The 60948-nt window shown below is 42.9% G+C and overlaps 1 protein-coding gene across 1 annotated transcript; it reads left to right on the top strand.

Annotated features, from left to right (window-relative positions):
- The first annotated feature begins 3838 nt into the window (after positions 1-3838).
- CTH (cystathionine gamma-lyase) lies at positions 3839-38077 on the top strand. The gene is made up of 12 exons (XM_036756117.1): positions 3839-4235; positions 9733-9814; positions 11941-12036; positions 14048-14157; positions 16596-16724; positions 20270-20327; positions 21754-21831; positions 24504-24656; positions 26969-27090; positions 27956-28008; positions 34739-34877; positions 36678-38077. The coding sequence occupies exons 1-12, from the start codon at positions 4068-4070 to the stop codon at positions 36684-36686; spliced, it is 1197 nt and encodes a 398-aa protein (XP_036612012.1). The 5' UTR covers positions 3839-4067; the 3' UTR covers positions 36687-38077.
- The last annotated feature ends 22871 nt before the right edge of the window (positions 38078-60948 follow it).

Below are 60948 nucleotides of genomic sequence, written 5' to 3'. Positions count from 1 at the left end.
CAAGTATTGTGGAGCTACAGTCAGGATTGCACAGGATTTGGTAGCTTACATATTAAAGAACTGGAGTGCTTGAAACATAATACACCAGAAAGCAAAGGAGTTAGGATTACAACCAAGAATCACTTATCCAGCAAAACTGAATATAATCTTTGCGGGGGGGGGGGGGGGGGGAGAGTGGGGAATGGATATTTAATGAAATAGAAGTCTTTCATTTTAAATTTAATAGTGATAATGATATAATCCCCAAATTTAGGTACTTTCACCAATTCAATCTATCAGTCCTTCATTAGTAATACTTGACTTGTATATAATGCTCCCAAAGGTTCTAATCCTTGGAAAGGGATTGTTTCATTTGAACCTCATAATAATTCTGTGAGAGGAGTATTCCCGGCATTCTCTCCATTAAGCAGATAACGAAATGGAACCTCAGAAAGGCGAAGAGACTTGCCCTCGGTCCCACAGCTGTTCAGAGTGAGAGGCAGGAGTTGAATCCAAGTTCAGCACTCAAGGCTTTTACCCTATGTCCGTTTGTTTCATTCAGTACCTACTATATCCTGAGGGAAGATACAAAGACCTTATCTGCCATATTTCTTCTTTGGGCAACTCCTTTTAAAATCACTCGTTAAACTACCTCTAACTGATTCTCAGTAACTTTTCAGAACACATTGCTTCTTTTCCCTTTACCTCCATACAGCTCAGCTTCTTAATTGTCCAATTAAGACAATTGTCAGCAAATTGTCCACATCCCTTTGTCCTGTCTCAGTTTCTTCCTCCACTTTATTTGATTATTGTAGCATAGCTTCAGAAACAATATTCTCCCCAAATCTCCTTCCTGAGAGTATCAACCACAAGGGTTGATAGGTCACGTAGGTCAAGTCTGGACTGTTTGCCTGGGGAAACAAATCTGGTTTTTTTCTTCTCCTTTTGTCAGTTTCTTAGTCTCTCCCTTCAGAAAAGCAGGAGTGTGTGTGTGTGTGTGTGTGTGTACTCACAAACACGAACTTATGCTCTTGAATTTAGGGTTAGGAGCCTGGGTGTCTGAGACGACGGCACAGCAGAGTTAGTAGGAAGGCCAGGTATTTGAGAAGAAATGATGTAGAATTAAAAGTTGTTTTAGAATATCTATGTGAACATGTCTAGCAGAAAGCTGAGCTTCCAGGGCCTGATTAGGGTCAGTTACATAAATTTGGGAGTACCATATGGAGGCAGTGCAGTATGATGGAAAAAGGATGCATGCTCTTCCATTTACTCTCTGTGATCTTGGACAAATCATTTGACTTTTCTGGACTTCAGGGCCTCATCGGCAAAGTGGGAGGAGGGGTCAGATTTGGCCTCCAAGGTCCCTTCCATCTCTATAACCATAATCCTATGAAGTGATGACTGAACCCATAAAAGTCTATGAGATCAAGGGAGGAAAATGAAGAGAGAAAAGCTTTGGGAGAGACCAAGTCTTGGGAAACATATTTGGAAGTAGAAGGAATGAGAAACAGCTAAGAAGATCGAGGAGTGGTGTGAGGTGGGAATCAGGAAAGGAAAGACATCAAAGAAGCCAATCAACCAACCAACTAGAATAATATCTTACTACGTACTAAATGCTGGGACTACAAAGAAAGAGAAAAACAATTCCTACCCCCAAGGAGCTTACATTCTAGTAGGAAGACAGCATGTAAACAATTCAGCACATACGAGATGTATGAGTAGATGGAAGGTAACCAAAGAGGGGAAGATTCACGTCATTTAGTGGACGGGGAAAAGAGGTGTCTTTTGAGCTGAGTCTTGAAGTAAGCCAGGGATTCTAAGCGGAGGAATGTGAGGAGGGAGAGCCTTCTAGACATGGGGGAAAGCCAGTACAAAGGCAGGGAGGTGGGAGATGAAAGTTTGTGCACAAGGAATAACTGGGAGACTATTATGGCTAGATATTAAAAGTGTATTGAGAGGAATCCAACAAAGGAAGACTAGAAAAGCAGGAAGGGACCAGATTGTAAAGAGCTCCGAATGCCAAACAGAAAAGCTTTTATTTGCTCTTGAAAGCTGTGGGAACCTCAGGAGTTTATTGAGTAAGGGGATGACATGGTCAAAATGTTGAGGTTTAGGGGTGCTCGGACCCCAAAATAGTGACATGCAGGTCCTGCCTGAATGAATTTGACCCAAGCCTTCTTTCAGCCAAAGAAAAACAAAATTTATTAAAAATCCACCATATTGAGCAGACTCTTAAGGAATCTGGGCATTTGTGACAAACAGGCCAGATTCAACCTTGAGCCTTGTAATGCTAATGTAAGCAGGCTAGACAGAATCTGAGCACTTTTATAGAAATGAGATGGATCTTATATACAGAAAGACTGAGGGAAGAATCCAGGGGTGGCCAAGTAGACTGGGGGTTCCAGGGATGGTGTTGATGGGAGTGGTCAGTCGCCAGGGGTGATTAAAGGTCGAATCTTGGAAAGATCTTGATGGGAATGACCATTATCCTGGAGTGACTAGAGGTCAAATCAGGGAGGATCTTAATGGGAATGACCAGTACCCTGGGGTGACTAGAGATCGAATCTAGGGAGGATCTCGATGAGAGTGGCCAGTAGCCTGGAGAATGGGATTAAGGGTGGGAAGCAGCTGAACGGAGATTTGGGCATAACAAGGCTTATGGCCTCAAGGGAACGCCAGATCTTGTGGGGGAAATCCCAGGAAATTTCAGTGTGGTTTTCCAGGGCCCTTTAGACAATGGGACCCAAACTCTTTTGGGGCAAGGGACATAGGTCTCGGCCCATCAATGCTTCTATTAATCAGAAAATCACTTTGGCAGTGGTGTGAAGGATGGATTGCAGTGGCCTGAGTAGCAGAGACCAATTGAAACAGCCCCAGAGAGGTGACAGAGGCCCGAGCCTCTGCACTGAGTGTGTGAGCTGAGAAGGGGATCTGTGTTAGAGAGGTCGTGAAGGTAAAAATCATGGCAGACAACAGATTGGACATGAGGGGTGAGTGAGACTGAATAGCTCAAAATGGTGCTCCATTTGAGAGGCCAGATGAATGATGGTGACTTCCAGCGCAACAGGAAAGTTCTGAGGAGAAAGTTTTTGAGGAGTGGGGCTGAGGGGAGGGGGTAGGCGGGAGAGATGAGTTCTGCTTGGGACAAGCAGTATTCGAGAAGCTTACAGGACATCCAGTTCAAAATGTCCAACAGATAGTTGGTGAGTAAGCTTGATATGGATGAAGACTGAGCAAAGGGGGCGGAAGAGGAAGGGTCAGAAAGGTCGGGGTAGAAATCAGCGGAGAGCAGTATTATGAAAACCCCAAACACAAAAGTATACAGGGAGAAGGGGGCGGTCAAAAGCCCCAAAAGCTCAGAGGTCAAGGAGGAAAGGCCGTGTGTGTCACACGCAGCCACCAGCCTGGCAGCTCAGATCGTTTTTCCGTAAATATCCCAGGTCCCGCTGGGGTCGGGAGACCGGTAGATTGCATTCTTTCGGCAAGGCCGGCACCTAGTCGGGGACAAAGGGTAGGTGAGTGTTCAGCTGGGGGCGGGGTGGGGTAGGTGTGCCATGGACATCGGCCTCGGCTAACTCGAGTGAGTGCCAGGCACTCCCCCAGCCCCTTCCCACCCCCGACGAGAACCTCCTAAGGAATCACGGTGTCGGGCTCAGCGAACAAGCACCGCCACTTCTAGGTCGGGTTCCACACTGTGGACCCAGGGAACCGAGCCAGGTGAGGGACTGACCCCAGGTCGTAGGCTGCTGTCGACGTCAAGGCAACGCCTCCAGCACTCTCCAATGAACGGCGGGGGCTCGCTCGGGGAGGCTCCTCATTGGACAGCGCTGTCTCCGCCCGTGGGTGACCGCGGCTGGCCTGGCTCGCCAAAAAGTATAATTGGTGGGCTGCAGTCGGTGATCCCAGTCTGTCTGTCCGTGTGGCTGGCCGTGTGTGCCCTGGCTCCAGGGCTCCCTACTCCGCCTCCTGTCGAGTGCTGCGGCGCCCGGGGCTCCCCCTTCCGTCCTCCTTTCTCTCCCTTTCCTCTCTCCTCCCTTCTCTCTGCCTCCGGCCAGAAGGCGAGCGCCCTGCCCTCCCTGCAGCCGACCATGCAGAAGCAAGAAGCCCCTGAGAAAGGCTTCCGGCCCCACTTCCCACACTTCGCCACCCAGGCCATCCACGTGGGCCAAGAGCCAGAGCAGTGGTCCTCCCAGGCCGTGGTGCCGCCCGTCTCGCTGTCCACCACCTTCAAGCAGAAGGCGCCCGGGCAGCACTCGGTGAGCTCGCCCACCTTCCTCAGGCGGGCTCTTTAGGGAGGGGGGGACGGGCCGGGAGAAGGGAGGGGAGGGAACTCCTAGAGACGCTTTTCAAAGTCCCCGGCAGCTTGGGATTCTCTGCTCAGCCTTCCCGGGAGGGCATTTCCCACGTGGTAGGAATGCTAGAAGGCAACCCTGAGCAAGGCTGGCTGCCCATTGCATCAGGACGAATGCGCTCCGTGAGATTTGCTCCGAACCCGAATTCCGACTTTAGGAGTCATCAAGACCAACCTTATTCATTTTTACAGACGATAAAACGGGCCCAGAATGGTTAAGCGACTCGCCTAAAATCTAATGAACAGTTAGTTAATAAACAGGTATTATTAAGCGCTTACCACGTGCCCTGCAGGCACTGTGATGAACACTGGGGATACAAAGAGAGGCAAAAGCGGGTTCCCTTCGCTGAAGCGGCTCACGTTCTAGTGGGAGAAAATGGGCGAACGGCTGGATTTTGAACCCATATCCTCTGACTTCAAATCCAACGCTCTTCATCTAGTCCTCTTTAATTGACAAAAGAGGAAACTGACTGAGAGGGAGGGGGGAAGGGGAAGAGAAGGTAAAGGGGGGGGGAAAGGACTTAGGAGAGGGAGAAGGGGAGAGTCTGGAAGGAGGAGAGGGAGAAGGGGAGAGACGGGAAGGAGAAGAGGGGAGAGGGGAAGAGAGATACAGGTAAAGGACTTGCCAAAGCCACTTAGAGAATTTGTGGAAGGGTTAGGATTAGAACTGAGGCCTCTGGGCTCCCAGATACAAGGCTCTGCCACAGTAACCCATCCCCAGCTGCCTCAGCTGACCAAGATGTGTTTCAATATCTGCAACTCTTAGACAAAATCCATGGTTTGTTAAAATTTCAGTGCAAAACCAAGTCAGGGTATCCTTGAATTACCTCACTGCAGCAGTAATGACTTAAAAGCCCAATATTCATATAATGGAAGTCAAAAATAGCTGACCTGAGCACAGGCTGTTCCAGGTAGCTCGCTATGGCTGGCTTGGGATGAGTCTTTCACAGGTTGTGGTGGTGATAATGATCATAAAACAGTTAGTGAGTGCAGACTCTATGCTCCTAAATAGCTTCTTTCCCTCTGACCAGCCTTTCCCTGAAGCTCTGTGGTCATGGGAAGGTGTTTGTGTGTGTGTGTGTGTGTGTGTGTGTGTGTGTGTGTAGTGTGTAAGTTGTAAAGTTCATATGAAACAAAGAGGTTTTGTAGAGCCTGTAACTACAAGTCCAGGAAGCCTCTTTCGTTTTGGTGGAAAGCCATTGAGAGCTCCTATATTCACTTCCTCAATGCCCTCCTGAGCTGCTTTTTAAAATTGTGTTGCTTTCTTTTGTTATGGAAATATTGACACTGCTCTTTTAAACCTCTTAACTCACACCCTGCTAGACTAGAGAGAAGGGCCACATCCCCAGAACCAAGTGCAAAAGGCCATCAGTCCATGGGCAGCTAGGTGGCTCAGTGAGGAGAGCACTGGCCCTGGAGTCAGGAGGGCCTGAGTTCAAATCATTTGACACACTTAGCTGTGTGACCTTGGGCAAGTCACTTAACCCTAATTGCCCTGCCTTCCCCCTCCAAAAAAAAAATTTGAAAAAAAGGTCATCAGTCAGGTGGGATTTTTTTCATCATACATTTGTAGAAAACCAAGTTTTTTAAATGGCTAATGGCATGGGGGAATGTGCCTGCCTGTTGTTTCACATAACATACTCAACCAATGTATCCCTTCCTGCTCTCCTATAACAAAATAAAAGGAGGGGGGAAAGTCCATCAAAACCAACACATCGGAAAAGTCTGAATGAATGAATGAACAGTTAATTTGGTCAGTCATGAACACTTATTAAGTGCCCTCAAGGCATGCACAATCTAATGGGCAAGTCAACATGTAAACAGCAGTGTAGGAACAAACTATCTCCAGGATAAGTGGAACTGTTCAGTAGCAGGAAGGCACTGGGGTGTATTGGGAAAGCCTTCTAGAAGGTGGATGTTAACTGGAACTTGAAGGAAGCCTGGGAAGCCAAGCAGAGATGAACAGGGAGAGCATTCCAGGTAGGGGGCACAGCCAGTGAAAATACCTACAGTTAAGAGGTGGAGGGTCTTGTTTGAGGAACATAAAGTAGGCCAAGGTCATTGGATCTCAGAGTATGGGAGGACTCTGAGGACTGTGCTAATAAGCACCATAACTATACAGGGCAGGCTAGGTGGTGCAGAGGATAGAGGTCTGGGCCTGGAGTCAGGAGGACCTGAGTTCAAATCCAGCCTCAGACACTAGCTATGTGACCCTGGGCATGTCACTTAACCCTGTTTGCCTCAGTTCCTCATCTCTAAAATGAACTGGAAAAGAAAATGGCAAACCACTCTAGGATCTCTGCCAAGGAAACCCTAAACGGGGGTCACAAAGAATCAGACAGGACTCAACAACAACAACGGATCCAGAATTGGAAAGGCAGTTGAGGTATAGGCACAGAGGGGCAAGATAACTATTAAGCCTGGGGATTAAAGAGAAGCGTGACTGGGACTGCCTAGATGTGGTAGGTTCCCAGAGGCCATCCCGTCTCAGGATGGTGGGAGTGGTGAGGTTGAAGAAAAAAAAAAAGAAAAAGATGAGGTAAGGGAACCATAGGTTTTTAGGGGTGCTCGAGACCCCAAAACACCAACATGCCGGGTCCTGCCAAATGAATTCGACTCAAGCCTTCTCAGCCAAGGAAGGATTTGCCATAAGGGTAGTCTTAAGAAATCTCACCATTTGTGACACTTGTTTTCACAAGTAGCCAGAACAATCTGGCCAGAGCTAGATTGAATCTGAGTGCCTTCATGGAGGCAAGATGGATCTTACATGTAGAAAGACTGTGGGAGGGACTGAGGGGTGGTCAAGTAGTCTGGGGTGACTAGAGGAGGGGTTTAGGGAGGGTCTTGAGGAGGAGTCTAAGGAGGATCTTGATGGGGCTGGGGTGACTAGAGGTCCAGACTCCAGGAAGCCAGAGAATGGGATTTTGATGGGATCAAGCATGGGAAGCAGCTGGACAATAGAGGGCTGGGCTAGGTAGGGATTCGGGCCTAGATAATGAAAGGCTTATGGCCTTAGGCAAAGGCCAGATCCAGTGGGAAGATTCAAGGAGAGTTCAAGGGGGTTCCCAGAGACTGTACCCCACATCAGGAGGCAGGGACAGGAAAAGTTTTTATTTGTATTTCATTCACCTCCCAGGGTAGAACCTCCTTGTTTCAGAGGAGCAGCATATCTGAAATTTGTAGAATTTTGAGAGTTTTTGGGACACTGAGAAGTTACTATGTGTCACAGGCAGACCTTAAGCCCAGGACTTCCTGATTATCATGAGAATCAAATGAAATTATTGATTTAAAGAAGTTCTGGACTTGGAGTCAGAAAATCGGAGTTTCCACTCCCCCTCAAGGACTTCCTAGTCATGTGACCTGAAGATAGCTGCTTAAGCTCCCTGGGCCTTAGTTTCCTTATCTGTAAAGTGATGGGGGTTGGCTTGTTGACTTCCAAGGCCTCTTCCAACTCCAACTGATGATTCCATCAGTGCATTGCATACCTTAAAATATCATACAACTATCGGCTCCTCCCTTAGCGGTTTCCTCAAAGCTCCTTCCAAGGGCCACCTGCTACATGAGGCCTTTCCTGATCCTTCTGGCTGCTTCTGCCTCCCCCGAATATTTATTATATTTATTTTGTAAAGACATGTTGTCTCCTCCGATGGAAGATATGTCCTTTGAGCGTGTGGTTCACTTTTGTCTTTTGGTCTCCAGCATCTAGCACATGCCTGGAGCATGGTGAATATTTAATAAATGCCCATTGATTGGTCGAGCTACTGCTATTTGATTCTACATGTAGACATCTATTCTTTTGTGCTGCCATCTTATGGAGGTAGTAGTATTAGACAGTAATGGATTTGGAAGGATGAATAGGACATGAGCTAAGTGTTTATCTTGGGCCAGAGGACAATTAGAGCCAATGCACAGGACGAGGTGAGATTTGGTGTGCTTGGCTGTTAGCTAACTGGCCTGCATTTGTCTCCTGCTCAGCCAAAATGAGCTGAAGCCCACAGGCTGCCTTTAGATTAACAACAAAAATGTATAGTGAATGAATGACTGAAAAAACATTAAATGCACATGTGCTGAGCCTTGTGCTACGCATGGTGGGGGTGGGGGGGGCGATATAAATATTAAAGTAGAGATAATTCCTGCCTTCAAGGAACTTTTATACTATTGGCAGAGACAGCATGTACAGGGAAGTTGTGGCCAGGGAAGGTTATTTTGGTTTAGAAATTAACCAGGATGGTGAGTATGATGAGGGCACAGTCTCTGGGAACCCCTTGAACCCTTGAACTCTCCTTGAATCTTGCCACTGGACCTGGCCTTGGCCTGAGGCTATAACCATTAAGCCCAAATGCCTACCTTGCCCAGTCCTCTATTGTCCAGCTGTTTCCCACCCTTAATCCTGTTTCCCATCCTTAATCCTGATCAAAATATCTATACCCTAGCTCTGTTACCCCAGCCCTTGATGGGTTGTCATTTCCATATAGCCTTCAGCTATTTCCCCCACCCTGGAGTCTGACCTCGTCCTTAAGTCCCTCCCTAGACCCCTCCTCTGGTCACCCCAGACCACCCCTCAATCCCTCCCACAACCTTTGTGTATATAATCTCCATCTTGCCTCCATGAAGGTGGTCAGAACCAATCTAGCTCAGATGTGTCTGGCCCTCTTTCCTTACAGGCGTTGCAGGGGGTGGGATCTCTCGGGGCAGGCTTATTTGGCTAACTCTTAATAAACTTTGTCCTTTCCCTTGGCTGAGAAAGCTTGAGTCGAATTCTTTCGGCAGGACCCGGCGTGTCGGTACTTTGGGGTATGGAGCACCTCTCACCCCAAACCCTCATCAAGTAGAGTCATAGGGGAATAGACTGATGCCCTTTCCAGTTGTAGTGGCATTAGTGATTTAATTAATCGATCAATTGAGGGAAGGTGGCAAAGAGTCAGCAAGGCTGGGACCATCTAGATGCAGTGGGCCGGTCAGTCACTCACCAATTGGGAGGGGTTGAGGGGAGAATGCGGGCAGGTGCAGAGCTGAAAAAGTTCCCTTTCCAGGTGTAGCCCCGGTCCAGGAGTGCAGTGATAGTTGAGGTGGTTGGGGAGAAGATGCCTATTGTTTCCAGGTTGTTTTTCTACCAGAAGAGACTTGACTCTTGGGGGCTTGGGGACTCTTGGGAACTCTTGGGGACTTGATTTATTACCTGAGAACCCAGCATAGCAACATCAGTTACATTAAGCTCCTCTTCCATTTTGCCTAGTGAGTGACCTTCTGTTCAATGGCATCCCTTGAAGACCCAGAGCCCCACAAAGCTAAGTGAGATGGCATGCCTGAGGGAATTGTAACTGTCTCCAACTCTTTACAGAAGATTCCAAGGAATCACTCTCAGTAAAAGAAAATTAAACTTCAACTCTATTGTTCTTTAGGGTTTTGAATACAGCCGCTCTGGAAATCCCACCCGGAACTGCTTGGAGAAAGCAGTGGCTGCTCTGGATGGTGCTAAATACTGTAAGCATTTTATGTTTTCAGAATGTTCTCCAACAACCACATGGAGTCTGAGGTTGATCTGTAAATGTGGATAGCACTACTGAGCATTTGAGCAGGCGAAGGGCCTTAGTGGTTGTCTAGCCTGGGGTCTGTGAACTTTTTTTTTAATATGTTGATAGGTATATTTCACTAAAATTGAAGTTCTTTTTATGCCTTTAAAAATTTCTGAGGGGCAGCTAGGTGGCGCAGTGAGTAGAACAGCAGGAGGACTTGAGTTCAAATATAACCTCAGATACTTGACACATGTACTAGCTGTGTGATCTTGGGCAAGTCACAACCCCAATTGCCCTGCCATCCCCCCTCCAAAAAAAATTTCTGAGACAGAATCTCTATATAGACTTTGCCAGATTGACATAGTGGTCTAAAACACACCAAAAAAAAAAAATGGCCAAGAGCTCCTGGTCTAGTCCAGCCCCTTCCTTTTAAAGAGGAGAAAATGGGTTCAGAGAGGGGTATAACTAGTCCATGGGCAGACCAGCCATTAATACATTTTAAATTTGAATTGGATCTTTCACAATATTTGACTCGTCTTTGGAAAAATTAAAAAGAAAGGCAAAAAAGGTCATGTAAATTTGCCCTGTTTTTAGAATCACCAATGGATGGAGAGGCCTTATGGGAGAGTGCAGAGAATGCTGGACTTAATCCAGGAAGTCAGCAAGATTGCAGTTCAAATCAGACTTCTGCTTCTTCCTTGTCTGATAATGAGAACTCCCCTAACACCAATGAGCCTCCTTCTCCCCATCCGTTAAAAGCCTCCCTTTATTCAGCCAGCATCATATAACCTGTAGCGCTGACCTCACAAAGCTGTTCTCAGAATCAAATGAGATCGTGTATGTAATGAGATCATGTGCAAACATCAGTCTTATAATCCATTCAGGAACCATTTTAAAATTAAATTTTCTTTAAAAAAATTATGAATTTGAGAAGCATCAACAAATATTTCCATATGCAAAGAACAGAAGGTTGTATATGAAACCACGAATCTCAATTATGCATTACTTTTTAAAAGTATATATTGAATTTAACATGGTAGTGCCAACACTGCCCTGCTTTCAATAAGCATTTATTAAGCACCTTCTGTGTTCTAGGTACTGAAGACACAAAGAGAAAAATGAAAGAGTAAGTGTTCTGAAGGAGCTTTCCTCCAGCCTTAGCACAATGCCTGGCACATAGTAGGCACTTAACAAATGTTTATTGCCTATTTATCAACTACCTTCTACTCTGAGGAAACACATGTACTCAGAGAAGTAGATACAAAAGAGTGTTGGGGGAAGGGGAGCAGGGAGACTTTTATTTCTGGCAGCTCTTAATGCTTCTTGCCATCACTTTCCTAAATCTCATGAAATTAAGACTATATAATAATATGATCTTGGGTCCAACTCCCATGGCCTCTCTCACCCCATACTCTCCTTCCAACAGAGGCATCCAAGTGTGTGACTAGAAGGACCTAAAGTAAACCTTAAAGGTTAGGTGTAATGACACTAAGCATTTTAACTTTCTAGGAAGCAGATTAGTCATTGTCCATTATTTTATCATTTTTGAAAGATGAGGATGGTAAATTAAGTTGGAAAAGTGACTAAGATAGGACATTGTTGTATCTCCCTTATTTATTAAATAAATTTCTCAGTCATCCCTTTCTTTTTGGGTGGCACAGTGGATAGAGTGCTGGACTTTGAACATAGGAAGACCTGTGTTCAAATCCTGCCTCAGACCTCCCACTAGCTATATGACTTTGGCCAAGTCACTTAATGTCTCTCGTTCTTATAACATTGGATTGGGGAGAGAGCATTAGAGGTGAATTTGGCAATGATTTGACTCTGGCAGTTCAAGAAGGGCAGGTTTCCTGGCACATAGGGGTGGCATGTTGTATGGGGGCAAGGTTTGAACCCTGACTGTGTTCCTTATTACTTGTGTGACCTTGGCCAAGTCACTTAGTCTCTGTGCCCAAGCTCCCTCTTTTGTAGACTAGACAACTACGAGTCTCCCTTCCAGTCCTCAATCTGTAACTTGGGCTCCAGTGCTAAGTGCAGTTCATATTTTTGTCTCTTGCATTGTTTGTCTCTGCTCTGACTTGAGTTCCATTTTAGGTCTGGCCTTTGCTTCAGGCTTAGCAGCCACTTTGAACATCACACATCTCTTAAAGCCTGGGGACCATATCATTTGTGTGGACGATGTGTATGGAGGTAAGAAGCATGCCATGGCTTTTGGAATCACTATTGATGCTTTAGATGTCTTTGCTGTATCCTCAGAGGTGCTGAAATCTGTTCATGTTCAGAACGTTGTTGTTCAATGGAACGCTGGTCCTCTTTGGACCTGTGCCTCCCGTGCCACCTCAGACACAGCAGAAGGAGTGTCGTGTTGGACCCTTCTGATGCCTGTGTTTTGGTCTCTAAGACTATAAGCCAACCCGTGCTGGCAGAAGAAGTTCCCTATGCCATTAACCTCAGGTCCGGTTCTCCCATCCTGACTGCTTCTTAAGAATGAGGGCTTTTCAAAGTCTTTAAGAGTGATACAAGACTGACTTACCTAGAATGAACTCTGCCCTGGAGAGGACAGTGTTTGTCAGTTACTTTGCTGCCTTGAGGGTTGGTATTGTTATGGTGGTGGTGATGAGGATGGCAACATTCCACAGTCTTTTCTGAATTTTCTCTGGTAACAAAGCCCGTTATGAGAGTTCAGGTAAGTCTGTTTTTGGAAGCATTAGGGAGGGAGAGAGATTTTGCCAGAGTAGCAATGTGCTAAATATCGCTCCCTTCAATTACTAGTTGTGTGACTTTAAGAACAGTAGCATTATCAGTTGGTTTGCCTTGGGCAAGTTACTCTGTGCCTCAGTTTCTTCACCTATAAAATGGCAGGGGGGCCTTGAGGTCCCTGCTTGCTTTGAGGTCAATGATCCTCTGAGCCAAATGCACAAAATGGAGAAGGAAATGTGAAAATCCACCTTTGGCCAGTAGGATTTGAAGCAGCAGAACGAATCATGAATTCTTGTTGACGATTTTTCTGGATTTCTCATATTCTGTAGACACCCTATTATTTTTAGAGTGAGATTTAGACAATGAAAAACGTTGAGAAGGTTTCTGATAAATGATTTTTTTTCTGGAAGTGAGCATATTTTTGGCCCGCACGAAATTGAATACTCAACAATTTTTTTACAATCCAAATTTTCCTAAGTTGGAGGATTTTGGGTCTTTGATAGGGAGCATTGGAAAAACATCTTGGTTATGATCAGTGGCATGTGGCTGCTGCCTTAGTGAGGCCACTCAGTTACATGAGATCAAGCTAGTCTCACTGTAACTAAGATCTTGCATTATTTATGAGCTAAGAGCCTCTGGAGGAAATGCCAGGCTCATTGAGAAGGGGACAAAGGGAAAAGCACATGGACTTTTCCTGTTACTGAAGTAACAGGGCTCTGATGTTAATTTTTAAAACATCCCTGAGATGTGAATAGTAGCTATTTTCAATACAGGAAACATGAAGAAATCCTTCCAGCATGTGACTGGCTGAATCGGGGATCACCTGCAGAAGTTCTCAAGGGGGAGAAGTGAGGTCTCCCACAGTGAAAGGAGAGCTGGGGTCAGAAGAGCTCCCTCTGCCATGTCCTACCTTAATGACCTTGGACAAATCACAACAGGGGTGGGGAACCTGTGGCCTCAAGGCCTGGGTTAGATGTTCTACAGATAAGATCTTGGATGTTTTTGAGAAACAGTACATTCAGGCTTTTTGTCTATTTGGATAATTCTGTCAACTGTTCATTACTTTTAGCTTTTACGTTTTTGTCTTTCTGCCCACTCCAATCCCCAGCCCTGCTAATTTTAAGTGATAACATTTGAAATAAACAAAACCTGCCATTTTTATATTTTTGTGCACGAGTATAGACTTACCTGTGCTTGTATGCTTAAAAAGATTTTTTTATTATTGATCTTTTGCTCTAATATCATTTTCATTTCCAAATCTGCCCCTTGTGTGCTCCCCCCAAGCCCCAAAATATATCCCTTGTTACAAGAATTTTAAAAAAGTGAGCCAACATCAGGAGAGCACCAGTGTTTTCCAGGTGCTTTCCAGATTGGTGGCAGTTTCCATGCATCTTGCAGGACTAGGCCGAGAGATGCTGCGGGGGAGCAGATATAGCCCTGGGTTGGGAGATGCTTAGAACTTAGCACTTTCCATGTTTAGCTGGATCTTTTTCTGCTGCAGGGACAAACAGGTACTTCCGGCGCGTGGCCTCTGAGATGGGTTTGAAGGTTTCTTTTGTGGACTGTTCCAAACTCAAGCTGCTGGATGCTGCAATCACACCAGAAACCAAGGTACTAACTAGGACTCTGTGGGGTCTTTCTCACTCTTGCTCTTGCTTTCTCTCTGTGTCTCTGTCTCTCTTCATTGTGAAGTGTAACCATTCTAGAGGTTTTTATTTCGATCAAGAGAACAACTGCCAATGATAACTATAATGTTTTTGATTGATTGAAGAGTATCTCTTCCTATAGAAAAACTTTCTTTTTCCCTTTTAAAATCTGACTGTGCCTTAGCTTCTAGCATGGGCAACTCGACAGGCTCCTCTCAACCACTTTTTTAAGATATAAAGAAAAAATGTCCCAAGTAACGGAATTTTTAAGTGCTGAGCCTTCCAGGGGATCTCAGCAGAGCCAGAACTAGTTGTGGGCCGGTCAGGTTTTGCCTCAGGCAGGATACCTGCTCAAGGACAAGGCATTCTGTGCAACTTGCTGTGAAGTTCCTTCTGGGGTGCGGGTTCATCTGCTCCCTGTGACTCTGGAACAGGCTACCAGGCAGCTGATGAAGGCGCCACCTCCCAAGGAGAAAGAAAATCTCTATAACAAATTCACACTTTTGAGCAAAACCAGCTTTCACGTTGGCCATGTCCAAAAATGCATGTTTCGTTCTGCCTTCTATCAGGAGGTGTGGAGCAGTTGTCACATCAGGACTCTGGGATCTTGGCTGGTCACCATGCCAATCAGAATGCTTCAGTCATTAATAGTGGATCTTTAGAATCTCTTATAGGATAGATTGTTCTCCTGATTCTGCAACAGTTCAGACATTTCTTCCCAGGTTTCTCTTTTCTTCTCATTCTCCTCTTCCTCCCCTTCTCTTTTTTTTCTTCCTCTTCTTTCTCCCCTCCTTTCCCCTCCTCTCCTTTCTCTCCTTCCCTCCCTCTCTCTCTCTGTCTCTCTCTCTCTCCCCTCTTTCCCTCCCCTTTTTCTGCCCCTTCCCCTTTCTTTCATCTCACCCTGGGTCAGCTTTCCTGATGTCTCTCCACCCTTGTAACAGGTTTTAGGGGGAGGGAGGGAGGCTCACCATATTGGTGCCAGACTTAGTATGGACACCTGATCAGCCTTACCCCTACTGCAGCTTAGAACTCCTGAATCAAGTGCTCCACCAGTCTCAGCCACCCACTGTAGTAGCAATTACAGGCTTACACTACCATGCTTGGTACCCTTAGTCACTTTTTATAGCACAGTTCCATTATATACATGTACCATAAGTTATTCAGCTGTTCCCAACTGATGGGCATCTCATTAGTTTCCAGTTCTTTGTTACAAAAAGAGCTACTATTAATATTTTTGTATGTATGGGTTCTTTTCTTCTTTTGTTGATCTTTTCAGAGTAAAGACCCCATAGTGGCATTTCTGGGTCAAAGGAGGTACATGGTTTAGTGACTTTTGGGGTGTATCAGAATGGCTGGGCTAATCCACAATTCCCCCAACACTGCATTAATGTTCCTGCCTTCCCACAGCCCTTGCAATAATTGTCCTTTATCTTTGTCCTCTTTGACCATCTTGTGGTTATGAGGTGGACCTCAGAGTTCTTATAATTTATTCTTCTCCATTTGTGACTTGGAGCATTTTTTCCCCCATATGGTCGTCAATAGTTTTTGAGAACTGCCTCTTCATATCATTTGCTCATTTATCTATTGGGGAATTATTCTTGTTCTTAGATATGTGAATCAATTCCCTCTAATTCAGGAGTAGAGACATTGTCCCATGTTCACCAAATTTCAAATATTGCCATACAAAGAGGAAGATTTGGGTTCTGTGTGGAGGAAACTCAGAAACTTTGAGATTATGTTCACGGGCTCAACCCTCAGGGCAAACTTACTTTTTTCCTTGTGGAGGTAACTTCTCCATGGGCATTAGGTTCGGTCTTCTTTACCTTGTAAATGGAAAGGTCCCACCATCTTTTCCTTATGGAAAGAAGAGTCTGGAGCTAGGTGAACTCCAGCTGAGGAAGACCTCTTCCCAGGAGCCCTTGCTTTTTTCGACCAGCTCCCCTCTGTTCTATACCCACATGCCCAGGCTGGACTGCCTACGTATCCCCAAGTTTCCAAGGTGCAAAATTTGGATTCTAGCATAATTGATAGCTTTTAACCAATCAACCAACAAATCAGTGAGCATTTATTAAGCACCTACTGTGTCCCAGACACTATGCTGGGCAGTGAGGAAACAAAGACATAACTGAAACTAACCTTGCCCTTAAGGAAACAATGTGTATGCATATAATTATATATAAAAGATATAAACAGAATAAATGCCCTTTAAATAAGTGTTTAATATTTTTTGTGCTATAACCCCTCTCCCTTTCCATACTACATAAATGCATTTGCACACCCAGTTACCCAGGACAATGTCATTCTTAGCCTGGCATTTGTGTTTTTGGAATGTGCCCTTCACGGAAAGAGAAGATTAAGGTCGTGTTAATGTCCATTGACTACATTCATTGAATTATGTTTCAGCTTGTCTGGATTGAAACTCCCACAAACCCCCTCTTGAAGATCATTGACATTGAAGGTTGCGCTCAAGTGGTCCATAATCATGAAATTATTTTAGTCGTAGATAACACTTTCATGTCCGCCTACTTCCAGGTAAGTGAAAGCCTGCATGTTCACAGAGCTGTTTACGTAGTTCACAGTGTACGCAAACTTTTGATATGAAAATATCTACGTAGATATATGCATGTAGAAACAAGTAGTACAGGAATGCCGGCTATTGTTATTATGATGCTTGTTATTATAATACTCATTAAGTCAGTTACAAAGTGGTATTCTGAAATACTCTTATGAGAGTTAACCTCTAAACTATGGTGCCTTCTCTTCAGAAAAGGGAAAAAAGGAGCAATTTTTTGGCAACATTTTTAACCTCAGGCCTAAAACTTGGACAAGTCTTTTTGGGCTTTAAATATTGTTTGTCGAATAACTCTTCTGGTACAGCTCACCAAAGAAAGGAACATTAGCCAGTTCCCCAGTGTAGGAGCAAACCTGAAGCCAGCAGCAACCTGCAAGCCTGAGAGGGGCCTCAGTGGCCATGCTTGAAAGGTAGATGAACTCTCTTTAGGAATGCTAAGTGACAGCTGAGCTTGGTGGAAGAGAGAGAAGTTGGTGAAGTGAATATTGGGACTGTGAGCAGCAGGGTAATTCTGGATACTGGACACTGAATTAGGGAGATCTGACTTCCGATCCTCCCCCAGATATTTTGGACAAGTCACTAAAGCGCTCTGTGCCTCAGTTTCCTCATCTGTAAATGAGGAAGTTATGCCCAATGGCCTCTAAGGTCTAAATCTAGGATCCTATGAAATACTTGTGATAACCTCTAGTGACCCAGCAGACTTGAAACTCCAGCCCCCTTGGGGTCCTGTGTCTCTAGAACGAAGCTCAGATTTAGAACATTGCTTGGCTTAGTACCTATTTTTCTTCATCAGAAATCATCATTTTTCAAATTAATTAGGAAGTACTATATATAGATGTAAGCTTTATAAAAAGGTGGAAAGCTTTCTACAATCCAAGGTGAAACCAGAGCATAAATCTTGCATCTTTTTCTGATGACGAGTCTTTATGAAACATTAACACACAGTGAAACTCATATATTCTTTTCCTGGTCACAGTTTTGCCTCCTTTAATGCTCTTAGCTAACTAGGCCACCAAAAGCAGTATCATGTATAGGACATGAACATTGACTCTGGAGTTGAAACAAACCTGCATTTGAACTGTAGTACCACGATGTGACCTTGGGCAATCTCATCATCCCTTTGAGACTTAGTACTCTCATCTGGAAAATGGAGATGACCACACATATCTTTTAGGATAGTTGTGACTGACTGTCAGGCCCTTTAGGAATGGGAGTCATCACGTAGGCATTTATTCCAGAGAGGAAGTGGAGCATAGTAGAGGAAAGACTGGCCATGGAATCAAGAAGTGGACCTGGGTTTGAGTCTTGTCTTTGCCAGATATTGGCTGTGTGAATCTGGCCACATCCTACAACCTCTCAATACCCTGAGATTATTAATCATAGACAGCTGCCAAGTGGCATCTCACTGGAGAGTTTCCTACATGGCCAAGATCTCAAACCAAACCAAACCAAACACTCCCTCACCTCCCCCCCCACCCCCCAAATCTCCTATGTCTGTTTTAAATGATCCAGTTTACATCCCATGCTAACAAAGAATGAGTGGACTGCCTCCTAAATTTCCCTGCTGCTCACAGTCCCAAGCAGCCTAACAATGAGCACCTTTTTTTGGGCCTTTACCACATTTGTAGATTCTCCATCACTTTGGATATGGTTTAATGGTTCACTTCAGAGAAGGCAAAGCCTGATGGTGATTAATAACTAACTCTGTGAGCCAATTCTGTGGTTAACAACTTTAAAAATGGAAGTACATTCCAGCATGGTAGGACTCCAGTTGCCATAAAAGGATTTTTGTGGTGATCCTGCCAATGCTGCAGGGCTGAATTCTCAGGGTCAAAACCTTTCCTTGGAGAGTCAGCATGGAAGAAGTCTGGGGAGAGCCACTCAAAGTCCAGAAGGCCTGTGTGGTGGTGAGCAAGTCAACTTGTCAGGACTCACAGGCAGCTCTCTCTAAGAGAGTACCTGCAGGCCAGGTGCTGAGAGCATTGGTGGATAGACTTTCCTTCTCAGGAGTTCCCTATGCCAGTGAGATTTCAAAGCCTGTCCAAAAAACTCCAAACAACAAAATCTCTTTTCCTGTAGGGGTGAAGCCCAGGATGTCTGATGGTTTTATTATAGAATGTGCCCTTTCTTTGGTTACTCTGAACACAGTCATTTGAAGACCAGAACGTTAACAAGCAGGAAAAAGAAAATCTATGAATGATTTATTTCTTAATAAACATCTTTAGAGAAAGCTAGTTGATGGAGTTTGGACTTGATAGGACTGGTATAGTGAAAGAGTAATTAGAATAGTAAAACAAAGCCTCATGCCAAAGTGTGAATAATCTTGGGCAGTAATACGAGGTTGGAATGAGAGAAAGCTTCTTCAGCCAGTTGGTTTTTATACTTGGCTTTGAGACTCTGAGAGTTAGTGGCAGCTATTTGGTGCTTTTATTAAAAGAAAAAAAGTGGCTGTGGGTCCCTGACATTTTCTCAGATGTGATTGTTAATCAAGACGAAAGTGAGATCAAGAAATTTATGTACTTGGGCCTTTAACTGTCCTTTCAAAACCAGTCATGTAGAAATTATTGGAAAAATCATAATATGGTCTTACGTATGTGTATTTGAGTGTATATGTGTATGCATAATAATAATACATACATACGCGATATCTGTGTTTATATATGTCCGTGTGTGTGTATGTCTGTCTGTGTGTGTCTGCGTGTGTGTCACACACACACACACACACACACACACACACATATATTTCTGCACTTACGTTATAGCTTTGGTGGGGGCAGGGAGGAAGGGGAAAAAATAAAGTAAAAAATGCACAGTAGAGAACAAAAGAAAACATACAAGGAAACAAAGAAAAGCTGGGCGGCTTTGAAAACGGTGTGTAGCAGTTATTATATGGTTTTCTTGAAATGGAAATTTATTGCTTTATATTGAATCCTCTCTTGTGTTCTGCTGTGTGTATGACAATGTTTTTTTTTCCTTCTCTTATTTTCTATTTAAGTTTAAGATAAATTAAAAAGAAAGATATTCTTGTCTTCTTCCATAGCTCAGTTCAGGTGCCACCTCATCTTTGAGACCTTATGGGGTCCCTCCAAGTCCTAATGTTGTTGCCATGCTCAGGTGACATCATATTACATTTTCTGTGTGCAGATACCAGCCCCTTCACCCCAAGAAGGTAAACCCTGAAGGAGAGGAACTACCTTGTCTCCCATCTTTGTACCCAGAGTCCTTGGCTCTGAGTAGGCATGTAATAAATATTTATTGACCAAGTTAATTGAACGAACTCTGCTGAAGAGGCCAGATTTTGTGGGGAAAGGGAAGAAGAGAAGAAACTATATGGAAAAGGGTGGGAAATAATTCACCTTTCATATCAATGTACTGCTAAACAGCTGCTTAAGGCAGTCTTTCTGAAAGCTGGTGGAACAACGCTGTCAGCCTTGACAATCCCTCCCCGGCTCCCTTTGGGCCCTGCTCTTCCAAATCGAGACAATAACCTTCTGTTCCATTGCAGCGTCCTCTGGATCTGGGAGCTGACATTTGCATGTATTCAGCCTCAAAGTATATGAATGGTAAGCATGAACATACTCTCCAGTTGGTTCTTTTCCACTGATAACTGAAAATAGCCCAGAGCTTGACATTTCAATTCCCATTTTTTTCCATGGTAATTTTGGTTTTCCCTCTGATTCATCTGGAGTGAAAATAATGTACTGCTTTGGTCTCAATTTGGGATGACCTTTCTTTTCCTCTCTGGAAGAAGGATGGGAATGATTTTATAAGGTGCAGAATGCTTGATACTCAAAGTAATGCAGTAATGTAGGTCGAATGAGATGATATTCATAAAAGAAAAAAAGTCTTTAGTACAGAGTCTGGCACATATTAGGCCCTATTTAAATGCTCATTCCCTTCTTCTTTCCCCCCTTCCCCTCCCTTGATGTGGAAATTGGGAAGCAGAGAATTTTAGAGCTGAAGGGGCCTTAGACATAGTGTAGTCATAGAATCACAGAATTTTAGAGTGAGGAGGGACTTCAGGAGCCTAGTCCAACCATGCCTCTTCACTCTACCTCCAGCGCGCTTGTAGTCAGCCTCTTCTTGTTGCATTGGGAGAGCCTGTACTTCCCTAGGCAGCCTGGTCTACTTTTCAATGATTGGGGAGTTTTTCTTGACATCATCTGTAGACTTGCCTCCATGAGACATCTGCTTTTGCTACTGGCTTTTCCCTGTGTGTCCAAATAGAACAAATCTAATTCATCTTCTAGGTTACGGCCCTTTACATACTTGAAGAAAGCCAGCCTATTGCTCTGCCACCCAAAGGAAACCTTCCCAATTCTCTCCAGTTATCCTTAGATAGCCTGGGCTCAGGGCCACTCCACCACCTTGCTTGCTCTCATCTGGACTCTGCACTTATTAATGTTCCTCCTAAAATGAACTGAACACAGGACCCTCCAGATGGGGGCCGACCCAGGCTGATAACCTCATTTTACAGAAGAGGCCACTCGACGAGCTCCAGATCATTCATTGAGCCCAGACTAGAATCAAAGATCCCTTGAGTCCTGCCTAGTACCACTTCTTCCCTTCTGGGCTGCCCTGTCTCCAGCCGCTCCTTATCTCTAGGAAGGGATGGTTTGGTATTTTTATGGGTATATTTTATGGGAAGAGATTGTTAACCTGGGGCTCAGTGGAGTTGATTCATATCTGCTCGTTGATTCTGGCCTTGCCTCTATACAATTCAGTGGGAACAGAACTTGAGTTTAGGTATTTAGATAGGAAACTATTTCCAAGATTCAAGGGAAAGATTTTCCAAAAAGGCTATTTTTTTAAAAGAAATTACCCACCCTGTCTTTTATTTTCACACGTCTTTGCCGCTGTTCAATCATTTGCAATTGCTTTATTGAGCTTATTACTGAGATGTTATCTTCATTTGAATACTGTGCTTAACAGGCTTAAAGCAAAGGAGACTCAACATCCATCTGTGTTATTTTCTTCCTTTCCCATCAGGCCACAGTGATGTTGTCATGGGTTTGGTTTCAACGAATTCCGAAAACCTATATAAAAAGCTCAGCTTCTTGCAAAATGGTAAGTATCTCATTTTGAAATTTGGGGACTGAATTCCCCTGTGCCATGGCCTCATGTGGACTCCTGAAACCTACTTTTCTTTTTTTTTTAATTTGTTTTTTATTTTTGGTTTACAACACTCAATTCAGTTTTTGAGTTGCAAAATATCTCCCCCTCCCTCTTCCCCCCCCCCAAAGACTGCATGTAATCCGATATAGGTTCTAAATATACCTTTACATCAAACTTATTTACACAACAGTCAAGTTGTAAAGAAGAATTATATCCAATGGAATGAATCATGAGAAAGAAGAAACAAAACCCAAAAAGAAGAAAGAAAAAGACAACAGAGAGCAAATAGTTTGCTTCAATCTACATTCAGTAGATTGAGTAGAATCTGTAATTCTTTCTCTGGAGGTAGATAAGCCATTTCCATCATGAATCTTTTGGAGCTGTCTTAGAACCTTGCATTGCTAAGAAGAGCCAAGGCTATCCCAGTTAGTCATCACAGATACCGTGTGTCTATAATCGTGTATAACGTTCTTCTGGTTCTGCTCCCCTCACTCCGCATCAGATCACGTAAAACCTACTTTTCCTTCAATGTTATAAGAGAGGATGCCTCATCTGTTTCTGTTCATGTCTGTAATAGGTTTGGACTTGTCTTTTTGCATTCTTCTGTAGAGAGAAAAACAACTACTAGCTTTTGTTTCTAAATTTTCAGGGAGTTCTCACACTGAGAATCTCTTATGCTGATGAAATTCTAGATTCTTTATTTCTTCCTTTTTAAAGGGAACATAGGAGGTACCTGCTTTAGGGTACCAAATACAGTGAGTTAACCTTGATTTATTTCATTTTAAATGGTGGTGAAAGGAAAAGCTAATGTATTACCAGCCATTGTCTATTTGTTTTGTTCAGTTGATCTAGAGTTAAAAGAAACTCTTTTCCTGCCCCTCCTGTCCATTTTGGCCTTCATTTTGTTTACATTGCTACAGTTATATACCCTTTGGATTTTCCATTGACGTCTTTATGGGCATTGAGTGTTTTGTTTCCTGGCTCAGCTTCTTTCACTCAGCATCTGCTCATGGCCCACAGCTCCAAGGTGGAAGGGACCTCAGAGGCCATCTAGTCCAAAGAAGCAAGGCCCAGGGTGATTAAATGACTTGCCTAAGGTCACCTAGATAGTAAGCATCAGAGGCGGAATTTGGAGTTCTCTGACCCCAGAGCAAGAACTCTGTCCACTGGCCTACACTGCCTCCTGCTTGCCTTCTGGGTTCCTCATGTTCACTGTTTCTCATGGTGCCATCAGGTTCTGCTACAGTCATGCACCACAATTCCTTTGGGCATTCCCCAATTGATGGGCACCCACTTTGTTCCTATTTCTTTGGAAACAGTTTGCAGTGAAACTTCAGTTAATGAGCACTTTAGTCATCTATTCATATCACTGTGGCTCCCTTTCTTTCCTCAAAGACAGGGAAGAGGTAATGAAAGAATAGAAATATCCTCTGGGAAAGGGCACATGAAAAAAATCCCCTGAAGTGGAACAGAAAACCCCCAGAACTCCTCGCATCGGTGGCAACCACTACTTCTACTTTATTTTGCTTTAGAAGCCTTAGAAGTGAATCTCATTCCCCAGGGGACGGGTGCAGAGGAGGGGGTTTTGAGATTCTTGCTGTTCTGCTAGCAATCTTAACTCAGCGGTCAATTAGCCTGGGAACATGAGACCAATTAACACTGTAATTAAGAGGCAAACAGCCATTTTTCTTTATGCGTACTTTAGGATTTTGTTGATTACTGGGTCAAAGATTTATAATCAAATAAGGAAAACTAATAATATAGTCACCTCATCCTAAAGCAATGCAACATTTTACATCTGCAGCACCCCTCCACCTATTAAAAAAATGAACAGAAATCTATTTTTTTCTCACCCTCTCATCCTCCCAATTCATTAAAAAAGGAGGGAAAACCAAATTTCTTTTAATATACATAGTTAAACAAAACAATTCCCTCGCTGGCTATAGGATGTCTTCTTCGGCACCCTAAATCCATCACCCCTCTGTGATGAATGCTGTGTATCATCACTGATCCTTCGGAATCCCAGATGCTCACTATACTAATTCTATTTCTTACAGCTTTCTAAGTTGGTTTTTCACTGGAGTTGTGATTGGATGAATTGTTTTTTTAGTTTTTCCTCATTTCATTCAATCTGTCATTTTCTATTTGGAAATTTCTTTTTCTATCCACTCATTGAGTTGGAGTGAATCAGGAGCCAGCCCTGGGGTCAGGAGGAGCTAAGTCCAAGTGCTGCTTCTCACACATACTGCCTATGTGACCTTGGGCGAGTTTAACTTCTCCCATGCCCTGGGCATCTGAGCCACTCTTCATTAGCGGAGAGACTTTCCTCCCTGGGCGTTCCCTATACTTGTGAAATCACGGGACGAACCAAAAAAAAGATCCATCAATTTACACCTTTGTGTTGGTCTTCCATTTGAAGGCCACATTCATCTTACATTTTTGTGGGTTCTCTTTTATCCCTGCCATTGGTTTGTGTTTTTTCCCTTACTGAATTTCTTTAGTTTAGCCTAACTGTGAACAGGAACCCAGGTTTGTTTGGTGTCTACAGTATCTTGTCAACAAAGCACTTGCATCAGTCATCTTCTCTTCCTCTGTTGCTAATCCTCACTCTCTTCATCCGGCAGCTTTGGGGGCTATTCCGTCTCCTTTTGACTGTTACCTCTGCCTTCGTGGTCTGAAAACGTTGCAAATCCGCATGAAGAAGCATTTTGAAAATGGAATGGCTGTGGCCAGGTTCCTAGAGGTGGATCCTCGGGTGGAAGAGGTTATTTATGCAGGTGAGTTGTTTGGAGTTCTGAGCCAATGTGGCTTCAAGCAAGGCCTTCACATTAGGATTCTAGTCAGTCAGCCAGTCCATCAGTCGATGTATCCTGAGGAAGATCCTAAGCGGGCTAACTTTCCCTTCTTTTATTCCTGGATCTGACATTTGCCTTTCTTTGTATGTGCCGGTAAAGGTAGTTAGCCTTTGTCTGTTTCTGAAACTGGCTCTTCATTTAAGGCTTACAAAGATTTGGATTCATTTCTCCTTTCTTTAGCTTTGAACTCTGACCTTATAAGTATGAAGGAAAGAACGAATGAAAACTAGTTGAAAAGTGCTTCCTGTGTGCTCCAGACAGTGAGTGTGCATTCTCCCTTTTGTCTTTGTAGCCCTAGTGTTTAGCCCAGGATTTACCAAGACAAAAGGGAGAAAGGACCTGTCCACAGTGAGCTTTTAGTCTAAGGAAGAGACACAACTTAGAGGCAATTGGTGGCCAATAAGAAAAGAACCTGTAGGGCCAGCGAGTCTATTCACAGGGACATCCCCTTTCCTAAAGGCAAGAGTGACATTGATTTGACCAGTGTGCCCAGGAGTGAGAAGCTAGTTGTGGGGCAGAGGGCAGAGTAAGTGCACCTTGATAGAGAAGATGGAGGATGAGGCATGGCCTGGTCTAGGGCTGGGGACATGCAGTGGGCTAGGGGTGTTGGCTCACTCACTCACTAAGGTGTCAGCTCCTAGCTAGGAGTTCCAAAGATCTACAAGCTATTTCCCTGGGCCACAGGGGCTGTGGTTTCTGGAGGTCCTGCATAGACAATGCTGGTGCTGGTGGGAACAGCCAGGCCAGTGGCAGGGCAGGCAAGATACCTTGGGGGCTAACCGGACAGGACATGGCTAGTCTGGGACTGCTTAGATAGAGAGGGCTGGGTGTATTGGTATTCACTCATTCAGGAACTGAGATAGCTTAGTCCCAGGGTGTGAGAAGATGGCTATCGAGCTTATTCATAGGCCGGTGAATGTGGTGCCAGGCCTGGTGCCCAGATGGAGCTCTCCAGGGTAGGTAGGTCCTTGATTTTTGAAGCTAGAGAGCAGCAGCAGCAACAGCCATACCACTCATTGGAATGTTTAGTATTATTGGAGTCATCAGAGGCAGAAGGCATTGCAAATAGAGAAATCCTGCCTCTGGGCCAAACTGGCCAGGTGACCTTAGCAAGACACTGTACCGTCCATTTTCTGGGCACCTCAGTCACAGAGAATGGTCATCCTGCGTTGAGAGGAATTTCCTCACCAGAGTTTCCCCTGTATTTGTGATATCACAAATAGGAATAATCCAGTCCCTATCCCTAGGCAATCAGCCAGTCAGTCCATAAGCATTTATTAAGCACCTACTATGTGCCAGGCACTGTACCAACTAAGATCTGGAAATACAATGAAAGACGAATGACAGTCCCTGCCCTCCAAGAGCTCATAGGCTAATGAGGGAGACAACATACAAATAATTGCATATAAAGAAGCTATAAATGGAATAAACAGAAACTGATCAGCATAGAGAAGGCACTAGCATTAAGGGAGGCTAGGGAAAGACTTCCTGTGGAGGGTGGGATTTTAGTTGGGACTTGGAGGGAGCTGGGGAAGCTGGGAGGTAGACATGAGCAGGGAGGGAGAGCATTCCAGGCATGGGGGACAGCCACAGGGAACACCCAGGGGCCATTGTCACTGGAATAATAGCTGACATGTAGGGCCTTCCTTACATTTTACATGATCTAATTTGACCCTCACAGTAGGCCTGTACAGGAAGCCTCCCGTTTTTCAGATGAGGACGGTATGGCTAAGAGGGTAAGTGACTTGTTCATTGGCAGGCTTTGAGCCCAGGTGTCTCCCGGCTCTAAGTCGGTGCTCTTTCCCAAAGCAGCATGACGCTGTCTCCCAGGTCGTACCTAACAACAGCCTGGCCTATTTCATATCGACTCACTGACGTTCCCCGCTAGCCTTCCTCGCTTGCAGATGTCTATTTTTCCTTCTGCCCTCATGCGGTTTCCCTTGGCAGGGGGAGCCCTCAAGGAAGCAATCAGATGTTTGTATCCACAGGCAGTAAGATTCTGACTAACCTCTGTGAGCCTCCATTTCCTCATTCCTCCCTTCAGTAAAAAGGGGCTGATGTTTCTTGTGGTATTAAGTGTTATCACAGGATTCTTGAGGGGTTCAAATGAGATTATACATGTAACATGCTCTGCAAAATTTAAAGCCCCATATAAATGTTAAGTATCATTCGTTTAGATCCTGAGTTACATTTTTAATGCTTTTCAGTAAGACATTTCAACTTGATGATTGCAGGTCTGCCATCTCATCCTCAATACGAGCTGATGCAGCGCCAGTGCACAGGTTGCCCAGGAATGGTCACCTTTTATATCAAGGGTGAGCTCGCACATGCAGAAGCCTTCCTTAAGAACCTAAAGGTGAGGACGTATCAGCCAAGACTGACGTGGGTGGGGTTTGCAGGCACATACGAGTCTCACTAGGACAGTGTGGTGCAGTGAGTAGACAGCCAGCCAGCCTTGATATCAGAAAGGTCTGGGATCAGATCCTCCCTTGGGCACTTTGCCCTAAGGGTAAGCCATTTAACTTCTTGGTGCCTCATTTTCCTCGTTTGTGAAGTGGCATTATCTACTTCACATAATTGTTGTCGCCAGTGAGACGGTGTATGTAAAATGCTTTGCAAACTTAAAAGCACTATATAAATACAAGCTATATAATACATACATATATCAATATCATATGTAATGTGTATATAAATATTATTGTTCTTGCCTTAAAAACAGCATAATGATATTAACTGATTCACTTAGTGCTGTCTTCACAACCGTTCTGTGAGGTAGGTCATGGAGTCACTCTGGCCATTAGATAGACTGCTACAATAGAATAACATAAAGAGACAACAGAAAGTTCTCCTGGTGTTTGTCTTCCTTTCTAAGAGCGTGTTTATACGTGAAACGTTTCTCCATTGTCTAAAACAAGTCGTTACTGTTGTTTCATTTGATTCTGCACTTCAGCTCTGGTCTTTCCTTGGCCTGGATGTGTTTTGAGACAGTGGAGATGGGCAATGGGTATCATTAGCATGTTCTGAAGTGTGAATAATCACTGTACTTGGGAATTTCTTATTTAGATCCTCAGTCTTCCTTTTTCTTTTCCTGGACTGATTGTGGTTCTCCCCAGCCCCAGACCACTGTCATGAAAAGATTTTGTTTTATTTTTTGCCTTTGTAGAAGTTCTCAGTAGTTTTGGTTTCCCAGAGGGTTTCACTTTTGGTGTCTTTTGCTATAGATTTTCACGTTGGCTGAGAGCCTGGGAGGATACGAAAGTCTTGCTGAGCTTCCGTAAGTTGCTTTCAATTGTCATTCACTGTTGAAATCATTTTCTCTTGGTATCCTCAGCGCCTCAGACAGTGCTTGGGACACAGTACATGCTTCAGAAAGGCTTGCAGATTGGTGGCAGTATGGCTATACATAGTGCATAGCATAAAACTCGAGTTTATAATAGATTCTCAATAAGAGGCAGACACTTGGTATCCAGAGCACTTTCCTCCCAACATTCCTGTAACACAGGGACCACAAAGATTATCAGCTCCATTTTGTAGATGAAGAAAGGGCTAAATGAGTGGTCCAGGAACACAAACTTGGGCAAGCTTTGAATTCTGGCCTTTCTTCATTTTGTAGGATCATAGATTTAGAGTTGGAAGGGACTTGAGAAGTCATTTGGCCAACTCTCACACTTTTACCATTGAGTAAACTGAAGCCCATAGCGGCAAAGTGATTGGCCCAAGCTCATACAGGAAGAGCTCAGCCAGATTCAGAGCCAAGCTCTCTAACTCCAAAGCCAAGCCTCTTTCTCTGTACCATGCCACCTCTCAGTTACCTAAAAGTACTTAGCACCCATTCCCTTATTTTACTTTTCCAGTTTTACTGATGATTTCTGTCACTGTATGACAACCATTTTCTGGGTGTAGATGTCCCTCCTACACCCCTCATCTTCCACCTCCTTGAGAACTAGTAAGTAAAAAAAAGTAAAGTGAAGAAGCCTGGCAATGTATTCAACATTCTGCCAATGCAGACCCCCACTTCCTTGCTGAGGAGAGGGAGTTGTGCTTCATTATTTGTTCTCCAGGATCATGTTTGGCTTTTAGTGATCTTGTCACCACTGTGTGTCATATTCTTTTGCTGCTGCTTAACTTCCTTCTGTGTCAGTTCGTGCAGATCTTCATGTTTCTCTTGATCCTTCATATTTGCCATTTCTTCCTCTTCAATAACGTGCATGCATTCAGATGATTAATGATAGCTTATTTAACATCTTCTTTAAAGATGTGGGCGTCCACAGGAATCTGCATATGTGGTGTTAATCTATGAATAAGTGGGTTGCTAGGCGGCTCAGTGGATCCAGGGGTGGGCCTGGAGTCAGGAAGGCCTCAGTTCAAATCTGGCCTCAGACACTTACTAGCTGCATGACCCTGGGCAAATTGCTTAACCTACCACCCACCCTGTTTGCTTCAGTTCCTCATCTGTAAAATGAGCTGGAGAAGGAAATGGCAAAAACCACTCCAGTATCTCTGCCAAGAAAACTCCAGCTTAGTCTCAGGGTGTGAGAAGACTTTGTTGTCTTAATGAACCAAGAAAAGGGGTAAGATCCAAGGTCCACAGGTTCAGAGGTGCTAGAAGGTGCCTCCGAAGTCAACTAGTCCAACCTCCTCCTTTTACAGAAGAAGAAATGGAAGGCCCGAGTGGCTGGGACTTGCCACATTGGAACCCAGGCACCCTGACTCTAAAGTCCTAATTCTTTCCTCTGTAGAATCCTGCCTCCCAAATTATTATGATCCATGCTGCAAAATAAAAAATACCTAAAATCTTTCTTTTAATTAAGAGCCATAGATGGCTCAGAATCATTAGTCTTTGGCCAGAGGAGTTCTTTTTAAAATATAATTAGTTACTATTACTAATTGAATGTTTTTAAAAATAGATTTTTACTGATAGCTTTTGTTTGAGAGGAAGAAGAAAACATTCAGCAAACTAATCAACACATTGGAAACATCTGATGTTATATGCAATGCCCCATCCCATGGATGCCAGCACCCCCTCTGTGCAGACTCAAGGCCAGGCCTATTGGCCATCATTTCACAACATCAAGTCTCAGTTACTTGGTGGTGGTTCTTTCCATTTCCGTTGTAATCATTGTACATGTATTTTTGGCTGGCTTAGCTTACTTCACTTTGTATTTAGCCTGTCTATTGGTTCTTATAGCTCAGTGATAACCCATTACATTCATGTTCCCCCACCAGTGTTGCCTACAGCATGTTTAGAGCTGGAGGAAACCCTGGGGAAGCTTCAGTCTAACCTCTTCCCTTGAGAGTTGAAGCAGTTGGAGACCTGGACGGGGGGAGAGGGGTGACTTGCCCACATTCATGTCACGTTAGTCACAGAGACTAGATGAGAACCCCAATCTCCCCAAGTCTCTTTTTACTGTGCTTACACTGCCTACGGTCCTGGAGCAGATTGAAGATGAAAAATATGATGTAAGAAGAAAGGCCAGTTCTCCCCAGGACCCTTGAGTTATTGGTGGTTTTAGGAAGAGGGAAGCCCTTCCTGCAAGAGTGGGCCAACAGTTTCGTTGCAAGGCTTTGTACCTGGCCTGCCTGCCTGGCCTCTGGCTTCCAAGTGATCGTGATGAAGGATAGTGTCCAGTATTTGTGAATAACGTTTGGTGTGATGTGTGAGACTGCTCAATAGCCAACATTTCCAAAGGATGCTTGCTAGTCAGCCTGAGGACACAAGAGGGCACATTCAACATAGGAAATCATTTTGTTTTTAATCTTCATAAAATGTGGTTGGAAGGAAGCCCCACCCATGTCTTCCCTTGGGAAGATTACAGATTCACTGATGTATTGAAGTATGTATACAAATATATGGATTTGGCAGATCCACAGGCGTGTGTGTATGTGTGTGTGTGTGTGTGTGTGTGTGTGTACACATACATTTATATACAGACATATACACAACCACATATATTCATGTACACACACATACACACATACATACATATGCATATTACACAAATATATCTGTAAGTGAGGGGCAGTGCAGTATAGGGAATTGAGGGCTGGCCTTGGAGGCAGGAATGCTGTCTAAGACACATTGGACTGTGTGACCTGAGCAAGTCACTTAGTGGGTGAACTTCTCAGTGCCCCAAGCCGGCAGCCCTGGGAGGCTCCAAGTTAGAAAGAAGTTGCCAATCTGTATTAGCAGAGGGAGTTTCTGGACCAGGAGTTCTTTGTAGAATGGGGCTGATATGAGCCCCTGCCTCGTACTTGTTATGGGGATCAAACGCAGTGTGTCTGTGTGTATGTGTGTGTAAGTGCTTGCATGTGTGCACATGTGTGTGTGTGCATGTGTGTCTAAGTGCTGGATAAATTTAGCTGTGATTACTACATGGATGAAGTCCCAGATCTGGACTGTGTTACTGCATCCCTGCCTCTGTCTCTCTCACACACACACATCTCCCCCTTATCCATATATGTGTCTATGTATAACATGCACACATAGGAGCATGCTGGGGCCAGCTTAGGCCGGCCGGCTCCCAAGAGTCCAGTTAGACTTTACAGTTTAGCACCTGCCCCATTGTTCTTTGTGTAGACTTAAGAAAGTGACAGAGAAAACGGCGATAATGCAGTTTAAACTTACAAGGACATTTTGCATAGGTTTTATTTTCTAAAGAGTCAAATTTCCCAGTATGTCCCTGTGCATAAGAATGTATGCATGCATGCATGCATGCGTGTGCATGTCCATACACACGTGCATAGATATGCAGATATAATCCACATATGTGTTTGGAGGGACAGAGGTGGTCAGAGGCTGCAGCACAATCTAATGCAGTGTTGGAGGCTGGGCAACCTGGGTTCAAATCCTGCTCCCGATACTGGCTGAAACCATGAAGATGCAGTTCACTTTGCAGCATGTCAGTTTTCTCTTAGACAGAATGGAAACACCATCCTCATAGTAGCTATCTATTTGTTATTTTGAGCCTCAAATGAGATGTGTAAAGGACTTTGCAAATTTTCAAAAATACTTCTATAAATAGCAGTTGAAATTATAAAGCATTTTTGCAAACAGCACCTGGCATTGTGGATACAACTGACCTTTGAGTCAGGGATACCTGGGTTCACATAAGAGGAATAATCATTTAGCTCTTCAGTAATACCTGCTATGTGCCAGGCACTGTGCTAAATGCTTTTTACAAATATTTCGTTTGATCTTCACAACAACCCTGTCACGTAGGTGCTATGATTATCCCCATTTGGCATTGGGGAAACTGAGGCAGATGGGCTAAGTGACTTGTCCAGATACCCCTAGTCAGTATCTGTGGCTGAATTTGAGTTTGCAGTGCTCCATCTACATCCCCTTGGCACGCTGCTCCGTCTGTGATGTCCCCAGTCTCCCATGACGGACAAGGGGTAAAGTCCCGTGAAGTTTCAGTGGTTTTCTAGCACTAAGGTGTACACATGAGTTGATAATCTGCACTAGTAGATGAAGTTTCCATGCTGGAAGTTCCCTACACAAGAAATCACCTGCCCAGATTAAAAAGAAAAAGCCAGTTATAGATTTAATTTTCAGGAGCTCCTCTCTCTATGTTTCACGGAATTTTTTCAAAATTCAGTCCCTGAACATAAAGAGTCTCCTTCATTTTTTGTTTTTTTGGCAGGCTTTGTGGAGTATGGGTTTGGTGGAGGGTGGGGTTGATTTAGAGCTGTCAGGGAGGAAGACCCTGGCTTCAGTGACTCATCTGTTTTTTGGGGATAATCTGAAGGGCAGATTCAAGTCAAGGCCAGACTGCCCTTCCATCCTTCAGCCCCACTCTGGTCTGTCTCAGTGTAGCAGCATTAAGGAAAGAGAAGCCCTACTCAGAACAGGCTGCCCAGGAGGATGCTGGGATGGGAAAAGCCCTCCATGTGGGTGAGGAAGGAGATGGTTTATCAGAGCAGGAGGGAGTCCCTGACGGAGTCTGCTCACCTCCAGTGGGCCTGAGATTAGATGAGGACAGAACTGCCCCTTTGATGGCAGGCAAAGGCCGAGCACATCGTCATTGTTCAGGTGGCATGTTATTGCCGTTTCAGCCCTCCTTCTAATAATTAGGAGGCACACAGAGGAGCGGCACCAAGGCTTGTTGTGGTGGTAGCTTGGTTCTGGTGCAAGGAGATAATCCAGTCTGTCTTTAGAACACACACATGACCTTCCAGCCCAGCCCAGAACTCAAGTCAGCAAGTATTTCTTAAGCACCTACTACATGTCAGGCACCTTGGGAAGTGCTGGGGATGCAAAGAAAAAAGTATTTTTTCCACCTTTGAAGGTTTGTAACTCTCACTGTCTAGATTTTCCTTGGTATTGTTAGCTGTGCTTTTGAAAAAAAATACATAGATATGCTGTCCCTTAGACATTCAACATAGGGTGGTAAATAGAAAGCTGGCCTTGGAGTCAGGAAGATGTGGGTTCAAATCCAGCCTCAGTTTCTTTCTAGCTGTGTGACTATGGGCGTGTCACTTCACCACTGCTTGCCTCAGTTTCCTCATTTACCAAATGGGGCCGATAGACAGTACCTGTCTTGCAGGTTTGTAGGATAAAGTGAGACAATGTTTGTAAAGCACTTAGCACGGTACCTGGCACACAGTAGGCTCTCTATACACGCTACTTGTTATACCATCATCATCATCATCATCATCGTTGTTATTACGTAACCTCTCAGTGCCTCATCTGCATCTGTGGAGGACGCAGGCTCTCGAGGACTTGGATTTACCAGATTAGCACCGTGGAGAGAGGGCTGAATTTCAAACAGAAAGATCTGTGTCAGAACCTAGGCTCTCTTCCATTCTAACATGACATTAATGGTAACCGCTAGCTTTTGTATAACGCTTTAAGGTTTCCAAAGCGCTCTACACGTGTTTACTCATTGGATCCTTACAGCAGCCAGGGGGACGTAGGTGCTACGAGTATTCTCATTTTACAGATTAGGAAACTGAGACAAGACAGCAGTGAAGTGACTTGCCCAGGGTCGCACTGCTAGTAATTATCTGAGGCTGGATTTGAACTCAGGTCTTACTCCAGACTCTGATACCTTGGTTGCCTACAAGTGACCTTGGGCAAATCACTTAACCTTTCTGACCCCCAGGAGCTCCTTTGTGAAATGAGGGTTGGGGCTAGGTTAGGGCCCCTCAGCTCCCTCCCATGTTTGAACTGATTATCCTTAGGATTCTATGAAATCAGAGGATTGGATTAAAAAAGAAACCAACCCACCTTCTCTCTGGTTGTTTAAGAATAGACTCTTCATGTTAGGGCTCATGGCTGTGTAGTCTCACAGCCTGAGTATTTTTTTTAAGGGCAGAGTAGAGCAGGACCTTTATTTTACAGAAACAGTCCAAAATCGCGTGAGTTTTTGGGACTGCTGGTCACCCTGTTGTGACATGTTTATCAGCTGTTAATTCATGTTGAGTCTTCAACAAATCAACAAACTTTAAGGTAATCGTAAAAAAAGGAAATCTTAAAAATTGGAGGAGAAATAGATAAATTGGAAAACAAAAAGCTAGTTCTTCAAAAAGAAGAAATCAATGAACTTTGCACTTTCCTGACTTAAAAAGAAGGGGCCAATTTACATTGAGTTTGCAGGCCACTAACCTCCCTTCCAGCTGTGCCTTCTTCCTGTCCACTCTTGCCTCCCCCAGCAGGTACTGGAAGAATTGATTAGGTCAGGGCTTTGGGTCTAGTATTTGCCCAATAGTTGTTGTAGGTAACAACTCCCAGCAATACAGCCCTCAATGACAGAATTATAGAGGTCTGGAGCTGGAAAGGGTTTTAGAGATGATCTAGCCCTGCTCTCTCTTTTTACAGATAGGGAAATTGAGGCCCCAGGAGGTTAGAGTGGAACAATCAGCCTTGCTTGTATTAAGACAAGAATATTGTTTCATTGACTTTTGGAACGGGCAGGGGAATAGATCAAAGGAAGGATGGTTTGCTTGTGGGGTGGGGTGAAGGAATCCTGCCCCATTCACTGTATGTGTCTTTCCCTTTCCAGGGCTCTCATGACTCATGCCTCAGTGCCCAAAGAGGACAGGGAGGAACTGGGGATCAGTGATACTCTGATCCGGCTCTCTGTTGGCTTGGAGGACATAGAAGATCTCTTGGAGGATCTTGACCAGGCTTTGAAGGCTGCTGTAAGTTCTTACTCTGGACTGGCCTTTTCTTGGGTGTAGTTTTCCCTGGCAGGAAGGCATCTTAAAAGAGAGATTTAGAGGATCCAAGCTCCAGAGTGGGGAGGGGCCTCAGAGGCCATCAAGCCCAGCTCCCTTGTTTCACAGGTAGAGAAACTGAAGGCCAAGGGAGTAAGCATAAGACATGGAATCTGAACCCAGGGCCTGTGATTTGGGAGTCAGTGCTTATTAAGTCATGCTGCTTCAGAATAGATGAGAATTGGTCTACATAAAGTATCAGCCATTTATTTATTAACTAACTTTAAGCTGATTTATTGATAAGAAACAACATAGTACAGTGGATACAGCATTGGCCTTGAAGTCAGGAAGACACAGGTTTGTGGTCCTCCTTTGAGCCCCAGAGCAAATTACGTAATCTTGATGTGGCTCAGGCAGCTCCCTAAGACTTATCTGCTACAGCATAGATGGGAGGAAGGAAGCAAACTTTTGTGAAGTGCCTACTGCGTGCAGGGTGCTTTAAAAATATTTCATTTGATCCTTACAGCAACATAGGGAGATAGGTGTAGGTGCTATTATTATCCCCATTATACATATGAGAAAATTGAGTCAGACCCTGGCTAAGTGATATGCCCAAGGTCATACAGGTAGTAAGCATCTGAGATCACATTTGAACTCAGGTCTTCAAGGTAAGTTGTGATCTGTGCTGGTGGAAGAGACTTCCCATACCAGGAATTTCCATACTGACCAAACAACAGCATATTCCCTGGTAGGCTTTGAGCTTATCTAGACTTCAGACATCCCTCCAGGCTTGTTTGGGAAGTAGGTGTAGCAGATTCGGAAGGGGGCATAATTAATTGATAAGAGGGGGCTCTGGTTATATGAGCCTCTGCTAACAGAAGTGTAGCTGAGATTTCTTTGTCTTTGGCTCCCTTGTCCTTTCCACCTGAAAGTCTTCTGTCCTCCTTTGATTTTCACTTCCCTTCCCCTCCCCTCCCCTTTTCCTTTTCCTTCCTTTCATAAATTGTGAACTAGGCAGGGAGAGAAGTCCCATTCCTAAAGTTTCATCACTTTTATCCCTCAAGCAGAAAATGTTTCATGAACTACAATATCTGTGCTTTGAGTATTCAGAGTGAAAGAAAACCTGGAAGAATATCTCCTTCTTCTGGGGAGTCTTATTGAAGGAGGTGAAATAGAATCAGAGAATTAGGAGCTGAAAGGGTCCTTGGAAGTCCTTAGTCCAGCTCTTAAGTGAACCCTGAATGCCTCTACCGGGATACCAACAATAGGAGTGCTTAAAGGCTCGGGCTTCATATGGAAGCACTTTTGTATATATTATTTCTTTGATCCTCCCTATAATAACCCTGGGAGGCAGATGCTAGCACTGCATCCATCTTACAGATCTGGAAACTGAAGCACAGAAAGTTTGTGACTTCCCTAGGGCTACTCAGCTCATACATGCCTGGGGCAGGATTGGACCCCCATTCTCAAAGTCCACATTTCTATTCACTGTGACATCCAGCTCTCACTAGTGATCAATTGGCCTCTACTTGAACTCAGGTTTGGGAGTGGGAGTGGGAGGGTGAGGGAGAGCTCATTTGCTCTGAAGGGAGCTCATTCAATTTTAGAATACCTCTAAGCAATCAGTTTTTGCTATATCGAGCCAAAATCTATATCCCTGTGGCTTCCGTCTGTGGTCTGTGTTTGCCCTCCAGGGCCAAGCAGAATGAATCTATTGCTTCTTCACATCCTTGGCATGTGGGTATGTAATGGTCTTTTGTTGTTTTTTATCCTTCATTAACACAGCACCCTTAATCTGTGCTCGTGGTACCTAGAATTCCAGGACGTGCTACTGACAGCCTGCATTCCTGGAATGATCGGTAATCGCAGAGACTGCGAATGAGAGCCTCCAGTGATTTTCATTTGAAGACTTAGTGTCTGCCACATTAGGCACCTCGTTACCTTTTATACTCTAAACTTTCAGTGACTGGACATTATGGTACAAGATGCTGTTCTCTCATCTCTCTCTGGTTGTGAAATTCCAGGTCAATTTCTGGTGATGCTTTCCCCTTTATCCTTTATTGTTTATATTTTTGCTTATCAAAGGAGGCTAAATTGTGTACTGCCATTCTGCATCTTCCTTCCAGCCATAAAATGTCTTTTTATTCTGTTACACTCTGATGGCAGTTCATTGTCTGGTTGCCTTCAGAATAATTCACACTACTGAATGAACTCTCCGTGTTTTGCTTATACACATGGTACCTAGAGCAGCTAAGTGGTTTGCAGAACATGGGTGTGATGCCAAAATCAGATACTTGAAACCATAATGTGAAATTCTACTGGTTTTAAATTGTATCTCAAAAATCTCATTTTTCATTTTAGTAAATATACATGGCAAATGTGCCTTGCTTTATCTTTATCTTTCAATATTGGGTGCATCTAGTAATAATTTTGCCTTGGTAGGTGTTAATTTTTTTTGTTTCAGTCATCAATTTGCATAGGCTTGCATATGTCTCTTAAAGACATTTGTTTTCATAAAATCAATAAGAATGACATTCACATTCCTGTCTTTAAAGTTAAAGAATATTCAATGTCCTAGCCACTTGAGCCTCCCCCCCACAATGGATTTTTGCATTTCTCCTTTTACTTGAAGGCATGATATGCTTCCAGAAGGAATTAGCCTCTTGGGAGTTAAGCAGTGCCTTCTCTGAAGCATTGGTAAATATGAGTAAGCCACAAGTTCCTTCCAACTCACTCTAATTGGGTTTGAAACTTCCTTTCAGAAGGAAGTCTTTATTTTGTATTTTTCCCACTTTTGAGATTCCTCCCGGCCAGGGATTCAAGCTTGCCTACTCATCTTGCATCAATTGTCAATGTCTTATTTCAGATCTCTAAAGAACCGTAAGGAAGGATTCCAAACCACCTCCACGCCCCCCCCCCCCCACTCCTTCCTTCCTATTAAATTGAGCCTGACACAAAAACCTCAGGATTGGGGGTGGTTGGGAGACTGGAATGAGAGTCTTCAAAAAGAAGCCAAGAGTTTATTTTTCCAGTGTGAGATGGTCTTTATTGATTTGGCTGCTTGTCGATTTCTTAGATCTCTTCCTTTGGATTGTACCTTTATGACTTCCTGTGTTTCCTGTAGATAATTGGCCATGGTGCCTGTGCCTTAGTGAAATTCTTAATAAATATATTGAACAAACAAATGGAGGTGATTGTTGAGGATGGGGAAGAATTGACACTTACAAAAAGAAGAAAGTGACAACCAGTGAACTACAGATTTCATTTAGTAGAATCTGTTGCCCAACCTGACTTCCCAACCAATACTTGCCAAGCTCATTAGGATCTGATTTCACTGGCAAAGCCAATTCCCTCTCTTAATGCAAACCAGTGCCATCTCTGACTCTTGGAGAGTTTCCTCAGGCACTGAGGGGCTAAGGAGCTTGCCTGGGATCACATAGCCTGGAGGTGTCAGAGGCAGGACTGGACCCCCAGGCTTCTTGGATCCAAGACTTGGTTCAGTGCCCACTGTACTCCCCTGCCTCTGGGGAGCTGATAATGCTGTCATCTCCATTGTGTCCAACTCTTTGTGATTCGATTTAGGGTTTTCTTGGCAAAGATACTGGAGTGATTTTCCATTTTTTTCTCCAGCTCATTTTTTAGATGAAGATACTGAAGCAAGAAGCCTAAAGTGACTTGCCTAGGGTCACCCAGCTAGTAATTGTCTGGAGCCGGGTTTGAACTCAGGAAGATGAGTCTTTCTGACCCCTGGCCCAGCACTCTATTCACTTCATCCCCTAGCTGATATGGGGCTGATAATACAAGGATTAAAGTGTCTGCACAGGAGGCCACATATAAGTATCAACACATACCCAAAACATCTCCTGTCGGTCTCATAGCTAGAAGTTAGGGTTCCAACAGACATCTTTCTGGAAGTTAGCCCGGCATCATATTGTCTCTTGGTGACAGACGGGGGAAGGCAGACAGAACAGTATTCCAGAGAAGTGTTGCACTTTCCCCTCCATGTGCCTCCCCCCTCGCCCCCCACCGCTGAAAGTGATCTCAGGTCCAACCCCCTCATTTTACAGAGTAAGACACTGAGGCCAAAGGAGTAACATGACCATGTCAGGGTCTCACAGCTAGCACATATTCAAGAGAGGCATCAGAACCCAAGTCTTCCTACCCATGAGTCCATCATCCTTTCTACTAACCTGCTTCATTTGTCACCTCCCACATTGCTTTGTGAAAAGTATTCATATCCCTGGGGGTTAGCACAGTGTTTGGCACACAGTAGGTGCTTGATAAATGGGGGTCTATTCTCTCTTCATGGGGTTGTGGTGGAGAAAGCACTTAATTTGTTTTTTTAGTTAAAAATATTTTGTCTCCCTCCTACCTCTCTTCCCCTGCTTGGCAGGAAAAACCACAAAGCCATTGTAACAAATATGTGTAGTCAAGAAAAACAGATTCTCATATTGTCCGAGCTCCACAAATGGGTCTCATTCTGTATCTTGTATCTATCGCTCCTTTCCCTCAAGAGGTGGGTCTCTCGCTTCATCATCCATCCTTTGGTGTCATGGAAACGCATCACACTGATCAGAGTCCTTAAGTCTTTCGCATTTTTGGTCTTTATAGTGTGGAATTTATTGTATATGTTTTTCCCTGGTTCTACCCACTTCACTCTGAATCAGTTCTGCCCAGCCTGCCCAGTTTTCTCTGAAACCATGCCTTTGTCACTTCTTATAGCACAATAATATACCATTGCATTCATATACCATAACTTGTTCAACTCTTCCCCAATTTACGGGCATCCCCTCATTTTACAGTTCTTTGTCAGTGCAAAAAGAGCTGTGTTTTTATACTTATGGGTCCTCTTCCTCTAGGAAGGCCCTTGATAAACATTCAGGTGCTCTAGAAACATGAACTATTATCCCTAAGGGCGATAATGGAAGGCAAATTGTGAACACGAGGGTTTGCCAGGGGGAGTCTGATGGATCCTACCAATTGACCCATTTTCTGGGGGCTGGCCTCCTTAGGATCAGGCAGGCTCAGCACCAGCCTGGCTGGCTGCAGAGGCACGAGTCCGTAATTCAGCCACCATAATTCGGGCGTCTCCTTGGTTTCATGAGATCACAGATCTGCCGCTGAAAGGCCTCTGGACTTCCCATTACAAATGAAAAAGTGACACAGCTCAGAACTTGGGCTTTGGACCCGTGTCCTCTGACTCCAAACCTACCTCTTTCCGTTAATTGCTCCCATTTCTTTAAAGGGACCTCTTCAAGGTTTACAGAATGCTTGTCTTGTGAGGTAGGTCCTTCAAAATTTGGCCAGTCAAGTGTACTTCAAGGATGTCTGTGTCAGCAGTGTTGGGTGCCTCCCACTGTAGGAATTCCCTCTATCAATGTAGCCCCCTCACCCCTGCTCTCACCCCATCCTCCCATATAGGTAGTAAGTACCAGTGGGAGGATTTGAACCCAGGTCTTCTTGAGGGAGGGTAGCTACATGGCAAAGTGGATACCTGCCCTGAACTCAGGAAGACCTGAATTCAAATCCAGTCTCAGACACTTACTGTGTGACCCTGGGCAAGTCACTTCACCTGGTTTGCCTCAGTTTCTTCATCTGTAAAATAAGTTAGAGAAGGCAATGGCAAACCATTACAGTATCTTTGCCAAGAAAATCCCAAATGGGGTCACAGAGACTGAAACGATTGAACAACAAACTTCTTGAGGGAAGTGATGAATTGTTATTCCCATCCTGATGATGGGGAAGCAGGCACAGAAGGAGGTTCAGCTTCTTGCCCAGGGTCACATAGCCAGTAAACCTCAAAGGCAGTTGTTGAACTCGGGTCTCTGGGTCAGTAGAAGGGGTCATGCCATCGCTCTGGAGCGGGAAGGGACCTCAGAAAGTCATCTAGTCCAACTCCCTCATTCTACAGATGAGAAACTGAGGCCTGGCCAGATGAAGGGATTGGCCCGCTGTCACAGAGATAGGATTTAAACCCAACCCCTCTGACCACAGAGGCACTGCTTCCTTATCACCCAAACTGAAGAGATCACAGATTCTTGAAGTTCTGATGGATGAAACTATTAGGTTACAACATATGACACCACCCAGCTCTCTACCCTCATTTGGGTGAAAAACGTTATTAGATGTAGGAAAAACTCATGAAACATCTTGGAACCAAGAAAAATATGACTTTTCAGAGCTTCGGGAATTACTCAAAATCTACTCTTAATAGGTTTTGACAATGGAGTAATTCAGATAGCATCTCCCCTGCCATCCACAAAACAAAACCTGTCCCCATGTGCTAGATCACACAACCCGAAAGCCATCTCTTAAAACAATGAGTAAGAAAGAAAATGATACGATCGCTTCAGGGATTGAATTTGGAAAAACAGCAGAAGAAAAGGAACGTCGTATTTCTTGATTTCAATAAAAGCATTTTTTTTCCTTCAATAAAAGCATTTGATTCAGTGTCGATGTTTTGTTCACCAAATCAATTTCAGTTACTGCCTTTGAGAATCCCCTCCTCGCCATCAAGTGCGTGCTTCTCCAAAGCAGCATGGCCTCTGCCAGGAGTCTGCCTTCCTGCTTGGTGGAGTGAAGAGTCAGGGCTGGGCCTTCATGATTTTGAACTGGGAGGGACCTGAGAGGTCACCCGGTCCCACACTCTGGTTTTGTAGAGTAGGAAACACTGTTTGCTTCAGTTTCGTCACCTATAAAATGAGCTGGAGAGGGAAATGGCAAACTACTCCAGCATCTTTGCCAAGAAAATCCCAAATTGGGTCACAGAGAGTTGGACGAGACTGAAATGACTGAATAACAGCCAGTCCTTTCAATCCAGCTCTCTGTCCTCTGTGTGACTCTTGTATCTTTCCATTAGAATGTAAGCTCCTTGAGGTCAGGCATGTTTTGCTGTTGTCTTTCTATCCCCAGCATCTAGCTGGCTGTTTGTTGCTAAGGTACTAAGCAGTCTTAGGTGGGAAAAGAGCCTCATTTCAGCCTTACCTGCATGCAATGGGCAAGTGTCCAAAGCCCTTCTGCCCAGCCTGGTCTTGGCTTTCCTCCCTGAGAAATCTTGAAGTCAACACCAGGGGGCTGGACCAGCTGGTAAGAACAGCGGATGAGACTGATGGAGAAGCGCTAGGAAAACAAGACCACAAATAAAAAGTGCAGAATGGAACAAAATCGTCATCAGCAAATGGCAGCTGCGAGCATGAGTGATGAAGGAGAAAGGCAAAGCCATTGCTTTGGGGCTGGCTGCCCAATGAGGCGGCTGTTCTCACTGGATGTGTTTGTAGGATGCCCCCTTCCCTCACTACTTAATGCTGGCTTCTCTCCCTTGGGGGATCCTCCCCCTCCCCCTCCCCTTTCCTCATTTATAAATAATGATGGCATCTGCCTCGCAGGGTTGTTGTACAGATCAAATGATATAATGCACATACAGTATTTTTAAACTTTAAAGTGCTGTGTAAATTCTCTTACTATTAAACAAATAGCTTGTATCCTATGGAAGGGATATGCCGTGCAAACACACAAGCATATGGGAGAAGGGGACCTGCACGGTGGAGGGATGCACCAAGGTGAGGAGGGGCGAGAGGGTACCAGCAGCTGCCAGGAGCAGAGACACTTCCTGCACAAAGTGCATAAGAACTCGGCCCTGCATGAGCCTCAGGACGCGAGAGTCAGTGTCAAACTGGTGATGCCTGGGGTATGACTCATGATGTACCACTAGGAGAAAAATATTGAAAGAAAAAAAGCTTTAAATATGGAAAGGAAAGAAGCTGGAAGGATTGAGCTGAAGATACCTTTAATGTGTTCTTTGTTGCCTACAATTTACGTTTGTTTGTTTCAGTTTTATAGATGTCTTCTTTTAAAAATTTCAGAATGTATCACACCAGTAGATTCTTCTGTGTTAAGATTAAAAAAGAAAAGAAGGAAAAAACCAATTCACCCAAACCAACTCACTAATAAAGGCATTGACCCCCTGTGACAGCAAATACGACATTATCCTCCCATAATTCCCCACCTCTGCAACGGGAGGGAAGGGCATGCTCAGATCATTTCCCAGCTGGCCTGCAGGACATCACCGTGCCTGAGTGGGGTGTGCTCCCCCTCCCTTTCTGGGTTGTTTCCCCCATGACTGGGAGCTTCCTGAGAGCAGGGACCTTCTTGTCCCTTTCTTTGTATCCCTAGTGCTTAGCACAGAGCGCTATATACAGTGGGTGTTTAATGAATGTGTAGCAGGCCCCCAGCTCATTGCTGGAGGGTCATCTCTAATTGGGGGAGTCATCATGAGCCATTTCTACCTTGCATATTGACTGCACCCTGGGCTTTTCGGCCGGCCCGCCAGACCCAGGACCTGACCCGTTGGCCACCTGCCATGCATGTAAATGGGTCTTGGGTAATAACACATACAGGCTGGAAGGGAAGGAAGATTTGTAAAGAATAAGGGTGTGTTAGGCAGCAGGTGGCGCTCATGAGCCACAGTCCCCAAACTCATTCCAGAGACCACCAAGAGATGACTCACTCAAGTCCTACCTTGTACAAAATTTCTACTTCACTTCCCCAGCAATGCCTCCTAAAGAGAGTCTGTTTTGGGGGCACGAGCCTCCAGGAGGCAACATTAGCAGCAGTAGTTTTTAGGAAATTAGTATCAGAAAGTAGAGTCATGGAAAGATCATGGCTTAAAAGCCACAACGTTGGGGCCGTTCCCTTGTCTGGGCCTCAGTCTCTCCACTTCTGACAAGACGAGGCTGGATTCTCGGCGGCTTCTGACCTGGCTTGCAGCCCTGTGTTCTCTGGACTCTGGGTCTATGCCAAAGGCAGCTAGACTGGAGTGGGGGACCCACAATCAGAGAGATTTGAGTTTGAATCCTGCCTCTTACAACCTGTGTGACCCTGGGCAAGTCACTTAACCCATCTGACTCAGTTTTCTTAGCTGCAAATTGGAGATATTAATGGCAGCAATCTCAGAGTAGCTGAAAGAATCGAATGAAGCAATCTGTAAAATGTTTTACAAACCTTAAAGTACTCTGCGCATGGCATAATTATCATTTATCACTTGCCCTATCTAGATTGCTGGGTTGTTTTGAGGCTCTAAAGAGATAGTAGTAATAACATCTTTATTGTTGTTATTTATTGGAAAGCTTTCTTCCTGTTATGTGACCATCAACCATTCAGTCTGCCTTGTGGTATATGCCAGGTACTGGGGATGCAAAGGCACAAGAAATTCTCTCTGCCCTCAATTTGCCCCTGACAACACAGTCACTAAGAAGCAGAGCTTTGAATTCAAGCACTCCCTAAGCTGCTTGTTTGAAGAGAGGTAGCATGGGAGAAATAGGGAAAGGTGGCTTCAAGTCAGACTACTTAGGATCTTAACTGTTATTCAGGGCACTTGCCAGTTCCCTCCTTCAGAGGGCAAAGCGCTATCTTCTAGGGTCCAAGCTCTGGTGTTTGGCAGTCCCCAGTCACTAAAGAAGTAAAGAGGGAGCAGAGGAGGACAACCAGACAATGAAGGGCCTTGAGTCCATGACCTCCAAGGATCGATTTGGGGAAATGTGTGTGTTTGGCTTGAAGAAGGCTCAGAAGGGCTTGACTGCTTCTTTTAGGATTTACAGGCTGTTTCATGGAGGGATTAGACTGATACAGTTAAGCCTAGGGAAAGAACCAGGAGTAATGGGTAGAAGGGGCAAAGAGGCAAATTTGGACTTGAGGTCAGGAGGTCAACAAGCATGCATTATATTTATTAAGCACCTACTGTATGCCAGGCATTGGGCTAAATGCTGAAGATACAAAGAAAGGCAAAAATAGTCCCTGCCCTCAAGGACCCTGCAACCCGATGGGGGAGATCACATACCAATGACTATGTAAAACTTCCTAATAATTCAAGCTTGCCCCAGAGTGGAATGGACTCCCTCAAGAGGGAATGGGTTTTTTACCTTCCGAAGTCTTCAGGAATGGTGTCAGTGTCACAGACTTGGGAAGGGAGGTGACAGAGAAGACCATTTGGTTCACACCTTCCTATTTTACAGATGGGGAAACTGAGGCTCAGAGGAATAATTTGCCTCCCATAGGTAATAAAACTAACTAGGTAAATTAGTAAATAGTAAAAGGTGGTAAATTCTAATCTGGATTCTCTGGCTCCAGCACTCTTTTTCAATTAACAAATTATTCAATCAACACGAATTTATTGAGTACCTACTCCAGGCCTAGAGGATGCTTCTGCAAAAGTCTGGAGGTGGGGGATGGTTTGGCCTGTACGGTTGGCCAGTTGGGCTGGGGAGCACTTCCACTATTCCGCATGACTTTCTAAGGAAGTGCTGTCTCCTTCACCAGTGAGGCTGCAGCCAGGCAGGGGCTGGCATCGGAACACTGGCATCAGAAGGGCTCCGTCCATCCTCAAACATGCCAGGTAGAGACAAGCGGTCGGAGAATCCCTCTGAGAGCCTCCTCAGAAAAGCCGCAAGAACAGGTGCCTTTTGTTATCTTATTCCTCTCCTCGGAGAAGGTGATTACATTTGTGGATGGTTATGATACATTTGGTAGTTTATCTTGCTCGTGTGTGAAAAGAGATTACAGTTTGCTCCCTGGAGACAGAGAATTGTCTTGTTCCCTGGCTGCAGGATCTAGTGAAGCGTTAAGTAAAGGCTGCTTTTATGAGCATATAAAAGCTTTCTATGACTTGCCAGAAGTAAGCACCATTAAGATGGATTTTTTAAAAAGAAAATAAGCATTATTTAACATCTTGTTAAGAGTAAATTGGATTTGAGCAGGTCTGGCCAATTATTGATGTTGGCACTGTGGTCACACCTAGTGATGATGATAACAGCTTGCATTTGCATAATGCTCTTCAGGGAATAGATTTAGAGTCAGAAGCCCCCTGGGGATCAGCTGGTCCAACACCCATTTTTACAGATGAAGAAACAGAGGTCCCTAGAGGGTGTGGCCCAAGGTTATATAGTCAGGAAGTGACAGCAAGTCTTCAAATCCGGGTCCATTGATTTTGAATCCAGGGCTCTCCCCCCACCCCCTTTCTCCACCACTTCCTTTCTGACTAATTATTGGGAAAGATAAGGACAAGCCATGCCAGGAGGCATCTACAAAAACCTATACCAGAGATTGTATATAGCAGGTTTTCCCTAAACATTCAAAACACTGGGAAAAGCAGCCCTATGGTATTTCAGGGGTGACCCTACCAGAGGAAGTCACTTTGTGGGAGTCAGTTATTTAGGAAAGTGTATGAATTCTTATAGCTATGAAGGGCTATGTCTGCAAGTACATGAAATCTAGGTTTTCTCTGGACTGTATCCCTCATGATCCTGGGCATGGGATCCATAGCATGGTGATACCTACTTAGTTCAATGGGCTTATAAGCTGAGAATGGTGAGATTTACGATCTAGGGAGTTGGGGGTTTGAAGGGTGATGGAAAGGGAATGTGTCTGTCTATAGGTGGTGGTGGCAAGGGGGGGGGGAAGGGCAGTGTGTTGTATTGGAAGAATGGCCCCACAGAGCCAAGCATGTGGAACTGAGGGTTTTCCTTTGTCCTCTGTCACACACGCTGAGGAACCCAGCACCCACCAGAGCTGTTGTCTGGCCTCTCGTGACTGACAAATTGCTCTTTCAGTGAGGTGGGGAGACTAGAAGGTTGATTAGCAGCTTTAGGACGATGGGGGCCAAGAATGCTTGCTACTTAATGTGGCGTCTTTGATTTCCATTGTCATCCTGTTTTTACTAAGTGTCTTTAGCTTTGAAGTTCTGTGTTATTAAGGTTTGGTCTGAGGAGAGGCAGTAGAAACGAGGCCTTGGAAATGACATATTTAAATAGAACAGTGACTCTTGGTGTCACTTTTAGGAGGATGAGCTGAGGGAGGCCTGGGTGCCACACAAGTATTTACTGCATCTTGTAATCTAAAAGAATTTAACATATGTGTGTACACACGTGTGCATACATATATACTATATGTGCGTGTATGTAGGTTCTCTATGCATAAGGCTCTATAGATCTTACTTGAATGGTCTGGTTCCTGACCGGAAGAAGACATTGGCTCAGATGCCACTAAATGTTGTCCCCTAGGCTTATAAACTACTGGACTGGAGTGAATAGAGGGCTAAATTTGGAATCAGAGGACCTGGGTTTGAATCCTGGTTCTACCACTTTATTGACTGTGATTTTGAACACTAACCCACTTTGGGACTCAGTTTCCTCATCTGTAATTAAACAAGAAAGTATCAGGCACTTTCTATGTGCCTGACATTACTCTAAGCTCCAGGGACAAGGTAAAAGCAGACCTTGTTCTTAAAGAGCTCTCTCCTTAATGGGGAGACAAAATATGAATAACTAAGTGCAAGATATAGACCAAGTAGATGGGAGGTAATCTCAGAGGGGAAAGCATTAGTAGCTGGGAGGACCAGCAAAAACCCTCTTGCAGAAGGTGGGATTTTAGTTAAGATTTAAGGAAAACCGGGGAAAGGTGAAAGGAAAGGTGAAAAGGAAGCATATTGCTGGCCTGGAGGATAGCTGAGGCAAAGGCAAGGGAGTGAGAGATGGAGTCTTACATTTGAGGGCAAGTATGATCAGTTGTGTAGTACGTGGAGGGGGGCAAAATATTTTAAAAAACCCGCAAAATATAGGAAGAGCCTTAAATGTAAATAAAAGCATTGGACTGGATGACTTTTCTGGTCTTTTCAGCTCTAAATCTGTGATCCTGTTATTCTATGAACAGTTTGCTTTTTAAGAAATCATCAATCTTTAGCCACCAGGTGGTGCTGCTCATCCCCTTCCTAATCCTATTTGACAGGATAAAGCTGGATCTAGGTGGGCCCAATTCACCCTGGTGATAACAATGACACCATTGTCACCACACATATATAAGGGTGTGTATGGTGTGTTTTACCCATGTGGGATATATATATATGTCTGCCTGGATCTGTCTAGGTGTGGTTCACAGGGAATCAAGAATAAATATCTCGAGAGTTTCCTCACCCTCTCATCCTTTTCCAAGGGAGACTTTGATTCCTACTAGGAGGGAAAGCAGGAGGCTGGCCAGAGCCTGGTTCCTCTCCTCTCCTCAGAGCGATGTGATTCTAGGGCAGAATGATATCTATCGGTTCAATTAAATATTGTTAGTCTAGAAGAATTAATTTTTAGGGTCAAAACACACTCCTGATTGCTATTCTTTTATGGGAAAGGAGTGTCTTAAGCTATATATCCATATTCTTGACTCCCTTCCATCAAATTCCAGTTCCACAATGAACAACACATAGCAAATAACAAACAAACCCACTTATTCAAGTTGATAAAAAAAAACCTGCAGAAATCAGAGAAGACATACTTGTGAGTATATACCAGACAATAGAGAGTGAATGAGCTCTCCAACTGAAAATGAGGTAACTCAGCTCAACCAAGAAAGAGATTCTCAGATCTCATCCAAGGGGGGTGGGGTAGGGTGGGGACATGTTCAATGTTCTAGTTCCTTTAAATGTTGGCTTTTTCCTAGAGTCTCTTCCTTTAGAGATGTGAAGAGTCTGAACCTGCATGCCTTTTCTTTCAAAGCTGAAAGCCAGAAGAACAGAATATTTCTCATTTCTCAACCTCTGACCAAATTGAATAATCAGTCTCCACCAATCAGAAGAGTATTAAGTAATGGGTTTGGAGCTATGGGTTACATTCCTATAGCCTTTGAAGCATCTGCAAAGCACCTTTATTTAATATAATAAATATTATAAATATAATATATAATAAATAATATAATAAATAAAGATAAAACAATATCTTATTTTATACTCATAGCAATCCTGGGAGGTAGATGCTGTTATTATCATCCTCATTTTACAAATGAGGAAACTGAGGCCAAGAGAGGTTAGGTTACTTGCCCAGGGTCACACAACTAGTAATTGTCTGAGGCTGGATTTGAACTCAGGTCTTCCTAACTTCAGAACAAGTGCTTTAACCCTTGCACCACCTAACTGCCTTTCATCTGTATTCAGTGAATGTTACTTTTCCCTGAACCTTCCCGCCAGAAAGTGCCAAGCTCTATAGTTGTGGGAGGGGAGGAGAAAGTGAAAGATAGAATGAGTGGGGTCAGTAGAAGCCAAGGGGACTAAAGTAAAGATATTTTACAAGCAAATCAAACCTGGAAAACTGTTTGAAGGAAACTTGAATGAGACAGTGGATAATGCCAAGTTTCAAAATGTCTAACCTTAGAGGCATGTGACTGCTGCATTGGTGTTTCTCATCCTCAATAACTCATCAGGGTATTAGAAGTACAAAAGAAACATTAGGAGGACAAATTGAATTCAAGACTGTCCAAGTTTTTATGACATGCTCTGGGAGTCATCTGACTTTAGTTCTTTGTGTTCCTGTTTTCTAAACCTGGACAAGCTCTGAGACTATTTTGGCTGCTCTTCCAAAATGTCTCCTTACCTCAGGGTCTCTTTCATTGGGGCTTGGGAGCCTACCCACATTCCCCTGTTGTTTTTCCTTTCTTTGTTCCCCAGTAATCTGTGACAGAGCACACCCCATGTGCTAAAGGGGAAAGCTTCCTTCTCATTTTCCTTGTAATTCTATTTGATTAAATCTATTTTGTCTGGACAGGTCCTTTGGTGGATGGCAAAATTTACACATTAATGGGGGCTTCTGATCTATTATTTTAACTATATACTGACCCAAAGATGACTAAAACCTGGGGTACCTTTCATGGGGGTTTCTGTATCAGAGAGGTTGCTTCTAGAGGCTACATAGAAATGACAATTTCTTATCCATGGATGAAGTGTCAATAAGATTGTCAGTAAGATTGTATTTGCCTGGAGTCTTATAAAACTAATCAAAAGAAATTTTAATTAAAGAGGAAAAAAGTGTGTGCATGGGGTGGGGGGAACTGCTTACATACACTGAGCATGATACATAATGTAATAATAACATCTAACATTTCTATGGCGCTTCTTATGGGCCAGGTGCTGTGCTAAGCATTTTACAATTATCTCACTTGATTCTCAACAATCCTGAGGGTAGGGGTCATTACTATCTCCATTTTACAGATGAGGACACTAAGGTAAACAAGTTAAGTCACTTGCCTAGGGTCACATGGCTAGTGTCTGAGGCTGGATTTGAACTCCAGGCCTGGTGAGCTCTTCACTGCACCACCTAGCTGCCTTCATTCTAGGAAGAGTAACAGTTGAAATTCCTAAAAGTTTACAGGATACAAAATCCAAGAAAGGAACCAGTAGTACTATGCATGGCATTAAATATTGGTATACAAATGGACAAAGAGTAAGAAACAAGCAAGATGAACTGGACCTCCCAAACTAAAGAGACAAATTTTACTTCAAGGATATCACGGAGAATTGCTGAACTGAGACCCATGACTAGAATATGGGTTGACTGATTAAAAATAAAGAAAAGAGATAAAGAAGGTAGTGAGGTAGCATTACATATCAAGAAAGGATGCTAAGGATTATGTCCTTAGCAAAGGAAGTAGGCATCATGAGGGTCCAGCACAGTTTCATCATAAACAGGTCATGCCAAACCAAGCTTATTTCATTTTTTTGGTATTACTAAATTGATAGAATTACTAAAATGATAGACCGAAGTAATACGATTGATATATTTTGCTTAGATTTGTATTTGATAAAGTCTTTTGTATTTGGTAAAGTATTTGATAAGTATTTGATAAAATCTAAGGCTGTTTTTAGCAATGTTTGGGGGATGGTGTTGTGATCAAGTTTGTTCAACCACTCCTATTTGTCCCTTACTCTGTGACTGATCTGTTGTTTGGATGGGTTTCCTAGGAAGTAGAATAAAGTTATCTGTGAATCTCTTTATCCTTTTGTTAGCTCCAAGCCTCCAGTCAGAGAGCACACTTCTGGCAAAACACTCCAGTCTAGGATCTATCTTTCTTTTCTGCGGGAATGTTCCCTCTCAGTTGAGGAAACACCTCCCAACTGCATTTTGAATAAATACAATCAACTAGTAGAGGTGATATGGGTTGTTACCACTGTTTATAAAGATAAACATTCAAAATTAATAAAATTAAACAGATATAAATAGTATGACCCATGGGCACAGTAGCTAAGGCTTTAGGCTTCCAAGAAGGACCCTAGGAAAATCCACATACAGGAAGCCTACCTAGGGGCCTCTAGTTTTGGTAGATTTAGTACTACAACATCTGATTTGACCATCCTTGTGACCAATCCACCCAAGCAGCCTCCCTTCCTGAGTCCTGACTGCTTTCTTAATGGTGTCTGCCTCTGCCTCTGCTTCCATTCTCTCAGATCTACGTAGTATCTATATTTCTTATCAGGAGCTTCTTCCTCTCTGAGTATCTTCTTGGGTTTAATGAATTGACTTTTTTTTTCCCATTGAAAATTTTTTTGTATTTATTTTTATTTTAGTTTACAACAGACGGTTCTACATAATTTTGAGTTCCAGATTTTCTCCCCTCCCTCCCCACTCCCTCCCCAAGATGGCATGGAATCTCATATAACTACCATGAATGACTTCGCATTGAATTAATTTATACACTAGTCAAGTTGCAGAGAATTATGACCAATGGAATGAATAATGAGAAAGAAGAAACAGAACCAAAACAAAACAAAACAAAAAAACAACCCAAAAACAAAAACAAAAGAGAAGAGAAAAAGGCGAGCATGAAATGTGCCTCAATCTGCATTCAAACTTCATAGTTCTTTCTCTGGATGTAGATAGCATTCTCCATTGTGAGTCCTTTGGATTTGTGCCTGCACCTTGTGTTGCTGAGAAGAGCGAAGTCTGTCAGGGTTGGTCCTCACGGAATCCATATATCTGTGGTTGTGTACAGTGTTCTCCTGGCTCTGCTCCGCTCACTCAGCATTATGTCATGTAGGTTTTTCCAGGTTGTTATGAAGTCCGTATCATCCCCATTTCTTATGGCACAATAGTATTCCATTACCTTCATACACCACAGCTTGTTCAGCCATTCCCCAATTGATGGGCATCCCTTTGATTTCCAATTCTTGGCTACCACAAAAAGAGCCGCTATAAATATCCTTGTACATATGGGTCCTTTTCCCGCTTGTGTGATTTCTTTGGGATACAACCCTAGAAGTGGTATTACTGGGTCAAAGGGTATGAACATTTTTATAGCCCTTTGGGCATAGTTCCAAATTGTTCTCCAAAATGGCTGGATCAGCTCACAACTCCACCAGCAATGTAACAATGTTCCAATTTTCCCACATCCTTTCCAGCATTTATCATTTTCCTGTTTTGTTATTTTAGCCAATCTGACAGGAGAGATGTGGTATCTAAGAGTTGTTTTGATTTGCATTTCTCTAATCAGTAGTGATTTAGAGCATTTTTTCATATGCCTATAGATAGCTTTAATTTCTTCCTCTGAAAACTGACTGTTCATATCCTTTGACCATTTCTCAATTGGGGAATGGCTTGTATTCCTATATATTTGGCTCAGTTCCCTGTATATTTTAGAAATGACTTTTTTATTCTCTGTTCTTTTTTTTAATTAAGATTTTTTTTATTTTTAGTTTACAATACTCAGTTCTGCATGATTTTGAGTTCCAGATTTTCCTCCCCCCTTTCCCCCTTCCTCCCCAAGATGGCATGGAATTCAATGCATCTTCTACATATAACTTCGCATTAAACTTATTTACACAATAGTCAAGTTGTAAAGAAGAATTATGACCAATCGAATAAATCATGAGAAAGAAGAAACAAAACCTCCCCCCCAAAAAAAACAAAAGAGAAAAAAAAAATAAAAAAAGGAAAGCAAATAGTTTGCCTCAATCTGCATTTAGACTCCATAATTTTCTCTCTGGATATAGACGGCGCTCTCCATCATGAATCCTGTGGAGTTGTCTTTGAACCTCACATTGCTGAGAAGAGCCAAGTCTATCAAAGTTAGTCATCACAGAATCAATATATCTGTGGTTGTATATAATGTTCTCCTGGTTCTGCTCTGCTCACTCAGCATTATATCATGTAGATTTTTCCAGGTTATCATGAAGTCCATATCTTCCCCATTTTGTACAGCACAATAGTATTCCATTACATTCATAAACCACAATTTGTTTAGCCATTCCCCAATTGATGGGTATCCCTTGATTTCCAATTGTCTGCTACCACAAAAAGAGCCACTATAAATATTTTTGTATATACAGATCCCTTTCCCACTTGTGTGATCTCTTTGGGATACAGCCCTAGAAGAGGTATTGCTGGGTCAAAGGGTATGCACTTTTTTACAGCCCTTTGGGCATAGTTTCAAATTGCTGTCCAGAATGGCTGGATCAGTTCACAACTCCACCAGCAGTGTAACAGTGTTCCAATTTTCCTACATCCTCTCCAACATTTGTTGTTTTCCTGTTTTGTCATGTTAGGCAATCTGACAGGAGAGATGTGGTATCTAAGAGTTGTTTTGATTTGCATTTCTCTAATCAATAGTGATTTAGAGCATTTTTTCATATGCCTATAGATATCTTTAATTTCTTCCTCTGAAAACTGCCTGTTCATATCCTTTGACAATTTCTCGATTGGGGAATAACTTGTATTCCTATAAATTTGGCTCAGTTCCCTGTATATTTTAGAGATGAGGCCTTTATCAGAGACACTGGTTGTAAAAATTTTCTCCCAATTTTCTGCTTCCCTCCTAATCTTTGTTGCATTGGCTTTCTATACAAAAACTTTTCAATTTAACAAAAAAAAAATTATCCATTTTGCATTTTGTAATGCTCTCTATCTCTTGTTGTGTCATGAATTCTTTCTCATAAATCTGATAGGTAAATTATTCCTTGCTCTCCCAATTTGCTTATATTATCAGCCTTTAGGCTGATAATTTAGGAATACCTAAATCATGAACCCATTTTGACTTTATTTTGGTATATGGTATAAGATATTGGTCTATGCCCAGTTTCTGCCTTACCATTTTCCAATTTTCCCAGCAGTTTTTGTGGAATAGTGAAATCTTAGCCCAGAAGCTAGATTCGTTGGGTTTATCAAAGAGTAGATTGCTATAGTTGTTGACTACTGCATCTTGTGTACCTAACCTATTCCACTGATCCGCCACTCTGTTTCTTAGCCAGTACCAGGTAGATTTGATGACTGCTGCTTTATAGTACAGTTTGATATGGCTAGGCCACCTTCCCTAGCATTTGTTTTCATTACTTCCCTAGATATTTTGGACTTTTTGTTCTTCCAGATGAATTTTTTATTATTTTTTCCAGCTCTGTAAAACAATTTTTTGGTAGTTCAATTAGTATGGCACTGAATAAGTAAATTAATTTAGGTAAAATGGTCATTTTTATTATATTAGCTTGGCCTAACCACAAGCAACTGATATTTTTCCATTTATTTAGATCTGACTTTATTTGTGTGAAAAGTGTTTCGTAATTATGTTCATATGGGCCCTGGGTTTGTCTTGGCAGATAGACTCCCAAATATTTTATAGTGTCTACAGTAACTTTAAATGGAATTTCTCTTTCTATCTCTTGCTATCAGTCTTTGTTAGTAATGTATAGGAATGCTGAGGATTTATGTGGGTTTATTTTATATCCTGCAACTTTGCTAAAGTTGTTTATTATTTCAAGTAGTTTTTTACTTGATTCTCTAGGATTCTCTAAGTAAATCATCATATCATCTGCAAAGAGTGATAACTTAGTTTCTTCTTTGCCTATTCTAATTCTTTCAATTTCTTTTTCTTCTCTTATTGCTACAGCTAACATTTCTAGTACCAAATTGAATGATAAAGGTGATAATGGACATCCTTGTTTCACCCTTGATCTTATTGAGAATGCATCTAGCTTATCCCCATTACAAATAATGCTTGTTGATGGTTTTAGGTAGATACTATTTATAATTTTAAGGAAGGCTCCATTTATTCCTATGCTTTCTAGTGTTTTCAAGAGGAATGGGTGTTGTATTTTGTCAAAGGCTTTTTCTGCACCTATTGAGATGATCATATGGTTTCTGCTAGTTTTGTTGTTGATATGATCAATTATTCTGATAGTTTTCCTAATATTGAACCAGCCTTGCATTCCTGGAATAAATCCTACCTGGTGGTAGTGTATTATTCTCATGATAAGTTGCTACAATCTTTTTGCTGATATTTTATTTAAAATTTTTGCATCAATATTCATTAGGGTAATTGGTCTATAATTTTCTTTCTCTGTTTTGACTCTTCCTGGTTTGGGTATTAGTACCATATTTGTGTCATAAAAAGAATTTGGTAAGACTCCTTCACCTATTTTCCCAAATAGTCTATAAAGTATAGGAATTAATTGTTCTTTACATGTTTGATAGAATTCACATGTAAAACCATCTGATCTGGGAGATTTTTTCCTAGGGAGTTCATTGATGGCTTGCTCAATTTCTTTTTCTGACATGGGGTTATTTAGGTATTTTATTTCCTCTTCTGTTAACCTGGGCAATTTATATTTTTGTAAATATTCATCCATTTCCTTAAGGTTGTCAAATTTATGGGCATACAATTGGGCAAAATAATTCCTAATTGTCGTTTTAATTTCCTCTTCGTTGGAGGTGAATTCACCCTTTTCATTTTTGATACGGTAATTTGGTTTTCTTCTTTTTTAAATCAAATTGACCAAAGGTTTATCAATTTTATTGGTTTCCTCATAAAATCAGCTCTTAGTTTTATTTATTAACTTAATAGTTTTCTTGATTTCGATTTTATTAATCTCTCCTTTGATTTTCAGTATTTCTAACTTGGTATTTACTTGGGGATTTTCAATTTGTTTTTTTTTTTTCCTAGCTTTTTTAGTCGCATGCCCAATTCATTGATCTCCTTTTTATCTATTTTATTCATGTAAACATTTAGAGATATAAAACTTCCCCTACAAACTGCTTTTGCTGCATCCCGTAAGTTTTGGTATGTTGTCTTATTATTGTCATTCTCTTGAACGAAGTTATTAATTGTGTCTATGATTTGTTCTTTGGCCCACTCCTTCTTTAGTATTAGATCATTTGGTTTCCAATTAATTTTTACTTTATTTTTCCATGATTCTTAATTACAAATAATGTTTATTGCATCATGACCTGAAAAGGATGCTTTGAGGACTTCTGCCTTTCTGCACTGGATTGTGAGGTTTTTATGCCCTAGTACATGGTCAATTTTTGAACATGTGCCATGTACCACTGAGAAAAAAGTATATTCGTTTTTATCCCCATTCAGTTTTCTCCAGAGGTCTATCATATCTGCCTTTTCTAAAATTCTACTCACCTCCTTAACTTCTTTCTTGTTTATTTTGAGGTTAGATTTATCAAGTTCAGAGAAGGGGAGGTTGAGGTCCTCCACTATTATAGCTTTGCTGTCTATTTCTTCCTGTAACTCCCTTAACTTCTCTCAGAATTTGCCTGCTATACCACTTGGTGCATATATATTAAATAATGATATTGCTTCATTGTTTATGGTGCCTTTTAGCAGGATATAGTGTCCTTCCTTATCTCTTTTAATTAGATCTATCTGTGCTTTTGCTTTGTCTGAGTTTAGGATTGCTACTCCTGCTTTTTTTACTTTATCTGAAGCCCAATATATTCTACTCCAGCCTTTTACTTTTACCCTGTGTGTATCCCTCCATTTCAAATGTGTTTCTTGTAAACAGCATATTGTAGGATTATAGTTTTTAATCCATTCTGCTATCCACTTCCATTTTATGGGAGAGTTCATCCCATTCACATTAACAGTTATGATTACTATCTGTGTCTTTTTCTTCATCCTATTTCCCCCCTGTTTATGCTTTTATTTCTCCCTTCTCCGTTCCACTCCTCAACAGAGTTTTGCTTTTGATCGCAGCCTTCCTCAGTTTACCCTCCCTCTTGATTCCCCTCCTTTATCTTACCTTTTTCCCCTTGCAACTTCTTCCCTCCCTTTTGACCACCCCCATCCCTTTTCTTTCCCCTTTCCCTTCCTACTGCCTGTAGGACAAGTTTGATTTCTATACTCATCAGAGTATGTTATTCCTTTCTTGAACCAAATCTGATGAGAGTAAAGCTTGAATACTGCTCTTCTCCCTCCCTTCTTTGCCTCTATTATAATATGTTTTTGTGCCTCTTCATGTGATGTAATTTATCCTTTTCTCCTACCTCTTTACCTCTTCTCCCAGAACCACTCCTTTACATCTCTTAATTATATTTTTATCATTATATCAGTTATTTTATACTGACACCTACAGTCTATGTATAACCCTTTCAATTGTCATAATAATTGTACTATTCTTAAGATTGACATATATGTATATAAAACATATATAAAACAATATAATCCTATATAAGGATATAAATAATTTGCCTTATTGATTACCTTTTTATGTCTCTCTTGAGTTTTTTATTTGAAGATCAAATTTTCCATTGAGCTCTGGCCTTTTCATCAGGAAGTTCTGGAATTCCCTTATTTCATTGAATGTCCATCTTCTTGCCTGGAAAATTACGCTCAATTTTGCTGGGCAGTTGATCCTCGGTTATAGTCCAATCTCCTTTGCCTTTTGCAATATGATCTTCCAATTTCTCCTGTCATTTAGTGTAGAAGATGAAAGATCCTGTGTGATCCTGACTGTGGTTCTGTGATATTTGAATTGTTTCTTTCTAGCTGCTTGCAATATTTTCTCCTTGACCTGGTAGTTCTGGAATTTGGCTATACTATTTCTTGGAGTTCTCAATTTGGGATCTTTTTTCAGGGGGTGATCAGTGGATTCTTTCGATGACAATTTTACCCTGTGGTTCTAGGACCTTGGGGCAATTATCATTAATGATTTCTTGGAAGATGCTGTCCAGGCTTTTTTTCACATTGTGGCTTTCTGGTAGGCCAATAATTCTTAGATTGTCTCTCCTGGATCTATTTTCCAGGTCAGTTGTTTTTCCAGTCAGATATTTCATGTTTTCTTCTATTTTTTCATTTTTTAGATTTGGTTTGATTCTTGATGTCTCATAGAGTCACTAGCTTCTACTTGCCCAATTCCAATTTTTAATGGGTCGTTTTCTTCCTTTAGCTTCTCTATCTCCTTTTCCATTTTGTTGATTTTACTTTTCAATGAGACATTTACTCCATTTATATTCTGATTCTCCTTAACCATTTTGTTGATTTTACTTTTTAAAGATTTGTTTTCATCAGTGAATTTTTTTTTTCATTTTTCTTTTACCTCCCTATTTTGGTTTTTAAAGTCCTCCTTGAGTTCTTCCAGGAATGCTTTTTGGTCTATGCTGGTGTCTGCCACTTCTTCTGGCTGTGCAAAGGCATGTCTGGTGTTCTGGTGTTGACATTTGTTAGCTCCACCCCCCTGAGGTTCAGTTCCTCTCATTGTTCTGCTGCAGTGAGGCTTGCTGGGCCACCTCTCTTCCTGCACTAGTCTCCTTCCACCACCACAAGAAGGGCTGTCTCCCCAACTTCTCTTTCTATATGGCTACAGAAGCCTCACTTCTGGCTCCTCTGTTTCTCCCGAGGTAGTATTCTCTAGGTGAGAGAGGAAGGGAGGAAGGGAGAGATGATTTACCTGGTCATTATGGCTCTTGGAAGTTGAAGAAGGCCAGTTTCAAACCTTTAGACTGTATGAGGGCTGAAGACCTCGAGGGTAGCTGCTCCCGCAGCCACAGGCTCTGAGCTGTTGTCTCCTGTAGTACTGACAGACTCGGGTCCTGGGCTGAGAGGCCTGGGGCTCGATTGCTGCTGTAACCAAACTTCTGCCCTGGGGCTGCTCCTGTTCCCGTGTTTTGCTCACCCTGCACTCTCCCAGACTAGTCGTTCTTCTGAAGTTCCTAGTTGGTGTGGTCTAGTGCCATTTCACGTGCCCGGTGCTCCTGCCCCTCTCAGTCTACTAGTGGCTTCTAACGCTCCCAAATCTGCTCAGATCCACTTTTTAAGATGTATCTGACAGAATTTCATAATGAATTGACTTTTAAGACATCCCCAGGAAGCATGGCCTATCATTAGCCACTTGGCATTGATTCTTTTTTTTTTTTTTTTGATTAACCCAAGGGATTTATTCACACTTAATGGTATGGCTTCATTTTTAGTTAGTGTAATATCTCACTATCTGGCCCCTTGTCTGTGATTAAGTCATTGAAAGCTAATTCCCCTACTGATTCCTATGGAAAAAGGAGAGAGGTGTGCCTACATGACAATACAATTAGATAATTTGGAACCATTTCTATGGGAGGACCTAAAGAGTAGTTATCTATAGTTTCAAGTCAACTTGAAGGTGGTTTTCAGGAGAGAGCTTTAGGGATCTGTACCCTTAAGCATTTTTTCTCAATGATTTGGATAAAGGCATAGATATCATCCTCATAAAAGTTATAGAAGATACAAAACTAGAGGGTATAGCTAAGACTTAAAGTTAGAATCCCAAAGATAACATTGTTTTGAATGTAATAAGCTGAAATTCAATAGCAATAATGAAAAGTCTTATACTTGGGCTTAAAAGATCATCTTCACATATACAGGATGGATGAGATATAGTTTGAAAGCAGTTTGCGTGAAATAGCTCTGTAGGTTGCAGTGGACTTGGGCCATTACAACATCTGCCTCATAGACCGAAGCCTAATAATAATTAAAGGCTGCGAGTCAAATTAGTTAGCTGAGTTAGGTGTCCTCTGGGCTCTACATCTGGACTTTTATAACATGGAGATTGTGTGTTTATATTTGAAGGGATGATACATGGAAGGAGGGACAGATTTCTGCTTGGCCATAGAGGGAGGAACTAAGGAGGAAAGGCTGAAGTTGAAGAAAGGCAGATTTAATTTTGATGGTATGAAAAAATTTCCTATTAATAAGAACTATTCAAAACTGAAGTGGGCTGCCTCTGGAATTTGTGGTTTCTCCCATTCCTTGCTCTATTAGAAGGAAGTTAGAAGGCAAAAGCAGGGGGCTACTTGTCATATTGCAGGAAACATTCTTTTTTGGGAGTATGGGTTGGTCTGTAAGTGCTTCTTAAACTGGTCTCGACCCACAGAGGGTTGAGACCAGTTTAAAAAGCACTGAAGGAGTCAGGAGTGGAAAAAGTTTAAGAAGCCCTGCTCATGGCCATGGCTGTGGCTTCCAGTCCAGAGAGTCTGTGATTTGCTAACTAAATGCCATCATTTGGCCTGCATTCAGACACGGCAACAAAAACAAAGGGTAGATAGAGCATCAGGTGTAAATAAGTCATTTTTCTCTATGACAGAAGTGGCAATTTGTAACCTGTACCATATTAATGATTAATTTTAGAGATGATAATTTAACTCCAATAGAACAGATGTTTTCTAGTCTTTCTCACTTTTCTCTTTGCTCCACATGGGATGACAGTTTTACTTTGCCTGCTAAAGTTGCCAACTTTTTTTTAATGGAGTGGAATTCTTTTACTCTTGCAAAATCTGTGGTACTCTAATTTAGAATGCAATTGTTTTTCTTTTCTTCCTTCCTTTAACCCTCTGCCACTGAGATGCTAGTGATCTTTTCCTCCATCTGTTTGGAAGTTCAAGCCAAGAGACAGTTAAAGCTCGAATCAAAGGATAATGATGATGATGATACACTAACCTTTCAACCAGAGAATGACAGTAACATTTTATGACCTCAGAACATTTCCCGAACATTCGTTAAAAAATAAAAATATCCCCCTGTCATTTGATACTCTTACAGGTGGTTGCACTGAGCTCTGGTGAGATTAATTTATTTGTCTAGAAGCCAACTCAAAGAGATGGCAATAGCATCAGGCTTCTAACCTAGAATTTCTGCCACCATCTTCTGTATCAGTGAATCCTTTCTCCCCCTATCCCATGCTCCACAATTACCACTTGCCTTAGAAATAAATGTTGTCTTTGAGAATGACACCATATGGAATGCCCTGGATGGTGCAATCCACATTTAATCATATAAACACTCTTTGGCACATCTCACCAACTGCAAAATTCCCCAATCTGCCTTGTGTCTCATTTGCAAAGGGGATATAAATGGAGAGAGTTCAAGACTTTAGTTTTTTTTTTCTTGGTTAGAACTTGTGATTCATTAGCGTAGAGTTTTCCAGGCATAGAAATGCTTTTTATTGACGAGCATCAGCAATCTGGCTGTACCTTAGAATCTCCATGGGTTGTCGGAGGCACTGAGATGATAA

The sequence above is a fragment of the Trichosurus vulpecula genome, chromosome 4, assembly GCF_011100635.1.
Source record: "Trichosurus vulpecula isolate mTriVul1 chromosome 4, mTriVul1.pri, whole genome shotgun sequence".
Classification (NCBI taxonomy): domain Eukaryota; kingdom Metazoa; phylum Chordata; class Mammalia; order Diprotodontia; family Phalangeridae; genus Trichosurus; species Trichosurus vulpecula.
This window is presented reverse-complemented; position numbering and strand designations above follow the sequence as displayed.

What these genes read in the sequence shown, in the direction of transcription:
- CTH (XM_036756117.1), top strand. Translation starts at nt 4,068, where the DNA reads ATGCAGAAGCAAGAAGCCCCTGAGAAAGGCTTCCGGCCCCACTTCCCA. An exon ending in TGTGGACGATGTGTATGGAG is followed by an intron (nt 12,037 to 14,047) that starts GTAAGAAGCATG and finishes TTTCTGCTGCAG; the next exon opens with GGACAAACAGGTACTTCCGG. An exon ending in AGCCTCAAAGTATATGAATG is followed by an intron (nt 20,328 to 21,753) that starts GTAAGCATGAAC and finishes CTTTCCCATCAG; the next exon opens with GCCACAGTGATGTTGTCATG.